Below are 72,089 nucleotides of genomic sequence, written 5' to 3'. Positions count from 1 at the left end.
ATTTACTAACTACCTAGTTAAAATAAATACAATCTTACTTGTCAAATAAAAATAAAACCTAAGTTTAAACTAATAAAACCTAATATTACTAAAAATAAAAAAAACTAACAATACTAAAAATGAAAAAAAAAAACTGTTTAGTAAAAAATTAAAACAACAATTACAAAAAACAATTTATGTAAGAACTTACCTGATAAATTCATTTCTTTCATATTGGCAAGAGTCCATGAGCTAGTGACATATGGGATATACAATCCTACCAGGAGGGGCAAAGTTTCCCAAACCTCAAAATGCCTATAAATACACCCCTCACCACACCCACAATTCAGTTTAACGAATAGCCAAGCAGTGGAGTGATAAAGAAAGGAGTAGAAAGCATCAACAAAGGAAATTTGGAAATAATTGTGCTTTATACAAAAAATCATAACCACCATAAAAAAGGGGTGGGCCTCATGGACTCTTGCCAATATGAAAGAAATTAATTTATCAGGTAAGTTCTTACATAAATTATGTTTTCTTTCATGTAATTGGCAAGAGTCCATGAGCTAGTGACATATGGGATATCAATACCCAAGATGTGGAGTCTTCCACTCAAGAGTCACTAGAGAGGGAGGGACTAAAACAAAAACAGCCATATTCCGCTGAGAAAATAATCCACAACCCAAAAATAAGTTTATTTTCACTTTTGAAAGAAAAAAACTTAAATCAAAAAGCAGAAGAATCAAACTGAAACAGCTGCCTGAAGAACTTTTCTACCAAAGACTGCTTCCGAAGAAGCAAATACATCAAAATGGTAGAATTTAGTAAATGTATGCAAAGAGGACCAAGTGGCTGCTTTGCAAATCTGATCGACTGAAGCTTCATTCTTAAAAGCCCATGAAGTAGAGACTGATCTAGAAGAATGAGCTGTAATTCTCTGAGGCGGGGTTTGACCCGACTCCAAATAAGCTTGATGAATCAAAAGTTTCAACCAAGAAGCCAAGGAAACAGCAGAAGCTTTCTGACCTTTCCTAGGACCAGAAAATAAAACAAATAGACTAGAAGTCTTCCTGAAATTTTTAGTAGCTTCCACATAATATTTCAAAGCTCTTACCACATCCAAAGAATGTAAGGACCTCTCCAAAGAATTCTTAGGATTAGGACATAAAGAAGGGACAACATTTTCTCTACTAATGTTGTTGGAATTCACAACCTTAGGTAAAAATTGAAAAGAAGTCTGCAAAACTGCCTTATCCTGATGAAAAATCAGAAAAGGAGACTCACAAGAAAGAGCAGATAACTCAGAAACTCTTCTAGCAGAAGAGATAGCCAAAAGGAACAACACTTTCCAAGAAAGTAGTTTAATGTCCAAAGAATGCATAGGTTCAAATGGAGGAGCCTGTAAAGCCCTCAGAACCAAATTAAGACTCCAAGGAGGAGAAATTGACTTAATGACAGGCTTAATACGAACTAAAGCCTGTACAAAACAGTGTATATCAGGAAGTATAGCAATTTTTCTGTGAAATAAAACAGAAAGAGCGGAGATTTGTCCTTTCAAGGAACTTGCAGACAAACCCTTATGACCATCCTGAAGAAACTGCAAAATTCTAGGAATTCTAAAAGAATGCCAGGAGAATTTATGAGAAGAACACCATGAAATGTAAGCCTTCCAAACTCTATAATAAATCTTCCTAGAGACAGATTTACGAGCTTGTAACATAGTATTAATCACTGAGTCAGAGAAACCCCTATGACTTAGAACTAAGCGTTCAATTTCCATACCTTCAAATTTAATGATTTGAGATCCTGATGGAAAAACGGACCTTGAGATAGTAGGTCCGGCCGTAACTGAAGTGGCCAAGGCGGGCAACTGGACATCCGAACCAGATCCGCATACCAAAACCTGTGTGGCCATGCTGGAGCCACCAGCAACACAAAAGACTGTTCCATGATGATTTTGGAAATCACTCTTGGAAGAAGAACTAGAGGCGGGAAGATGTAAGCAGGTTGATAACACCAAGGAAGTGTCAGCGCATCCACTGCTTCCGCCTGAACATCCCTGGACCTGGACAGGTATCTGGGAAGTTTCTTGTTTAGATGAGAGGCCATGAGATCTATCTCTGGAAGCCCCCACATCTGAACAATCTGAGAAAACACATCTGGATGGAGAGACCACTCCCCTGGATGTAAAGTCTGGCGGCTGAGATAATCCGCCTCCCAATTGTCTACACCTGGGATATGCACCGCAGAGATTAGACAGGAGCTGGATTCCGCCCAAGCAAGTATCCGAGATAATTCTTTCATAGCTTGGGGACTGTGAGTCCCACCCTGATGATTGACATAGGCCACAGTTGTGATATTGTCTGTCTGAAAACAAATGAACGGTTCTCTCTTTAGTAGAGGCCAGAACTGAAGAGCCCTGAGAATTGCACGGAGTTCTAAAATATTTATTGGTAATCTCGCCTCTTGAGATTTCCAAACCCCTTGTGCTGTCAGAGACCCCCAAACGGCTTCCCAACCTGAAAGACTCGCATCTGTTGTGATCACAGTCCAGGTTGGGTGAACAAAAGAAGCCCCTTGAACCAAACGATGGTGATCTATCCACCATGTCAGAGAGTGTCGTACATTGGGATTCAAGGATATTAATTGTGATATCTTTGTATAATCCCTGCACTATTGATTCAGCATACAAAGCTGTAGAGGTCTCATGTGAAAACGAGCAAAGGGGATTGCGTCCGATGCTGCAGTCATGAGACCTAAAACTTCCATGCACATAGCCACTGAAGGGAATGACTGAGACTGAAGGTGCCGGCAGGCTGCAACCAATTTTAAACGTCTCTTGTCTGTTAGAGACAGAGTCATGGACACTGAATCTATCTGGAAACCTAAAAAGGTGACCCTTGTCTGAGGAATCAAGAAACTTTTTGGTAAATTGATCCTCCAACCATGTTTCCGAAGAAACAACACTAGTTGATTCGTGTGAGATTCTGCAGTATGTAAAGACTGAGCTAGTACCAAGATATCGTCCAAATAAGGAAACACCGCAATACCCTGTTCTCTGATTACAGATAGTAGGGCACCCAGAACCTTTGAAAAGATTCTTGGAGCTGTTGCTAGGCCAAATGGAAGAGCAACAAATTGTTAATGCTTGTCTAGAAAAGAGAATCTCAGAAACTGATAGTGTTCTGGATGAATTGGAATATGAAGGTATGCATCCTGCAAGTCTATTGTGGACATATAATGTCCTTGCTGAACAAAAGGCAGAATAGTCCTTATAGTCACCATCTTGAAAGTTGGTACTCTTACATAACGATTCAAAATTTTCAGATCCAGAACTGGTCTGAACAAATTTTCTTTCTTTGGTACAATGAATAGGTTTGAATAAAACCCCAAACCTTGTTCCTGAAGAGGAACTGGCATGATTACCCCTGAAGACTCCAGGTCTGAAACACAATTCAGAAAAGCCTGAGCTTTTACTGGATTTACAGGAATGTGTGAGAAAAAATCTTCTCACAGGAGGTCTTACTTTGAATCCTATTCGATACCCTTGAGAGACAATGCTCTGAATCCAATGATTTTGGACAGATTTTATCCAAAAATCCTTGAAAAACCTTAACCTGCCCCCTACCAGCTGAGCTGGAATGAGGGCCGCACCTTCATGCGGACTTAGGGGCAGACTTTTTTTTTTTTTTTTAGGTTTCCTAAATGGCTTGGATTTATTCCAATTTGAGGAAGGCTTCCAACTGGAAGCAGATTCCTTGGGAGGAGGCTTGAGTTTTTGTTCCTTATTCTGACGAAAGGAACGAAAACGGTTAGAAGCCTTAGATTTACCCTTAGGTTTTTTATCCTGAGGAAAAAAAACTCCTTTTCCTCCAGTGATAGTTGAAATAATAGAATCCAACTGAGAACCAAATAAATTATTACCTTGGAAAGAAAGAGATAGTAATCTAGATTTAGATGTCATATCAGCATTCCAAGATTTAAGCCACAAAGCTCTTCCAGCTAATATAGCTAAAGACATGGATCTAACATCAATTTTGATAATATCAAAAATGGCATCACAAATAAAATGATTAGCATGTTGCAGTAAGCGAACAATGCTAGATATGTCAGAATCCAATTCATGTTGCGCTAAATTTTCCAACCAGAAAGTTGATGCAGCCGCAACATCACCCAAAGAAATAGCAGGTCTGAGAAGATGACCTGAATATAAATAGGCCTTCCTTAGATAAGATTCAAGCTTCCTATCTAAAGGATCCTTAAAGGAAGTGCTATCTTCCATAGGAATAGTAGTACGTTTAGCAAGAGTAGAAATAGCCCCATCAACTTTGGGGATCTTTTCCCAAAACTCTATAGATTTTGCTGGTAAAGGATACAATCTCTTAAACCTTGAAGAAGGAACAAAGGAAGTACCTGGCTTATTCCATTCCCTAGAAATCATATCAGAAATAGCCTCAGGAATGGGAAAAACACCTGGGGAAACCACAGGAGGTTTAAAAACAGCATTTAAACGTTTATTAGACTGAACGTCAATAGGACTGGTTACCTCAATATCCAAAGTAATTAACACTTCTTTTAATAAAGAACGCATATACTCTATTTTAAATAAATAAGTAGATTTGTCAGTGTCAATATCTGATGAAGGATCTTCTGTTTCAGATAGATCCTCAGCAGAAGAGGATGAATTATTATGTTGTTGGTCATTTGAAATTTCATCAGCTAAATGAGAAGTTTTAAAAGACCTTTTACGTTTATTAGAAGGTGGAAATGCAGACAAAGCCTTCATAATAGATTCAGAAACAAATTCTTTAAAATTTACAGGTATATCATGCACATTAGAAGTTGAAGGAACTGCAACTGGCAATGTACTATTACTGATAGAAACACTATCTGCATGTACAAGTTTATCATGACTACTATTACAAATGACATTCGGTGGAATAATTTCTACAATTTTGCAACAAATGCACTTAGCTTTGGTAGAACCGATGTCAGGTAGCAATGTTCCAGCAGAAACTTCAGAGACAGGATCGGATTGGGACATCTTGCTCAATGTAAAAGAAAAAAAAACATATAAAGCAAAATTATCTATTTCCTTAAATGACAGTTTCAGGAATGAGAAAAAATGCAAAAAGCATAGGCCTCTTGATAGAGAAGAAAGCAGGAGGCAAACATGAATGGGGTATTGAAATAATGAAAAAAAATGACCGGAAATGACACACTTGCGTCACTAATGACGCCGCCGTGTGAAAGTTCTCGACATCATGTATGACGCCGGAAATGACGAAGTTGCGTCAAAAACGTAATTTCCCGTGCCAAAAAAATTTGTGCCAAAAATGACGCAATAAAGTCTAACATTTGACGCACCCGCAGGCCTAATACCCGCAAATGCAAAAGTAGTCAAAATTGAAAAAGACTAAACCCCAGGTAAGAAATACATTTCTTAAAGTGTTTATATTCCCAAATATGAAACTGACAGTCTGCAGAAGGAAATACATGAACCTGACTCATGGCAAATATAAGTACAATACATATATTTAGAACTTTATATAATTTGCATAAAGTGCCAAACCATAGCTGAGAGTGTCTTAAGTAATAAAAACATACTTACCAAAAGACACCCATCCACATGTAGCAGATAGCCAAACCAGTACTAAAACAGTTATTAGTAGAGGTAATGGTAAATTTGAGAGTATATCGTCGATTTGAAAAGGGAGGTAGGAGATCAATCTCTACGACCGATAACAGAGAACCCATGAAAAAGACCCCCGTTAGGGAAATCATTGTATCCAATAGGTGATACTCCCTTCACGTCCCTCTGACATTCGCTGTACTCTGAGAGGAATCGGGCTTCAACAATGCTGAGAAGCGCATATCAACGTAGAAATCTTATCACAAACTTACTTCACCACCTCCATAGGAGGCAAAGTTTGTAAAACTGAATTGTGGGTGTGGTGAGGGGTGTATTTATAGGCATTTTGAGGTTTGGGAAACTTTGCCCCTACTGGTAGGATTGTATATCCCATATGTCACTAGCTCATGGACTCTTGCCAATTACATGAAAGAAATAATAAACACTAAAATTACAAAAAATAAAAAAACTACCATTACAAAAAATAACAAACAAAATTATCCAAAACAATAAAAATTATTCCTATTCTAATACCCTGTTTAAAAAAAACACCCCAAAATAAAAAAACCCTAATCTATAATAAACTACCAAGGGCCCTTAAAAGGGCCTTTTGTAGGGCATTGCCCTAAAGTTAACAGCTCTTTTGCAAAAAAATAAAAACAAACCCCCCCTAACATTACAAACCCCCACCACTCCAACCGATAAAATAAAAAAAATCGAACTAAACAAACCCTAATATACACATTGCCCTGAAAAGGGCATTTGTATGGGCATTGCCCTTAATAGGGGCATTCAGCTCATTTACTGCCCTTAAAAGGGCATTTAGCTCTTTTTCGGCCGATTAAAATATAAAAGCCCTAATCTAAAAAAAAAAAACACAGCATAAAAAAACAAAAATACCTAACACTAACCCCAAAATCGGTACTCACAGTTGCTGAAGTCTGGCGAAAGATCTTCATCCCAGCGGCAAAGCATCTTCATCCATTGCGGCACCGACATCTTCTATCTTCTTCATCCCGGCGGAGTGGTCGGTGGATGCGCGGAGGTGGAGGTCCAGGTGGAGTTCCATCAGTCCGACATGGAGGTCCTCTTCATGCAATCGACCGCTGCACATTGAAGATTGAATGCAAGATACCCCTTTTATATTGGGGTACCGTTGCATTCCTATTGTCTGAAAAATTAAAATCAGCCAATAGGAATGAGAGCTGCTTAAATCCTATTGGCGGTTCAAATCAGCCAATAGGATTTAAGCAGCTCTCATTCTTATTGGCTGATTTGAATTTTTTTATTTTTAGTAATGTTAGGTTTTTTATTTTTAGCAATGTTAGGTTTTATTAGTTTAAGCTTAGGTTTTAATTTTATTTCACAGGCAAGTTTGTATTTATTTTAACTAGGTTGATCATCTTTGATCAACCTCTGATCTACGTCTCTTCACTCCTATTATCTCTATGTCCCTCTCTCGCCTCCAAGACTTCTCATGTGCTCCTCCTGTCCTCTGGAACTCTCTACCCCGCTCCATCAGTCTCTAACCTTGTATAGCTTCAGACACTCTTTAAAAACCCACCTATTCATAGAGACTTACCATCTGTGCTTTGTTTTTCATCCTACCTAAAATAAATCTTGAACTGCCTTGACTCACTGCTGCAACTACAATCTATGTGACAAGCTACCCCAAACCTTCTGTCTCTGTCCCCTCAGCCTGTAGACTGTAAGCTCTTCTGAGCAGGGCATTCTTCCTTCTGTACTAAATTTGTTTTCTCCATAATGTTTTTGTATCTTATCACAATTTTTTGTCATTGTTTACTACTATCTATGTTTCGAGTGCTACAGAATTTTGTGTTGCTATACAAATAAATTCTACTACTACTACTAATAATAATGTTGGCCCTAATAGGAACATACAAAGGACATTTATTTAATCAAATAATCATGATTGTTCTCCTTTGTGTCTTCCATGCTCAGATTGTTTCTTTACTTGTAATACAGATTTTGCTATTTATTTAATTAAATGTCCTAGTTAAAGGACAACTGAGCCTAAAGTTCGGAACAAAAATTTGAAGTCACACATAGTATAACATATTTTGGAAGTTACTCCAAATAACTGTGTATCTTAAAACTTCTAGGAGAGGGTTAATAGAGAGCTCTGTCTAAAAGGGTAAATATATAGAATTTTTAAGAAAGATGAATCAAGAATTTAATATAACTCCCTTTTTATAACATGAGTGTATTATTTTGTGGAAATTAAGCTTTATAACTTATATGAGTAGGGATTTTTTTATTTTAAATTTGATACCGTATTGTAGTTTCATGATATGTATTTATACTATTAGCCATTAGGTGTCACTCTTTTTCTTTTAAGTTTATTTTATTGTGTTGGTAGAGGGAGCACAGTTTTGGGCATTCAAGAGGACATTACTGTGCTTTGCATGCAGACATGATTAAAGGGGATTTTTTGTGTGCGTGTAAAAAGATAAATAACTCATTTTACCCATTCCCCAGCTTTGTGTAAGAAAAGTTGCTATATTAAAATACTTAATAACCTCTAATACTCTGCCTGTTTCTAATCCCCTACAGGCCGCTTCTTATCTCAGTGCTTTTTATTAGCTTTATACAACCAGACAGGACTATTTAATGTGCACCATATAGATAACATTATGCTCACTCCAGTGGAGTTTGTAAGTAGCGCTGAGTTAAGGGACAGTCTACAGAGACTTAGATACAAGGTAATCACAGAGTTAAAAAGTATATTAATATAACCATGTTGGTTTATATAAAACTGGGGAATGGTAATATAGGTATTATCTATCTTTTCAATCAATAACACTTTTCAATTAGACCTTCCCTTTGAGGACATTTGCCCAAAATGTTTTCTATTGTATCTTTGGATCATGAACTGTAGAGAGTATGGCTACCTTTGTATCAAGGACTGTATAAGGTTTGTTCATCAGAGTTGCACCTCGTGTATGCACACTATGCTGAACTGTTTTGTTCATTTTGATTTACTTTGCTTGTAACTGCAAATTTATTTGAAATTATAAGCAGAAGAATCAAACTGAAACAGCTGCCTGAAGTACCATTCTACCAAAACTGCTTCTAAAGAAGAGAAAACATCAAAATGGTAGAATTTAGCAAAAGTATGCAAAGAAGACCAAGTCATTGCTTTGCAAATCTGATCAACAGAAGCTTCATTCTCAAAAAGCCCAGGAAGTAGAAACTTACCTAGTAGAATGAGCCGTAAACCTCTGAGGCGGGAATCAACCCGACTCCAAATAAGCATGATGAATCAAAAGTTTAACCAAGATGCCAAAGAAATGGCAGAAACCTTTTGACCTTCCTAAAACCAGAAAAGATAACAAATAGACTAGAAATCTGTCTGAAATCTGAATAGCTTCAACATAGGATTTCAAAACTCTTACCATATCCAAAGAATGTAAGAATCTTACCAAAGAAGTCTTAGGAAAAGACAATAATTCCTCCCTAATGTTGTTAGAATTTACAACTTTAGGTAAGAATTGAAATGAGGACAGCAAAAAACACCTTATCCTGATGAAAAAAAATCAGAAAAAGGAAATTCACAAGAAAGAACAGATAATTCAAAAACTGTTCTAGCTGAAGAGATGTCTAAAAAGAACAATACTTTCCATGAAAGTAATTAATGTCTAAAACAAGCATATGCTGAAATAGAAGAGCCTGTAAAGCCTTCAGAACCAAATTAAGACTCCAAGGAGGAGAACTTGGCTTAATAACAGGTTTGATATGAACCAAAGCCTGAACAAAATGATGAATATCAAGAAGTAACACTGCCGTATCCTGATGAAAAGTCAGAAAAGGAGATTCACAAGAAAGAGCAGATAACTCAGAAACTCTTCTAGCAGAAGAGATAACCAAAAGGAACAATACTTTCCAAAAAAGTAATTTAATGTCCAGAAAATGCATAGGTTCAAACGGAGGAGCCTGAAAAGCCCTCAGCACCAAATTGAGACTCCAAGGAGGAGAGATTGACTTAATGACAGGCTTGATACGAACCAAAGCCTGTACAAAACAATGAATATCAAGATGATTAGCAATCTTTCTGTGAAAAAGAACAGAAAGAGTAGAGATTTGTCCTTTCAAAGAACTTGCAGACAAAACCTTATCCAAACCATCCTGAAGAAATTGTAAAATTCTAGGAAATCTAAAAGAATGCCAAGAGATTTTATGAGAAGAACACCAAGAAATGAAAGTCTTCCAAACTCGATAATAAATCTTTCTAGAGACAGATTTACGAGCCTGAAACATAGTATTAATCAATGAGTCAGAGAAACCTCTATGACTAAGAATCAAGCGTTCAATCTCCATACCTTCAAATTTAATGATTTGAGATCCTGATGGAAAAATGGGCCTTGAGAAAGAAGGTCTGGTCTTAACGGAAGTGTCCAAGGTTGGCAACTGGCCATCCGAATGAGATCCGCATACCAAAACCTGTGAGGCCATGCTGGAGTCACCAGCAGTACAAACAAACGCTCCATTAGAATTTTGGAAATCACTTGGAAGAAGAACTAGAGGCGGAAGGATATAGACGGAATGATAATTCCAAAGAAGTGTCAATGCATGCACTACTTCCGCTTGAGGATCCCCGGACCTGAATAGGCCCCTGGGAAGTTCTAAACATATCTGGGTAAAGAGACCATTCTCCCGGATGTAAAGCTTGATTAACAGAGATAATCCACTTCCCAAATGTCTATACCTGGGAAAAAGACCACAGAATTTAGATAGGAGCTGGATTTAGCCCAAGCAAATATCCGAGATACTTCTGTCACAGCCTAAGGACTGATAGTCCCACCCTGATGATTGACATACACCACAGTTGTGACATTGTCTGGAAAAAACAATAAACGTCTCTTCTTCAAAAAGAAACCAACTGAAGAACTCTGAGAATGCATGGAGTTCCAAAATATCAAATGGTAATCTCGCCTCCTGAGATTTCCAAACCCTTTGTGCTGACAGAGATCCTCAGACAGCCTCCCAACCTAAAAGACTCGCATCTGTAGAGATCATGGTCCAGGTTGAAAAAACCGAAGAGACCTGTAGAACAAAATGATGGTGATCTTAACCACCAAATCAAAGATAGTTAAACATTAGGATTCGAAGATTTAAAAAGTGAAATCCTAGAATCCCTGCACCATTATTCAGCATAAAAAACTGAAAAGGTTTTCTATGAAAATGAGCAAAGGGAATTGAATCCAATGCTGCAGACATAAGACCTAAAACTTCCATGCATATATAGCAACTGAAGGAAATAATAGAGACTGAAGGTACCGACAGACGGAACCCAATAAAATTATCACTTGTCTGTTAGAGACAAAGACAGTGACACAAACTATCTGGAAACCTAAAAAAAGGTGACCCTTGTGTGAGGAATCAGGAGCTTTTGATAAAAACATCCTCTAACCATGTCCTGAAAAAACAAAGTTGAATCATATGAGATTCTGCAGCCTCAGAAAAAAATCTGAATGGAAACAGAAAATAAAGATAAGCATCTATTGTATCTAATGAAAACAAATAATGCTATCACTGACCAAAAAAGGCAGAATAGACCATATAAATACCAATCTAAAAGATGGTACATTTATATAACAAAAAGATTTTCTATCTTTTGAACAATGAATAGTTTTGAATAAAACCCCAAAACCCAGTTCCTAAAAATGGAACTGGAATAAATACCCCAGAAGATTCCAGGTCTGAGCAGCGCTTGAGCCCCAACGGGTGATCAGCCGCGCTTCAACATTACCCAAAATATATAGGACTGAAACACACTTAAGGAAAGTGTTAGCCTTACTGGAATAGCTGGAATATAATAGAGAAAAAAAGACTTCTCACAGACGGTTTTACTCTGAATTTTATTCTGTACCCAAAATCAAAGAAATTTGGACCGAATAGAACCAAACAAATTTCAAAAAAGTCTTAACCTGCCCCTTACCAGCCAAGCTGGAATACGGCATATACATGCAAAATAGGGAGCTGATTTTGAACTAAAAAACTTCCAATTTAAAACATGTTACTTGGGAAAGAATTTAGGATTTCGTTCCTTAATAAGAACAACCAAACTAATATAAGCTTAAAGTTTAGTCTTAGAACTCAATCTTGAAGCCCAGAGTAACCGTTAAGAATTGAATCCAATTATGAACCAAATAATTGATTATCTTAGAAAAAAAGAAATATGGATTTTTAGAAATCACAAAATTCTTCTAGCTAAAACAGCTAAAGACATAGATTAAACCTCATTTGCGAAAATATTCAATAAAATGAAGACACAAATGAAATTATTAGCATGATAATCCAGTTAAAGGACCAGTCAACACACTGGACTTGCATAATCAACAAATGCAAGACAACAAGACAAATGCAACAGCACCTAGTCTGAACCTCAAATGAGTAGTAGATTTTGTCCCTTTAACAATGCTAAACAAATCATAATCATCTTAAAGTAAACAGAAAAATGAAGCAATTGCAACATCATCCAAATAAATCACAGGTCCAAGAAAAGTATCTGAAAATACATAATTTTCCTTAAATAAGATACAACCATCTAAAGGAAAATAAATACTATTTTGCTATAGAAACAATAGCATATTTAGCAGGAGTAGAGATAGCCCCAATAATTTGGAGAACCCTCAAAATTGAATTTAACTGCCGGCAAAGAATATAATTTAAAACCTTTGAAGAAGGAATAAAAGAAAATTCTCAGCCTATTCCATTCCCTAGTATGAGGAACTGGAAAAAAAACCCTGAAAACACAGAAGAATAAATAAGCAGAAATAAAATGTTAGCTAGTCTTGAAAAAGAACTAGTTACCTCAATATCCAAAATGATCAACACCTTTTCAACAAAGAACAAATGTACTCCAATAAAAAATAAAAAAGTAGATTTGTTAGTGTCAATATCTGATGAAGAAAATTCTGAATGAGAAAAAACATCATCAGAGAAGGATAAATCAGTATGTTGTTGGTCATTTGAAACTTCAACAATTAAAAAAGAAGTTTGAAAAAGACCTAAAAATTTTATTAGAAGGCGCGATGTCAGACAAAGCCTTTAAAATAGAATCAGAAAAAAATTCTTATAAATCTACTAAGTATATCTTGTACATAAGATGTAAAAAGAAAAGCATAAATACTAATGGATTCTGTATGTAAAAGTTTATCATGATAACTTATAACAAACCATAGCTAAAGATAAACATTCATAACATTTAAAATAAATGAACTTAGCTTTGGTAGGACTGAACTCAGTCAACAGGAATCCCTCAGTATGTTTTGAAACAGGAACAGTGTGCGAGAAATCTTGCAATATGTAATAGAAAAAAACAACATATAAAGCAAAATTATCAAATTCCTTAAATGACAGTTTCAGGAATGGGAAAAAAAGCAAAATAACAAGCTTCTAAAAACCAGAAGCAATGAAAAAATGAGACTTAAATAATGTGAGAAAAAAGACGCCCACATTTTTTGGCGCAAAAAAATCGTCTGAATACACATGCGTCAAAAAAATGACGTTAACTGAATACAACTTCCGGGTTCAACTACGGCACCGGAAATGACAAAATTTTGCGCCAAAAAAAGTTCGCGCCAAAAATGACGTAATAAAATGAGGCATTTTCTGCCCCCGCGAGCCTAACAGCCCGCAGGGAAAAATAGTCAATTGAAATTTTTCAAGGTAAGAAAAAATATTTATTCATATGCATTATCCCAAATAATGAAACTGACAGTCTGAATTTAAGGAATACTGATTATCCTGAATCATGGCAAATATAAGTTTAAAGACATATATTTAGAACTTTACATATAAAGTGCCCAACCATAGCTTAGAGTGTCACAAAAAATAAGACTTACTTACCCCAGGACACTCATCTACATATAGTAGATAGCCAAACCAGTACTGAAATGAGAATCAGTAGAGGTAATGATATATAAGAGTATATCGTCGATCTGAAAAGGGAGGTAAGAGATGAATCTCTACGACCGATAACAGAGAACCTATGAAATAGATCCCGTAGAAGAAGACCATTGTATTCAAATAGGCAATACTCTCTTCACATCCCTCTGACATTCACTGCACTCTGAGAGGAAAACCGGGCTTCAGCCTGCTGCGAAGCGCATATCAACGTAGAATCTAGCACAAACTTACTTCACCACCTCCATGGGAGGCAAAGTTTGTAAAAACTGAATTGTGGGTGTGGTGAGGGGTGTATTTATAGGCATTTTAAGGTTTGGGAAACTTTGCCCCTCCTGGTAGGAATGTATATCCCATACGTCACTAGCTCATGGACTCTTGCTAATTACATGAAAGAAAGAAATTTAAGTGCATAGACAACCTATTATCTGGGATTCCAGTTTTGGGTTGTAAGTAGACCTCACTGGTCCTCAGGGCAAAGTCTGTGATAGGATCCCCATTTCAATAGCGCCCTTTCTGGCTGTTTGTAATCTAAGCTGGACCAGCAGCCACATAAGAGAAAGAGCGGCTTCTCTGTGACTGTGAGTAGTCCTTCTTCCTTGGCTAGGTTGTTTCAGAGAATATGCACTTGAGCATTCTTTTTGTACAAATATTGTGGCATGTTTTTCTGTACTACATTGCCATGGAGGCCACCTTAGATACCCTGCCACCATACTTGTACAGCGGTGGTCTAAATCCTGGTCCTGCAGACCCTGCAATGCTGGGGGGCCAGCAGGTAAAAATGGCCTGTCGCTTGTCCAGCTTTTCAGGGCCAGTGTGCCGCTGCAGGGCTGCATCACCCCAAGAGCTCTTTAAAACTCCTCTCACCTTATTGGAAACTAGTCTGACCTATAGCCAAGAAAAAAAAGGTAGGAAAAGCAATAAGAGCAAATAGGAGCAGGGAAAAAATTTGTGCAAAAAGGAACAAACCATCACCAGAAAAATAAAAAAGAGTGGGATCTCGTGGACTCTCACCAACATGAAAAAAATAGATTTATCAGGTAAGCATAAATTATCTTTCAATTTATCAGGTAAGTATAAATGTTCTTTCATATAGGTGGTGAGAGTCCATGATCCATTACTCCTGGGACCTAATACTCAAGCTGTAGGGTCCACGAGTAATAAAAAAAAATGAGGGCAGGATTACAAGAAAATATTTTTTCACAGCGGAACTAAATCCACAACCCAAATAGAAACAAAAAACAGTCCTTATGCAAATAAAATGACCAACAGGCAAAAAAAAAAATAACCTGATACAACTACCTGAAGGACTTTCCTTCCAAAGGCTGCCTTAGAAGAAGCAAAGACATAAAAATGGTGAAATTTAGTAAAAGTATGCAAAGAAGACCAAGTAGCTATCTTGCAAATTTGGTCAACAGAAGCCTCATTCTTAAAGGCCCAAGAAGTGGCAACTGATTTGGTAGAATGGGCAGTACTCTGTTTAGGTGGAAGCTGTCCCACCTTTAAGTAAGCCTAACAGATCAACAAATTCATCCAAGAAGGTAAAGAAATGGCAGGTGCCTACTGCCTTCGTTTAGAGCCAGAAAAATGAACAAACAAACTAGTTTGTTTGAAATCTTTAGTAGCATTTGAAAAAGTAATATTAAATTATAAATTGTATGTGTAAAAAAACTGCAATATACTTTAATTATTTATTTTGTCCCCTTTTCCTGTAATTCCATTCTGAAATTGGATTAATTTATTTAATAAGAGTTAATTTATTTCGTTTCTGTTCGATATGGAAGTGCAGCACACTGTTATATTCCACACAACCATAGGCTGCACACTCTAGTTATTATTTAGAACTGTCCCTAATTGACCACAGCAGAGAAGGTAACCTACTACCATTGTTTTAGACACTAAGGGCTAGATTTAAAAAGCAGCGAATGCTGCTGTCCCCGCCTGAATTTTCCGGCTCGCTGGAAACTTAAGTTAAGAAGCAGCGGTCAAACTTGGTTCTTAAAACTACCTTACGGTGATGAAAAATAAGTTAAGGAGGATCTCAACTCAGAAACTCTTCTAGCAGAAGAGATATTAAAGAAAGAAAACTTTCCAAGAAAGAAGATTAATTTCCACCTTATGCAGAGGCTTAGATGGAGGAGCCTACAAAACCTTCAACACCAAATTCAGATTCCAAGGAGGAGAAATGTATTTAATAACAGGCTTAATTCCTAGACAAATGGGGTATATTTATTAATGTGCAAGCAGACATGATTTGATGTATACACTGTCGGCATTTATCATTGCACCAGCAGTTCTTGTGAACTGCTGGTGCAATGCCGCCCCCATGCAGATTCGCAGGTTTCAATCAACCCGATCGTATTCAATCGGGTTGATTTCTGAATGCCACCTCAGAGCAGGTGGACAAGTTATGGAGCAGCGGTCTTAAATCGCCCCCAAAGCCTGAGCAAAGCAATGAATGTCAGGAAGATTAGAATTCTTTTTTTTGGAACAAAACAGCAAGAGGAGAAATCTGACCCTTCAAAGAGCTGGCAGATAGGCCCTTATCTAAACCATCCTGCAACAAATAGCAAAATCCTAGGAATTCTAAAAGAATGCCAGGAATAAACCATGACCTACACACCAGAAAATAAAGGTCTTTCCGACTTTATAATAAATCTTTCTAGTCACAGGCCTGTGGGCCAGAATTAAAGTCTCAACAACAGAATCAGAAAAACCCCTCTGCATAAGAACTAACCGTTCAATCTCCATGCCATCAAGCTTAGAGACTTGAGATCCGGATGAAAAAAACAGACCTTGAGACAGAGGGTCTGGATGCAGAGGAAGAGGCCATGGTGGGCAACTGCACATTTGAACTAGCTCTGGATACCAAATCTTGCAAGGCCAAGCTGGAGCAATCAGTATTACAGATAACTCCTCTTGCCTGATTCTGGCAATCCCTCTGGGAAGAAGAACCAGAGGAGGAAAAACATAGGCTAGTCGAAAAGACCATTGAGCTACTAGAGCATTTACAAATTCCGCCTGAGGATCCCTGGACCTCGCAAAGTACCTGGGAAGTTTGCTGTATAACCAAGAGGCCATCAGATCTATCTCTGGGAAACCCCAAAGATCTACTACCTGATTGAAAACATTCAAATAAAAAGATCACTCTCCTGTATTCAGAGACTGACGACTGAGAAAATCTGCTTCCCAGTTGTTCACTTCTGGAGTATGAACTTCAGAAATCAGACAACAATTGACTTCTGCAAAGGAAAGAATTTGAGAAACTTCCCTCATGGCTAGGGAACTGCAAGCTCCCCCTGATGACTGATGTAGGCCACTGATGTGTGAGGGGGTTGGGGTGTGTGGAACAAAGATTGCAGGAACAGATACACAGAAAACATTAAAGTCTTTTTTGAAAACTTTACTGATTGATAACTAAAAGAACAGTTGGTAGTTAAAGGGACACTAAACCCAAAAATGTTCTTATATGATTCAGGTAGAGAATACAATTTTAAACAACATTCCAAATTACTTCTATTATCTAATTTTCTTCATTCTTTAGATATCATTTGCTGAAGAAATAGCAATGTACATGGGTGAACCAATCACATGAGGCATCTATGTGCAGCCACCAATCAGCAGCTACTTGGCCTATCCAGGTATGCTTTTAAACAAAGGATATCAAGCGAATGAAGCAAAATAGATAATAGAAGTAAATTAGAAAGTTGTTTAAAATTGCATGTTCTTTCTAAACCATGAAAGAAAATATTTGGGTTTCATGTCCCTTTAAGATTGAAGATCACAGAAAAGTCCTTATGCAAATCACTAAAGTCTTTTCACAGTACCAAAGTCCAATAGACATTGGTGTTTGAATTAAGCAGTAAAAGGTGAGATTGACACAGAATAGCTGATAGGTACAGCAGGCACAGCTGGTTTGTAGAAGGCTGTCACTGGTATGGTAGACACAGGTTTCTCAGCAGGCACAGGATACCCAGAGGGAACTGTTTGTAAGACTGTCACGGGATACCAGATAGGTACAGCAGGTATAGCTTCAGAAACAAGGTGAGCATACACTGGTATCAAGTTATTCTGCTTGGCTTACAGGAACCAGGTGAGCATACGTAGGTGCAAGGTAAGTATGTTTAGTCGCTAGAAAAAGGTGCTCATACGCGGTTGCATAGGAAGTATGCTTAGTCTCAGGAGCAAGGTGAGCCTACACATGTATCAGGTATGTATGCTTGGTCTCAGGAGCAAGGTGAGCATACACAGGTATCAGGTAAGTATGATTTGGTCTTAGGAGCAAGGTGAGTAAAGTAGGTAAGCAATAACTCAACCCAGAGTGATGGGCTGGGTGAGTTTTCAAAGGAACTCCCATACCTGAGTCCTCCAGGTAGGAGTTCCTATAATTGGGACATGGCCCCTTTAGATCTATGCAGCGTGCGTGCCGAGAGATGCAGCCGCAGCTGAAAACATGCTGGAGTCTCTGCGTCCCTCCACAACTTACATAATGTGACATTGTATGTCTGAGACTTTTTTCAGTAGAGGCCAATTCTGAAGGGTTCTGAAAATTGCACAGAGCTCTAGAAAGACTTGCATCTGTGGGACGTGCACTCATAGGAGGCAGGGGAGGCAGTGCCTACCCTGCCATATGTGGCCAAAGCTTAATTACATTTTAATTAAAACAAAAATAAGTCCAAAAAAAAAATATTTTACCCCCATGTAATGCTATGGAGAGGCAGGTACAGGAACGTTTCTCTCCATTTCAGTACATGGGTCAAAGGAAAAGCTGTGCTGCAGCCCCACCTGTGTTCTGTCAATATATTAACAGCAAATATTGGGACCAATAGGAGGCACCCCTCTTGATGCCTCCTAGCAAGTGAAGGATATATAGATTAATCAGGAGGAGGATGCAGTGAGCAGGGTCATGTGACACAACTGGAAGCTGAGGTAACCTAAGAACAGATGACACCAAGCAGAGGAGTAAAGTAGTATTCTAAATCTCTTGTGATTCACAAATTGTGTTCAGATACAGCTCATTAACAGGGGGACAGTAAGTGAGCATAACCCAATACTGACAGGAAGTCAAAGGGTCAATTCAAATTTAAATCCATAATTTAAAACCCAGAGTTTGAAGCTAAGTGTACAGTGTCCACATTATTTAAATTAAAGTTTTTGACATTGAATATTGCTAAGCCTCCCTTTTTTCCTGGTTATTTTATTTAATTTGGTACAAACTCCATATATGTTATGTCTGTTCAGTCAAAGGATGCAGTATCTATTTTTATTTTTCTCTGTGTCTCCATTTATTTAAAGACTGCTGTTAACTTGTAATTCACAAATCAATTGAAAGCTGTTGCATTGTGTTTTTAATATGTGCTGCTTTATACAAGTTTATATTAATAAAAGGAGATAATGCGGCATATGTATCAAGCTCCGAATGGAGCTTGATGCCCCGTGTTTCTGGCGAGCCTGCAGGCTCGCCAGAAACAGCACTTATGAAGCAGCGGTCACAAAGACCGCTGCTCCATAACCTGTCCACCTGCTCTGAGCAGGCGGACAGACATCGCCGGAAATCAACCCGATCGAGTACGGTCGGGTTGATTGACACCCCCTGCTGGCGGCCTATTGGCCGCGAGTCTGCAGGGGGCGGCGTTGCACCAGAAGCTCTAGTGAGCTGCTGGTGCAATGCTGAATATGGCGAGCGTATTGCTCGCCGTATTCAGCGAGGTCTGTTGGACCTGATCCGCACTGACGGATCAGGTCCAACAGACCTTCATAACTAGAGGCCAATGAGTCATTTAAAAAATATATGTAATTATTGCAGTTAAATGTTTTTAGAAATAATGCCACTGTAAAGTAACTGGTTAAACACATAGTCAAAGGGAGACATTTAAAATTAAACTTTCATGATTGAGGTAGAGCATGCTATTTTAATAGACTTTTCTAGTTATTTATATTTTGAGAATTAGCATCAACTGTTACTTACCCCATGTCAGCAAATCAAATTAGTTTTTGAAAGGAACATGAAAGACATTTCCATCATTCATATAGAAATTGCACACAAAAAATAAATAAATAAACTTTCTATTTTACTTTTATTATTCTGTACTTCATTATTTTGGTATCCTTTGGTGTCCTTTGTTGAAGAGCTTACCTAAGTGGGATGTGCACGTGCGTTTCTTGAACACCATATTGCAGCAGCTGTGTTGGCAGTATTGATAACGTGTCCTTTGTGTAAAACTTGTATGGTAAATTATTTCTATTTTTACAATAAAGTAGTGAGTAGAGAAGAGATTGTGTATCATTCTAATTGCTTAGTAACTGGCACTGTGCCACAGAATTGTGTGAGTGTGTATGTGAGCAGAGTGTGTGTGGGTGTCAGTGAGCAGAGTATGTGTGCTTTATTCTCCAGGTAATCAATACATTTCCCATGAGCTGGTGCTTTAGTGCAGTGTTTCTCAACAATGGTCCTCAAGTACCCCCAACAGGCCAGGTTTTAATTATAGCTGAATCAGTGCACAGGTGAAGTAATCAGCTGATCAGTAACTCAGTGGTTACTAACTTGCTCTCACCCATCAGCTGATTATGTCACCTGTGCACTGGTTCAGCTATCATTAAAACCTGCCCTGTTGGGGGTACTTGCGGCCCTCTGTACATGTGTTTCTCCGTCGTATCATATCTAGTGCCTCACCAGCCTCTGACCTCACTGCACGTGTAGTGAACACAGTCCAAATACGACAAGCAAAAGAAACCCCCTGCATAATAAGCTGATGATTCAGTCACCAAGAAAGAGACTGACCTGTTCTGTGATCTAGCTAAATCCCTTGGGACAGCTGAGTATGATCCCTGCCCCATTTCCAAAGCATACAAATCTGAAGAGGCCTCATGTAGAAACGAGCAAACAGAATGGCATCCAATGTAGCAATCATGAGACCTAACACCTCCATGCAAAGAGCAACTGAGGGAATAAGAAGAGAATAAATGTTTAGACAAGCTGACATTAGCTCCAACCTTCTTAGATCTGTTAAAAAAAATATCTAATGGAAACTGAATCTATCTGAACCCCAAGAAAAACAACTTTTGTCTGAGGAACCAGAAAACTCTTTGGAAAATTGATCTTCCAACCATGTTGTTAAAGAAAAAACAACAGACTGTTGGTGTGAGATTCTGCTAAATGTAAAGATGAAGCATGAACCAAGATGTAGTCATGGTAAGGAAAACCTGCAGTACCCTGAATTCTTATCACAGACAAAAAGGTACCCAGAAATTTTGAAAATATTCTGGGAGCTCTAGCAAGACCAAAGAATAAAGCAGCAAACTGAAAGTTCTTAACTAGAAAAAACATAATTTATGTAAGAATTTACCTGATAAATTCAATTCTTTCATATTGGCAAGAGTCCATGAGCTAGTGACGTATGGGATATACATTCCTACCAGGAGGGGCAAAGTTTCCCAAACCTCAAAATGCCTATAAATACACCCCCCACCACACCCACAATTCAGTTTAATGAATAGCCAAGAAGTGGGGTGATAAGAAAGGAGCGAAAGCATCAACAAGGAATTGGAATAATTGTGCTTTATATAAAAAAATCATAACCACCATAAAAAGGGGGGGTCTCATGGACTCTTGCCAATATGAAAGAAATGAATTTATCAGGTAAATTCTTACATAAATTATGTTTTCTTTCATGTAATTGGCAAGAGTCCATGAGCTAGTGACGTATGGGATAGCAAATACCCAAGATGTGGAACTCCACGCAAGAGTCACTAGAGAGGGAGGGATAAAAATAAAGACAGACAATTCCGCTGAAAAATTAATCCACAACCCAAATCAAAAGTTTTAATCTTATAATGAAAAAAACTGAAATTATAAGCAGAATAATCAAACTGAAACAGCTGCCTGAAGTACTTTTCTACCAAAAACTGCTTCTGAAGAAGAGAAAACATCAAAATGGTAGAATTTAGTAAAAGTATGCAAAGAAGACCAAGTCGCTGCTTTGCAAATCTGATCAACAGAAGCTTCATTCTTAAAAGCCCAGGAAGTAGAAACTGACCTAGTAGAATGAGCCGTTATCCTCTGAGGCAGGGATTTACCCGACTCCAAATAAGCATGATGAATCAAAAGCTTTAACCAAGATGCCAAAGAAATGGCAGAAGCCTTCTGACCTTTCCTAGAACCAAAAAAGATAACAAATAGACTAGAAGTCTTTCTGAAATCTTTAGTAGCTTCAACATAATATTTCAAAGCTCTTACCATATCCAAAGAATGTAAAGATCTCTCCAGAGAATTCTTAGGATTAGGACACAACGAAGGGACAACAATTTCTCTACTAATGTTGTTGGAATTCACAACTTTAGGTAAAAATTTAAATGAAGTCTGCAAAACCGCCTTATCCTGATGAAAAATCAGAAAAGGAGACTCACAAGAAAGAGCAGATAATTCAGAAACTCTTCTAGCTGAAGAGATGGCCAAAAGGAGCTATACTTTCCAGGAAAGTAATTTAATGTCCAAAGAATGCATAGGCTCAAACGGAGGAGCCTGTAAAGCCCTCAAAATCAAATTAAGACTCCAAGGAGGAGAAATTGGCTTAATGACAGGCTTGATATGAACCAAAGCCTGAACAATACAATGAATATCAGGAAGATTAGCAATCTTTCTGTGAAACAGAACAGAAAGAGCAGAGATTTGTCCTTTCAAGGAACTTGCAGACAAACCCTTATCCAAACCATCCTGAAGAAACTGTAAAATCCTAGGAATTCTTAAAGAATGCCAAGAGAATTTATGAGAAGAACACCATGAAATGTAAGTCTTCCAAACTCGGTAATAAATCTTTCTAGACACAGATTTGAGAGCCTGCAACATATTATTAATCACTGAGTCAGAGAAACCTCTATGACTAAGCACTAGGCGTTCAATCTCCATACCTTCAAATTTAATGATTTGAGATCCTGATGAAAAAATGGACATTGAGATAGAAGGTCTGGCCTTAACGGAAGTGGCCAAGGTTGGCAACTGGACATCCGAACAAGATCCGCATACCAAAACCTGTGTGGCCATGCTGGAGCCACCAGCAGTACAAATGAACGCTTCATTATGATTTTGGAAATCACTCTTGGAAGAAGAACTAGAGGCGGAAAGACATAAGCAGGTTGATAATTCCAAGGAAGTGACAACGCATCCACTGCTTTCGCCTGAGGATCCCTGGATCTGGACAGATACCTGGGAAGTTTCCTGTTTAGATGAGAAGCCATCAGATCTATTTCTGGAAGCCCCCACATCTGAATAATCTGAAGAAACACATCTGGGTGAAGAGACCATTCTCCCGGATGTAAGGTCTGGCGACAGAGATAATCAGCTTCCCAATTGCCTATACCTGGGATATTAACGGCAGGGATTAGACAGGAACTGGATTCCGCCCATGCAAGTATCCGAGATACTTCTCTCATAGCTAGAGGACTGTGAGTCCCACCTTGATGATTGACATATGCCAGAGTTGTGACATTGTCTGTCTGAAAACAAATAAACAATTCTTTCTTCAGAAGAGGCCAAAACTGAAGAGCTCTGAGAATCGCATGGAGTTCCAAAATATTGATTGGTAATCTCGCCTCTTGAGATTTCCAAACCCCCTGCGCTGTCAGAGATCCCCAGACAGCTCCCCAACCTGAAAGACTCGCATCTGTTGTGATCACAGTCCAGGTTGGACGAACAAAAGAGGCCCCCTGAACTAAACGATGGTGATCTAACCACCAAGTCAGAGATAGTCGAATATTGGATTTAAGGATATTGATTGTGATATCCTTGTATAATCCCTGCACCATTGGCTCAGCATACAAAGCTGAAGCGGGTCTCATGTGAAAACGAGCAAAGGGGATCGCGTCCGATGCTGCAGTCATGAGGCCTAAAACCTCCATGCACATAGCTACTGAAGGGAATGATTGAAACTGAAGGTTCCGACAAGCTGAAACCAATTTCAGACGTCTTTTGTCTGTTAGAGACAAAGTCATGGATACTGAATTTATTTGGAATCCTAAAAAGGTTACCCTTGTCTGAGGAATCAAGAAACTTTTTGGTAAATTGATCCTCCAACCATGTTTTTGAAGAAACAACACTAGTTGATTCGTGTGAAATTCTGCAGAATGTAAAGACTGAGCAAGTACCAAGATATCGTCCAAATAAGGAAAACACCGCAATACCCCGCTCTCTGATTACAGAGAGTAGGGCACCAAGACCTTTGAAAAGATCCTTGGAGCTGTTGCTAGGCCAAAAGGAAGAGCAACAAATTGGTAATGCTTGTCTAGAAAAGAGAATCTCAGGAACTGATAATGATCTGGATGAATCGGAATATGAAGATATGCATCCTGTAAATCTATTGTGGACATATAATGTCCCTTGCTGAACAAAAGGCAGAATAGTCCTTATAGTCACCATTTTGAATGTTGGTATTCTTACATAACGATTCAAAATTTTTAGATCCAGAACTGGTCTGAAAGAATCCTCTTTCTTTGGAACAATGAACATCAAGCAGCAGAATTCCAGTAGTAGATTCTGAAACAGGGTCAGCATGGGACATCTTGCAATATGTAATAGAAAAAACAACATATAAAGCAAAATTATCAATTTCCTTATATGACAGATTCAGGAATGGGAAAAAATGCAAACAGAATAAGCCTCTGGAAACCAGAAGCAAAAAGAAATAATGACTTAAATAATGTCAAAATCTGGCGCCAAGTATGACGCCCAAACTGACAAATATTTTTTGGCCCCAAAAACGTCTGCAACAAACATGAGCGTCATAGATGACGCAACTACGTGAAAACTCTCGGCGCCAACTAAGACGCCGGAAATGACGACATAACTTCAACAAACGTAATTCTCGCGCAAAAAATGACGCAATAAATTATAGCATTTAGCGCTCCCGCGAGCCTAACAGCCCGCAATTTAGAAAGAAAGTCAATTGAAAAATTTCAGGTAAGAAATATTTTTTTTTTTATATGCATTTCCCAAAAATGAAACTTACAGTCTGAAAGAAGGAAATAAACTGATTAACCTGAATGATGGCAAATATAAGTATAAAACATATATTTAGAACTTTACATATAAAGTGCCAAACCATAGCTGAGAGTGTCATAAATAAAAGGAAACCTACTTACCAAAAGACACTCATCTACATAAAGTAGATAGGCAAACCAGTACTGAAACGAGAATCAGTAGAGGTAATGGTATATAAGAGTATATCGTCGATCTGAAAAGGGAGATAGGAGAAGAATCTCTACAACCAATAGCAGAGAACCTAAGAAATAGATCCCCGATAGGATGATCATTGTATTCAAAAGGTAATACTCCCTTCACATCTCTCTGTCATTCACTGCACTCTGAGAGGAACCGGACTTCAGCATGCTCCATAGGAGGCAAAGTTTGTAAAACTGAATTGTGGGTGTGGTGGGGGGTGTATTTATAGGCATTTTGAGGTTTGGGAAACTTTGCCCCTCCTGGTAGGAATGTATATCCCATACGTCACTAGCTCATGGACTCTTGCCAATTACATGAAAGAAACAAACCTTATAAATTTACATGCTCCCTGTCAATAGGAAGATGAAGGTAAGCATGCTTTAAATCTATTGTGGACATAAACTAACCTTGATGAACAAAAGGCAGAATAGTCCAAGCAGTCTCCATTTTGAAAGTAGTAACTCTGTGAAACTTGTTCAGAGCTTTTAGATCCAAAACTGGTCTGAAAGTTCCTTCCTTCTTTGGAACAATGAAGAGATTTGAATAAAACTCCAATCACTCCTGGCCAGCAGTAGGAGGCAAAAGAGCACCACAGCAAAGCTGTTAAGTATCACTTCCCTTCCCACAAACCCTAGTCATTCGACCAAAGGAAAAGGAGAGAAAGGAAGCAACACAAGGTGCAGAGGTGCCTGAGGTTTATATAACAAAAAAATTGTCTGAAAAATACAGGGAGGGCCGTGGACTCACCGTGTCAAGAAAAGTAAATTTATGCTTACCTGATAAATTGATTTCTTCTATGGTACGACGAGTCCACGGATTCATCCTTTACTTGTGGGATATTATCCTCCTGCTAACAGGAAGTGGCAAAGAGCACCACAGCAGAGCTGTCTATATAGTTCCTCCCTTAGCTCCACCCCCCAGTCATTTGACCGAAGGTACAGGAAGAAAAAAGGAGAAACTAAAAGGTGCAGAGGTGACTGATGTTTAAAATCAAAAAATATAATCTGTCTTAAAATGACAGGGCGGGCTGTGGACTCGTCGTACCATAGTAGAAATCAATTTATCAGGTAAGCATAAATTTACTTTTCTTCTATAAGGTACGACGAGTCCACGGAGTCATCCTTTACTTGTGGGATACAATACCAAAGCTACAGGACACAGATGAACGGGAGGGACAAGACAGATGGTTAAACAGAAGGCACCACTGCTTGAAGAGCTTTTTCCCAAAAATAGCCTCCGAAGAAGCAAAAGTATCAAATTTGTAAAATTTGGAAAAGGTATGAAGCGAAGACCAAGTCGCAGCCTTACAAATCTGTTCAACAGAAGCATCATTTTTAAAAGCCCATGTGGAAGCCACCGCTCTAGTAGAGTGAGCTGTAATCCTTTCAGGAGGCTGCTGTCCAACAGTCTCATATGCCAAAGGATTATGCTTTTCAGCCAAAAAGAAAGAGAGGTAGCCGTAGCTTTATGACCTCTACGTTTTCCAGAATAGACAACAAACAAAGAAGATGTTTGACGGAAATCTTTGGTTGCTTGCAAGTAAAACTTCAAAGCACGAACCACGTCCAAGTTGTGCAACAGAAGCTCCTTCTTAGAGGAAGGATTAGGACACAGAGAAGGAACAACAATTTCCTGATTGATATTCCTATTAGTAACAACCTTAGGAAGGAATCCAGGTTTGGTACGCAAAACCACCTTATCAGCATGGAAAACAAGATAAGGCGAGTTGCATTGCAATGCAGATAGTTCAGAAACTCTTCGAGCCGAAGAGATAGCAAATATTTTCTTTAGGAGACCCTCTAATTTTTTATCCATAGGATCTTTGAAAGCACAACTGTCCTCAACAGGTATAGTTGTATGCTTAGCCAGGGTAGAAATAGCTCCCTCCTCCTTAGGGACCGTCTGCCACGAGTCCCGCATGGTGTCTGATATGGGAAACATTTTCTTAAAAGTAGGAGGGGGAGCGAATGGAATACCTGGTCTATCCCACTCTTTAGTAACAATGTCCGAAATCCTCTTAGGGACCGGAAAACATCAGTGTAGGCAGGAACCTCTAGAAATCTGTCCATTTTACACAATTTCTCTGGAACTACAATAGGGTCACAATCATCCAGAGTCGCTAAAACCTCCCTGAGCAACAAGCGGAGGTGTTCTAGTTTAAATTTAAAAGCCATCATATCTGAGTCTGTCTGAGGGAACATCTAACCTGAATCAGAAATCTCTCCCTCAGACAGCAAATCCCTCACCCCCAACTCAGAACGTTGTGAGGGTACATCGGATATGGCTAATAAAGCGTCAGAGGGCTCAGCATTTGTTCTCACACCAGACCTACTGCACTTCCCCTGCAACCCAGGCAGCTTAGATAAAACCTCTGTGAGGGTAGTATTCATAACTGCGACCATATCTTGCAGGGTGAAAGAATTAGATGCACTAGAAGTACTTGGCGTCGCTTGTGCGGGCGCTAATGGTTGTGACACTTGGGGAGAATTAGATGGCATAACCTGATTCCCTTGTGACTGAGAATCATCCTGCGACATACTTTTAGTAGCTAAAATATGTTCTTTGCAATTTATTGACCTTTCAGTGCATGAGGGACACATTCTAAGTGGGGGTTCCACAATGGCTTCTAAACATATTGAACAATGACTTTCCTCAATGTCAGACATGTTGAACAGGCTAGTAATGACTACAATCCAGCATGAAAACACTTTATTTAGTGAAAAAAATAATCTTAAAAAACGGTACTGTGCCTTTAAGAGAAAAAAAGCATACACGTTCTGCAAAACTGCTTTAAAATGCACCACATTTTTAAAATTTTTGATAGCAGACTCAATATATGTAGTTAAGTTTGCTCCACAAGAAAATTTAACATTTAACCCTTTATTGTGCAAACCGGATTGAAATAAGGCTTTAATCCGGAAAAAACACCCCCAGCACCTTGCCACAGCCCTGCTGTGGCGCCTACCTGCCCTCAGGGATTGTAAATATGGGGTTAAAGCTTCGATTTGGCCCAAAACATCCACAAGGGCCCTCAGGAGTTAGAGCTTGCTGCTTGCAGAGTGAAAACAACTGTGCATCTGAGGCGCGAAAATAGGCCCCGCCCATCTCACTCGATGTCTCTACAGCCTCAAAGAACTGCAACAGAGCGGTTTTAAACTAGCCATCTGGGTTCTGAGACCCAAAAGATAAGCCAAGTGCACCCTCAAAGTTGCCCACAAAACGTTAACAGCACTCCCAGTTCAAAAACCGTTTGCCCACAAACATTCAAAACTCAGTGTCAACCATTTTTTAATTAGCCCCTTATGCAATCTTAGTAATGCCTTTCTATAGCTCTTAGGATTACCTGCTTACCCTTACCCTCATGGGGGATACTGTCAGCCTTTCTGAAATACACAGTCTCTCCAGAAAAAATGACTGAACATACCTCACTGCTATATAGCATGAATACGTTCCTCACACTGAAGTTTCTTGTACCCCTCAGCCTCTGTGGGAACAGCACTGGATCTTAGTTACAAATGCTAAGATCATCATCCTCCAGGCAGAAGTCTTCATCCATCTGCTGCCTGAGAGTAAATAGTACACACCGGTACCATTTAAAACAAAAAACTCTTGCTTGAAGAAATTAAAAAACTAATATTTTATCACCTCTTTCCCTTTACCCTTCCAAGTACTTAGAGTAGGCAAAGAGAATGACTGGGGGGTGGAGCTAAGGGAGGAGCTATATATACAGCTCTGCTGTGGTGCTCTTTGACACTTCCTGTTAGCAGGAGGATAATATCCCACAAGTAAAGGAGTGAATCCGTGGACTCGTCGTACCTTATAGAAAAAATAAATACATTTATCAGGTAAGCATAAATTTAGTTTTCTTTCTAATGGCACGGTGAGTCAACGGATCATCATTAATTACAGGTGGGAAGCAATACCCAAGCTAGAGGACACAGATGATAAGGGAGGAACACGACAGGTAACCTAAACAGAAGGCACCACTGCCTGAAGAACCTTTCTCCCAAAAGAGCCTCAGCCGGGGCAAAAGTATCAAATTTAGAAAAAGTATGCAGCCTTGCAAATCTGTTCCACAGAAAGCTTCATTTTTGAAGGCCCCGGGAAGAAGAAACAGCCCTCGTGGAATAAGCCATGATTTCTCTCAGGAGGCTGCTGTCCAGCAGTTTCATATGTCAAACGAATTATACTCTTCGCCAGAGCGAAAAAAAAGTAGCCGTAACTTTCTGACCCTTGCGTTTCCCAGAGAAACAGACAAAGCAGAAGACTGGCGAAAGTCCTTAGTCGCCTGCAAGTAGAATATTCACAACGCATGCACAACATCTAGGTTGTGCAAGCAAATGCTCCTTATGAGAAGAAGGATTAGGACACAAGGAAGTAACAATGATTTCCTTTCCGAAACAACTTTAGGAAGGAAACCTAACAGTACGTAGAACCACCTTATCAGAATGAAAGATAAGATAAGGAGAATCACACTGCAATGCCTAGAGTTCAGAGACTGTCCGAGCAGAAGAGATGGCTTCCAAGATAACATCTTTATATATAAGCAATGCATAGGCTCAAACGGAGCCTGCTGTAGAACTCTAAGAACAAGGTTAAGACTCCAGGGAGGAGTAACAGGTTTTAAACACAGGCCTGATTCTGACAAATGCCTGACAAAAGGGTTGCACGTCTGGCACATTCCGCCAGAATGCTTATGCAACAAAATAGACAAGTCAGAAATTTGACCCTTCAGAGAACTTGCTGACAAACCCTTCTCCAGACCTGTGTGGAGAAAAGACAAAATCCTTGGAATCCTGACTCTACTCCACGAGAAACCTCTGGATTCACACCAATACAGATATTTGTGCCATATTTTTATGGTAAATCTTTTCTTTTCACAGGTTTACGAGCTGGATCAAAGTTCTCACCGATTCAGAGAACCCACGCTTAGATAAAATTAAAGCGTTCAATCTCCAAGTAGCAGCTTCAAAGAAGTGAGATTTGATGTAAGGAAGGGTACTCTAAAGTAGAAGGTCCTTCTTCAGTGGGTAGTCTCCAAGGTGGAAGAGATGACATTTCCACTAGGTCTGCATACCGGATCCTGCGGGGACACGCCGGTGCAATGAGAATAACTGACACCCTCTCCTGCTTGATCCGAGCAATGTCTCGTGGAAGGAGAGCGAACGGAGGAAAAAGGTATGCTAGACTGAAATTCCAAGGGACCACCAGAGCATCTATCAGGACTGCCTGCAGATCCCTTGACCTTGAACCGTACCTCGGAAGCTTGGCATTCTGCCGAGATGCCATGAGATCCAGTTCTGGCCGCCCCCACTTGAGGGTCAAGCTGGAGAACACCTCCGGATAAAGTTCCCACTCCCGGGATGAAAAGTCTGTCTGCTCAGTACATTTGCTTCCCAATTGTCCACTCTTGGAATGTGGATCGCAGATAGACAACAGTTGTGGGACTCCGCCCACTGAATAATTCAAGCCACCTCTGTCATGGCCAAGGAACTCCAAGTTCCTCCCTGGTGGTTGATGTACGCCACCAACGTTATGTTGTCCGACTAGAACCTGATAAACCGGGCTAAAGCTAACTGAGGCCAGGCCAGTAGAGCATTGAAGATCACTCTAAGCTCTAGGATGCTTTTGGCGAAATCTGACTCCTCCCAAGTCCAAACACCCTGAGCTTTCAATGAGCCCAAGACTGCTCCCCAACCCTGCAGGCTGGCATCCGTGGTCACAATAACTTCGTATGGTCTGCGGAAGCAAGTTCCCTGGGAAGGTGTTCCTTAGACAACCACCACAGAGAGATCCACATAATCCCCGTTCCATTGCCTTAGCATGCATAACTGCAGAGCTCTGAGATGGAACCGAGCGAATGGGATGATGTCCATTTAAGCTACCATCAGACCAATTACCTCCATAGATTGAGCCACTGACGGCCAAGGAGAGGACTGAAGGGCAAATTTTCATCAATAGGGAATCTATTATGATCCCCAGGAACACTACCCTTGTAGCTGGAACCAATTTACTTTTTCCCAGATTCACCTTCCATCCATGGGAACGAAGAAAAGACAACAAGATATCCGTATGAGATCTTGCTTGTTGAAAAGACGGCACCTGAACCAGAATGTCCATCCAGATAGGGCACCACTGCAATACCCCGAGATGGGATAAACTGCCAACAGAGCCCCCAGAACCTTTGAGAAGTTTCTGGAAGCTGTAGCAAGGCCAAATGGAAGAGCCACAAACTGAAAGTGCTTGTTTAGAAAAGCGAATCTCAGAAACTTGTGATGATCCTTGAGATGGGGGCATGAAGATACGCATCCTTCAGGTCTATGGTTGTCATGAACTGACCCTCTTGGACAAAGGGAAGAATGGAACGTATAGTTTCTATCTTGAAGGACGGTACCCTGAGAAACTTGTTTAAACATTTCAGATCTAAAATTGTCTGAAGGTCCCCTCTTTTTTGGTTAACACGAACAGATTGGAGTAGTATCCCAGACCCTTTTCCTGTGTTGGAACTGGATCTATTACTCCCAGGGCAGATAGAATCAGACAACGCATCAAACCAGTAGGCTGCCACGCTGGTGACAGTGGCAATACACACCGCAGGCTGCCATTGCAGACCCTGGTGAAAATACATCTTTTTTAGCAATGCCTCCAACTTCTTATCCATAGGATCCTTAAAGGAACAGCTATCCTCTATGGGAATAGTGGTTCTCTTACCCAAAGTGAAGATAACCCCTTCCACCTTGGGGACCGTCTGCCAAGACTCCTTAATAGAGCCAGATATTGGAAACATCTTCTTAAAAAGCAGAGATGGAGACAAAGGAATTCCAGGTCTCTCCCACTCCTGTTCAATAATCTCTGTAGCATGGTCTGGTACAGGGAATACCTAGACCGCAGAGGGAACATCAAAGTACTTGTTCTGTTTACTAGACTTCATGGGATTGACTACGACAGTCGTATCAGAGTTGTCCAATGTAGCCAAAACCTCCTTAAGTAACAGACAGAGGTGTTCCAGCTTAAATCTGAAGGATACAACTTCAGCATCAGAAGAAGGAATTATACTGTCTGAATCTGAGATTTCACCCTCAGACGCTACGCTAAGTGTCTTCCTCCTCAGACTTCTGAGAGGGAGTATCTTGAGCAGCCGCAACAGGATCAGAAAACCTTGCTCACTAATTCTTTAAATTTCCTCTTGCGTTTTCCCTGCAGCATGGGAAAAGCCGACAGCGCCTCAGATACCACAGAGGATACCTGGGCAGCAATATCTTGCAAAGAAACTCCTACCGGAGCGTGAGAGGAAACGCAGGGCACTGCATGTGTAGACGAAAAAGTTGGGACGTGTAAGGAGAAAGCTGCAGCATATCTGGTACAGAAGACACCTGAACAGCATCTGCCTTAGTTAATGATGGCTCAGTATCAAAAAGTCTATCCCTGTAACACAATGTTCTTTCAAAACATGAAGAACAAAAAGGGATTGGTGGTTCCACCGTAGAGTCAAAAAACAGACTACACGTAACATTTTGTAAGGCCTCTTGATCCATCTTTGACCAATAAAAGAGAGAAAAAATTAAAAACTGCTTTTATTTTACCTGAAATATCACATAAAAAAAGATACTGTCCCTTTAAATTTTTATTTGTGTAACAGTAACTACGGAGCAGCGGTCCTTATAACAACCCCAGACAGCCTCTACACCTCAGCTTTTTTGCTAAGGTGCCTACCTGTCCTGCTGGTCGCAGACAATCTAGCATGCAAAAGATCCGGTTTTCGTTCCAGAACTGTGCAATTAGTCGGCTGGGCGATCTCTATCTCAGCAGAGCGGCGAGCCGCAAACGTAACTAACGTCTCTATTCCGGAACTCACAGGAAGTGAACTAAAACTGCTTGCCGCCTCTGAAGGGAACCGCCTCCTTGATCATGGGCGGTCCCGGCGGCCATTAAGATCCATAGCAGAGCCACAACAGTGAAACTCTGTAAAACACATAAAATAAAACTGCACTTTACATACACAGTCCTTGACCGGATCTAAACCGAAAAAAAGGACAAAGACAGAGCCCAACATAAAGATATAAACTACTCCTCTCTTCTCCAGTGCCTGCTTAATTTGCCTGCAATTAACCCTCAATAGGGTCAATGGTAAATTTAACGTCCTATGCAGATTTAACTGCTGAAGTGCCAAATTTTCCCCATAAAAATAATAAACTTGGCACTTACCTGAATCTACATCTGTCCGACAGAAGGACAGCTCACTTGGGTTGAGAGGGTGTCCTCCCTCACTTGGACCTGAAAGATCAGAGCAAACCTACTCTGCTTTAAAACAATAAAATCTTGATTGCAGAAATTTTTATCAGACACCGAAAACTTCACAACCTCCTTGCAACGCAGGCAAAGAGAATGACTGGGGTTTGTGGGAAGGGAAGTGATACTTAACAGCTTTGCTGTGGTGCTCTTTGCCTCCTGCTGGCCAGGAGTGATATTCCCAACAGTAATTAATGATGGTCCGTGGACTCACCGTGTCATTAGAAAGAAAAGCTTGTGCCTTCACTGGCTCCTTTGTAACATATTCATTAATCCTGAGAGACTATATTTAGAACACATGGACCCTAAACAGACTAAAACCAAGCCTCCTGAAAAAGGCACAACCTACCCCCCCTTACCAGAACCTCTGGATCGGGGGCCCTACCTTCATGTAGACTTCAGGGAGGGAGTAGATTTTTTGAATTGCTTAGACCTGTTCCAATTTGAACTTGGCATCCAGGCAGAGCCCAGAGAACCTTGCTTCTGAGAGGATGAATTTTTTTTTGTTCCCTATTCTGATAAAAGGAACAAAAATGATTAGAAGCTTTAGATTTACCTTTGGACTTCTTGTTTTGAGGAAGAAAAGCTCCCTTACCTCCAGTCACGGTGGATCCAAACCAGATCCAAATAACATATTTCCTTGAAAAGAAAGAGATAAAAGCCTACATTTAGAATCCCTATTAGCATACCAAGATTTTAATCACGAAGCCCTTCTGGAAAGTACTGCCAAATGTATACTTTTAGAATTAATCTTAAAGGGACGGTCTACAATAGAATTTGTATTGTTTTAAAAGATAGATAATCCCTTTTTTTTTACCCATTCTCCGGTTATGCATAACCAACACAGTTATATTAATACACTTTTTATCTCTGTGATTACCTTGTATCTAGGCATTTTCTGACAGCCCCCTAATCACATGACTTTGTATTTATTATCTATAAACTTGTATTGTGCTGTGCCTGAACACAGTGTTATCTATATGACCCACATGAACTAATAGTCTCTTGTTGTGAAAAGCAATTAAAAAAGCATGTGAAAAGAGGCATCCTTCAAGGGCCTAGAAATTAGCATATGAGCCTACCTATGTTTAGTTTCAACTAAGAATACTAAGAGAACAAAGCAAATTTGATGATAAAAGTAAATTGGAAAGTTGATTAAAATTACAAGTCCTATCTGAATAATGAAAGTTTCATTTTGACTAGACTGTCCCTATAATTATGTCAAAGACAGCATCACAAATAATCAGAAAACGGCTCAGAAAGACTATTCAAGCAAATGGAAGAGGCAGCAGCCACACCAGCAATAGAGACTGCTGGTCTAAAAAATAACCTGCTTGCTGAAAAGTCCTCCTATGGAAGGAATCGAACTTCATAACTAAAGGGTCTTTAAAGGAAGAACTATCTTCCAAAGGGATAGTAGTATGCTTAGCCAAGGTTGATATAGCCCTGTCCACTTTGGGAACAGCTTTCCAAAATTCAATAGTAGAAGTTGGTAAAGGATACATATTCTTAAACCTTGCAGAAGGATTAAAAGGATTACCTGTGTTAGACCATTCCCTATAGACTATCTTAGAGACAGCATTAGGGGCAGAGAAAACCTCTAGAGATTTAACCATAGATTTATAAATAAAATCTAAACGATTTACAGACATAGGGGTAGATTTATCATAGTGCGAGCGGACATGATACGATGTAGTGTATCATGTCTGCTGCACATCGATAAACGGCGACAGCATACGCTGTCAGCATCTATCACTGCACCAGCAATTCTTGTGAACTGCTGGTGCAATGCTGCCCCCTGCAGATTCGTGGCCAATCGGCCGCTAGCAGGAGGTGTCAATCAACCTGATCGTTTTGGATTGTGTTGATTTCTGTCCGCAGCCTCAGAGCAGGCAGACAAGTTATGGAGCAGCGGTCTTTAGATCACTGCTTCATAACTTCTGTTTCTGGCGAGCCTCAAGGCTTGCGCAGAAAAAGGGGCGTCAAGCTCCATATGGAGCTTGATAAATCGGCCCCTTATCCTCAGCTACCTTAGAACCTTTAACCTCTAAAGTAAGAAAAATGTCCTTTAAAAGGAATATGTTACATTTTAAATAAACAAGAGGATGATTCTGATTCATGATCAGAGGAAGACCCTTGATCATTAGAAAAAAAAATCTCTCCCTCTGAGAATCCAGGGTTGCACGGCACTCATCAGTGAACAGGACTGTTTGAAAATTAGTCTTCATGTATTTTTCTGCCCAATGCAGCTGTTTCTGCTTGTGAGCATTGGTTAGTGGTGGCCGAATGGAAGGTTTATGCACAGTTGCAAGACTCTGGAGGACTCTACACCTTGATGTCCGTGGGACTCCAGAGGCACCAGCAGCTTCAAATATCTGTTTGCTGCTATGCAATGGTATTTTAGCAGCTGCTCTCTTGATCCGATGCATGGATCTGGCAGAAATCTTCCTCAATGTGCCTTTATCTGCACGAACCCGTCTGTGCTCTGAATCAGCCACAAATCTCTTAATAGTGCGATGATCACGCTTAAGTTTTCGTGAAATATCTAATGTTTTCATACCTTGTCCAAGGCATTGAACTATTTCACTCTTTTCGGCAGCAGAGAGATCTTTTTTTCTTCCCCATATTGCTTGAAAATGGTGCTCTGCTTAATAATGTGGAACACCCTCCTTTAGTAGTTTTTCCTTTAATTGGGCTCACCTGGCAATCTAATTATCACAGATGTCCGAGATTGTTTTCAGTGATCAAAAGAGCCCTGAGACACAATGCCATCCATGAGTTAAACTAAAAAAAAAAATATTTAATCTCTGTGACACTGAAATAGAATTTGCATAATAATTTGGAACAGGGTGTAAGTGTGTAATACCTGATACACGCTAAAAATAAAAATGACTTAAAAATTTAAAGGCGTGTCCCGGCGTGCAGTGCGGTACTGATGATGTGCGGGGAAACAATCTGTAATTATGGGCAATAAGCAGCACTGATCAAAATATATTAATTCAAGTCAGAAAGAGTCCTTTAAAGAGAAGAAAATTATTGATAATAAATAGACAAGCAAAGTCTAAAAAGTGATCAAAATTAAACAAGAGCTAATTGAGACAAAAGAGGCATCTTCTGGTGCTGAGAAAGTATGTAACAGCATTGAGAACCATACCACAGCAGCACCAGATGAGCACACCAGTACAAGTGTTTTTATTAAAGCAGAAAAACCAGTTAAAAAGAAGAAAAAACGAAAGTGAACGCCAACCAATCCAGATACCTTTATTTGTGATGATTGTGGGAAAGGAAGTCCTTGTAAGTCAGCTCACCTGCGACACATGAAAACTCACACAGGTGAGCGACCGTACCAGTGCAATGTCTGTGGGAAACGATTCATCCAGATTTCTGAGTACAAGAACCACCAGAGATCACATACTGGGGAGAAACGTTATACCTGCTCAGAATGTGGGAAATGTTTCAGTCGCTGCACATATCTCACCATGCACATGAGAACCCACACTGGTGAGAAACCCTATATGTGCTTTGAATGCGTTAAGAGCTTTATCCAGCACCCGCACTTGGTTAATCACCAGAGGATTCACAGTGGAGAAAATCCCTACACTTCCCGCAACTGTGGGAAAAGCTTCAGGCGCAGTTCAACCCTTGTGACCCATCACAGAACACACACAGGGGAGCAGCCCTATACTTGTACTGAGTGCGACAAGAATTTTCTCCATAGCTCTGACTACCAGCGACATTGCAAAATCCACACAAATAAATCTTCATCCCTCAACTGCCCAGACTGTGATAAAAGCTTCACTAAACATTCTCTTCTCGTTAAACACCAAATGAGCCACAGGGAAAAAAAGCTTCACGAGTGCCTCGAATGTGGCAAATGATTCACCTGTAATTCTACTTTTTACTCTGCACCAAAACACGCACAGGATAAACGCATTGTACATGTGCTGGAAAAAGATTCAGTCTGGGATCCCCTCAAAGCTGTAAAGTGAAGCAACGGCCTATAAAAAAGCATGTGATAAGAGGCATCCTTCAAGGGTCTAGAAATTAGTATATGAGCCTACCTATGTTTAGTTTTAACTAAGAACATACAAAGCAAATTTGATGATAAAAGTAAATGGGAAAGTTGATTAAAATTACAAGTCCTATCTGAATAATGAAAATTTCATTTTGACTAGACTGTCCCTATAATTATGTCAAAGACAGCATCACAAATAATCAGAAAACTGCTCAGAAAGACTATTCAAGCAAATGGAAGAGGCAGCAGCCACACCAGCAATAGAGACTGCTGGTCTAAAAAATAACCTGCTTGCTGAAAAGTCCTCCTATGGAAAGAATCAAACTTCATAACTAAAGGGTCTTTAAAGGAATAACTATCTTCCAAAGGGATAGTAGTATGCTTAGCCAAGGTTGATATAGCCCTGTCCACTTTGGGAACAGCTTTTCAAAGTTCAATAGTAGAAGTTGGTAAAGGATACATATTCTTAAACCTTGCAGAAGGATTAAAAGGATTACCTGTGTTAGACCATTCCCTATAGACTATCTCAGAGACAGCATCAGGGGCAGAGAAAACCTCTAGAGATTTAACCATAGATTTATAAATAAAATCTAAATGATTTTCAGACATAGGGGTAGATTTATCATAGTGCGAGCGGACATGATACGATGTAGTGTATCATGTCTGCTGCACATCGATAAACGGCAACAGCATACGCTGTCAGCATTTATCATTGCACCAGCAATTCTTGTGAACTGCTGGTGCAATGCTGCTCCCTGCAGATTCGTGGCCAATCGGCCGCTAGCAGGAGGTGTCAATCAACCCGATCGTTTTTAATCGTGTTGATTTCTGTCCGCTGCCTCAGAGCAGGCAGACAAGTTATGGAGCAGCGGTCTTTAGACCGCTGCTTCATGACTTCTGTTTCTGGCAAGCCTCAATGCTTGCGCAGAAACAGGGGCATCAAGCTCCATACGGAGCTTGATAAATTGGCCCCTTATCCTCAGCTACCTTAGAACCTTTAACCTCTAAAGTAAGAAAAATGTCCTTTAAAAAGGAATATGTTACATTTTAAATAAACAAGAGGATGATTCTGATTCATGATCAGAGGAAGACCCCTGATCATTAGAAAAAAAAATCTCTCCCTCTGAGGATTCAGTACTTTCATGAACAGAAACATTAATCTCAGTAGTCTTAGAGCTAGTAGACGTTATATTAAAAACTGACCTTTTATGCTTATTTGAAGGCAGCATATCTGCCAACATCTCAGGCACTGTAGAGCGAATAAAGTCCTTAACTCCAAGAGCAAAATCTGAAGAACTCCCCTGTAAGAAACCAACAGAAGGAGCAGTAATACCTTTAGTAGCAAGTAGCATTAGACTGGTCAGAATGCATTAGGACATTTAAACATGTATTGCATAATTGTGCTGAAGTTAAAACCTCAGTCTGCTTACAATAAACACATTTAACAGTGGTAGGAAAGTGTTCAGAGGACCCAGCTTCAAAAGTAGATTTAGGGACAGAATCAGAAGGCTCCATAACAGCAGAACTTTTGAAAACTAGAAATGTACATAAATTACTTATAAATAGTTATATCAATAGTTAAACCCTCAAAAAAGAGCTCTTTAAGTAAGGGAAAAATTTTACCTCTTAGAAGCAGCTCCTAAAAACTTACAATGCCAAACCTCGCTAAGCCAACATAAAAAAAGAATAAACCGGACTAGGAGATGGACCAGACTGCATGCCTGACATCAATATAGTGCACTAAGCAAAAGAGAGCGTACATATTACCCAAGTAAGATAAAGGAAAAAGCATGGCAAAACTAACCTGTGTGCAAAAAACCTGACACGCACAATCTCGAGAAACCTACACACACTATCCCGATGCACGCAGACTCAAAAGTCGACGCTCATAAGACCCATGTGGAATTCTGACAAATCTAAGTGTGTAATACCTGATACATGCTAAAAATAAAAATGACTTAAAAATTTAAACGGGGTGTCCCGGCATGCAGTGCGGTACTGATGATGTGCGGGGAAACAATCTGTAATTATGGGCAATAAGCAGCACTGGTCAATATATTATTTCAAGTCAGAAAGAGTCTTTTAAAGAGAAGAAAATTATAGATAATAAATAGGCAATCAAATGATACGATGTAGTGTATCATGTCTGCTGCACATCGATAAACGGCAACAGCATACGCTGTCAGCATTTATCATTGCACCAGCAATTCTTGTGAACTGCTGGTGCAAATGCTGCTCCCTGCAGATTCGTGGCCAATCGGCCGCTAGCAGGAGGTGTCAATCAACCCGATCGTTTTTAATCGTGTTGATTTCTGTCCGCTGCCTCAGAGCAGGCAGACAAGTTATGGAGCAGCGGTCTTTAGACCGCTGCTTCATGACTTCTGTTTCTGGCAAGCCTCAATGCTTGCGCAGAAACAGGGGCATCAAGCTCCATACGGAGCTTGATAAATTGGCCCCTTATCCTCAGCTACCTTAGAACCTTTAACCTCTAAAGTAAGAAAAATGTCCTTTAAAAGGAATATGTTACATTTTAAATAAACAAGAGGATGATTCTGATTCATGATCAGAGGAAGACCCCTGATCATTAGAAAAAAAAATCTCTCCCTCTGAGGATTCAGTACTTTCATGAACAGAAACATTAATCTCAGTAGTCTTAGAGCTAGTAGACGTTATATTAAAAACTGACCTTTTATGCTTATTTGAAGGCAGCATATCTGCCAACATCTCAGGCACTGTAGAGCGAATAAAGTCCTTAACTCCAAGAGCAAAATCTGAAGAACTCCCCTGTAAGAAACCAACAGAAGGAGCAGTAATACCTTTAGTAGCAAGTAGCATTAGACTGGTCAGAATGCATTAGGACATTTAAACATGTATTGCATAATTGTGCTGAAGTTAAAACCTCAGTCTGCTTACAATAAACACATTTAACAGTGGTAGGAAAGTGTTCAGAGGACCCAGCTTCAAAAGTAGATTTAGGGACAGAATCAGAAGGCTCCATAACAGCAGAACTTTTGAAAACTAGAAATGTACATAAATTACTTATAAATAGTTATATCAACAGTTAAACCCTCAAAAAAGAGCTCTTTAAGTAAGGGAAAAATTTTACCTCTTAGAAGCAGCTCCTAAAAACTTACAATGCCAAACCTCGCTAAGCCAACATAAAAAAAGAATAAACCGGACTAGGAGATGGACCAGACTGCATGCCTGACATCAATATAGTGCACTAAGCAAAAGAGAGCGTACATATTACCCAAGTAAGATAAAGGAAAAAGCATGGCAAAACTAACCTGTGTGCAAAAAACCTGACACGCACAATCTCGAGAAACCTACACACACTATCCCGATGCACGCAGACTCAAAAGTCGACGCTCATAAGACCCATGTGGAATTCTGACAAATCTAAGTGTGTAATACCTGATACATGCTAAAAATAAAAATGACTTAAAAATTTAAACGGGGTGTCCCGGCATGCAGTGCGGTACTGATGATGTGCGGGGAAACAATCTGTAATTATGGGCAATAAGCAGCACTGGTCAATATATTAATTCAAGTCAGAAAGAGTCTTTTAAAGAGAAGAAAATTATAGATAATAAATAGGCAATCAAAGTCTAGAAAATGATCAAGATTAAACAAGAGCTAATTGAGACAAAAGAGGCATCTTCTGGTGCTGGGAATGTGTGTAACAGCATTGAGCACCATACCACAGCAGCATCAGATGAGCACACCAGTACAATTGTTTTTTAAAGCAGAAGAAACAGTTAAAAAGAAGAAAAAACGAAAGTGAACGCCAGCCAATCCAGATGCCTTTATTTGTGATGATTGTGGGAAGGGAAGTCCTTGTAAGTCAGCTCACCTGCGACACATCAAAACTCACACAGGTGAGTGACTGTACCAGTGCAATGTCTGTGGGAAACGATTCATCCAGATTTCTGAGTACAAGAACCACCAGAGATCACATACTGGGGAGAAACCTTATACCTGCTCAGAATGTGGGAAATGTTTCAGTCGCTGCACATATCTCACCATGCACATGAGAACCCACACTGGTGAGAAACCCTATATGTGCTTTGAATGCGTTAAGAGCTTTATCCAGCACCCGCACTTGGTTAATCACCAGAGGATTCACAGTGGAGAAAAGCCCTACACTTCCTCGACTGTGGGAAAAGCTTCAGGCGCAGTTTAACCCTTGTGACCCATCACAGAACACACACAGGGGAGCAGCCCTATAATTGTACTGAGTGCGACAAGAGTTTTCTCCGTAGCTCCAACTACCAGCAACATCCCAAAATCCACCCAAATAAATCTTCCTCCCTCAACTGCCCAGAATGTGATAAAAGCTTCACTAAACATTCTTTTCTCGTTAAACACCAAATGAGCCACAGGGAAAAAAAGCCGCACAAGTGCCTCGAATGTGGCAAACGATTCACCTGTAATTCTACTTTTACTCTGCACCAAACCACGCACAGGATAAACGCATTGTACATGTGCTGGAAAAAGATTCAGTCTGTGATCAACTCATATTAAACCAGCACGAAGAACATGTAGGGCGACACAGAGTTGCACATTTTGTATTATAAAGCAATAGTCGGAAACTAAACTGTCCCTATTTCTGCTGTAGATTGAAAACACTATAATCTTATGCTATTAGTGATGTACTTTCATATCAGGGTTACTGAAGTCTCTGCATTCAACATAGAGACGCTAACTTCTAAAGAAAAACGCTATATTTTTCTGTAAATAAAACACAGGTTACATTTCATTAGTAATACTCTTTTCTAGAAGTCACACAAAGCTGTAAAGTGAAGCAACGGCCGATACTGTAGTACCCTGGTATGATCTGTAAGACTGCCTCTCACTGCTGGGTATAGGGTTAACGTTGTGGGCAGGTTGGATAGATTCAGTAACCGGAAAACTTGTGTAAAAAGTAAAGAAGAGATCATTTAGACCACCTCTAATCACCTTCATAGCCACGTCCCTGTTTTTTTTGCCCAAGTACAAGTCTGTTGTTAGTATATTGGGCTCAGTGATGCCAAGATTACGTGGCACCCATCCCATAAATAGCTCAACACTATTAACATCACAAGGGCTGGTAAAATATTTGACTCTGGATGTAGTGGTTTCCAAAACTTACACGTCAGCCCTAATTTCTATAGTACATATATACAGCAGGCTCTGAGGTTTAAGTGAAATTATTACAACTAGAGCTGTTTAAAGTCCATGTTGCCCCAGGTAATGCCATTTAATATCATTATTAGTACAGATATTTAAGCTGTTCATTTCTGAATTCTCCTTTTGTATAATCTGTACCATTTTTATACATATTGCCTACATCTTACATCATTAACTGCTAATTGTGTAAACCTAGATTCTTTCAGAATGGGATGGTCCTTTCTAGAGTTAAAGTAATGAAGCTTTATTCATGATACATCTATAAGCACAGCCAGAATGTGGTCATTGGACAGAAATGACTACAGTCACTTACAAAGCTACGTCTATGAAAATATTGCTGTAAGGAATATTCTGTACATTCTAGAACTAGAATCTGCCAGTGTATTTTATGTAAGCAACTTCCCTGGGTAACCTATTGTCTTGCTGACGTCCCTTGTATGAATTTCAGCAGAATCTAAATGGTTTCTGTGTGATTCTGTTTTCAAAAGCCTATAGCGTTATTTCTCCTCATCTGTTAGCAACAACTTAATTACAGTCGTGGAGAGCTGTTATACTAGGATATGACCGTTGGGGCTGGCAGAACATTATATTCTGGTGTTATGAATTCCTTTCAGCTGAAGCATAATATTCAACAGAAGATCACAGCTCTATAGAGAGACACATTTCTTGACTGGAGGCTGGAATTGTGACACCCAGAGCCTCCGTCATCTATTCAGCAGTAGTGTCACAGGTTTGTACAACAGACTATGAACCTATTAGCTATGCACACTTCAGGCCAGGCAGATCTAATCTAGAATTGGGTTGGATCCCTGGCACATTAGAGAACACAGGGCGAGATTTATTGGAGAGAAAGATGTGCAGGGATCATATCAGTAATTGTAATAGCGGCTTCCAAGACCGGTCTTTGTTCCACCATCCTATGAAAGATGGAGGCTGTGATGGAGTTTTTGTGAGAGCGTTTGCTTCCGTTTATTTACTGTAGCAGCAAACCTTTGTATTGTAGCTATGAGATGCTCCCACTGCCTAAAAAAGAGGCTGATAGAGTGCTCAACAATAAAACTAGTACTTACCAATAGGCAATCAAATCCTGGAAAGAACCAGTAGAAAGCCAAACCAGTGCTGAAACATATCAGAAGAGGATATGGAATAGGAGTATACTGATGTCCCAACAGGAGGAGCCAAAGGCCAGATCCCTGCGAGACCTATGGCAGGCTTGTGGCCAATTCCCATGAGGTGAAAAACGTGTTACTACCCATACTCCCAATACAGCCCTCCAACAAACACTACACTCTGAAGGGAAAATGGGCCTCTCTCAAGAGGTTTGGAAATCTTTGCCTCCTCCTAGTGGCCGGAAAGAGCAATTCACAGGAGTAATGAATCATGAACTCTCACACCTATATTTAAGAAATTGTCCCGCCCCTGTTGTAAAGACAAATCTATACACTTTCCATACACCTAGAACCCTGTTTTGCAAGGGGACTCATGATGGGGAAGGCATGATAATGCAAGTGGAGCACAGCCCAGGGCCGGCTCAACCATGGGACCAAGTGGGTTCAATGGACCTAGGCAGCACTTGACAGGGGGCAGTACTTCAGTGAATCACTGTGAGATTTAGACCGCTCCTGTCTTTTATAATGTGAGTTGCATGTTTGACTCACTCTGGCATTAATCCTCCTCCTGCTGTGTAACAGTGCCCGGGAGAAGAATGGACATCCCTTAACAGCATTACTGTAGCCCTGTCCACTGCTCATTGAGTAGACTGCACCACCATCCTAGTTCTCGCCCCCCAGGGCTGGATTGGTCCGCCGGGATACCGGGAAAAAAAATCCCAGTGGGCCGGCAGAGGCAGCGGAGACTGGAGAGCAGCAATTTGCCACTTGCCAGCAAGCAACAGTTTGTGTGAGAGAGCACACTAGCGCAGTGGCAGAACCGCCAGTAAGCAGCACTGCGACTGCACAAACAAAATTACAGGCTCAGCCACTGCCAGTCAGCCACTCATTTCAGGATGGAATTTCCCGAATTACATGGATGTGATCATGTGATCAAATGTGACACTGACTGAGCAGCTGAGGTGGTCGGGAGTGGTGTGGCAAGCGGTGACACCGTCACAGTGCTCAGTCAGATTACAGCTTTGCAGTCTGACCCATTACCAGCACTCTCTGACCCGCACTTGTTAAACCTCTTAGTGCTTTTGATAGTAATAGGTACCCGAGTATCAAAAAAATAGGCACTGAAACCCCCCCCCACAAAAAAACAGGAGAAAGGATAGGCAGGTCAAGGACAAAACACAGAGTAGAGTCAGAAGGCAAATCACTAGGTAGAAGGGGTAGTCAGGTTTAAGCCAAAGATCAGTTCCCAAGTAGTAACAGCAGGAGCCAAGTCATAGCGCAAAAGAGAAGCAAAAGGAATAGATCAGGAGTCCAGAACCAGCCCCCGCCACCAACAAAAGCCTGATTGTGTTACTGCAATGCATGGCATGCTGCGTGAACTCTTCTTCAAGTGCAGTCTCCCCCTCCTCCTCTCTTCCCGAGCGCGGCACTGACAGCCTTACACAGGCAGAAGGGCCAGTAAATTATGGTAAGGATGGGATACGAGGGGGCTGCTTCTTTATTGTCTGCCGTTGTCCGGCCTGGGCAAAGTGCCCCAGCCTCCTTCCCTTTGATCATCAACACATCTGGTGCATATATATTTATATATATATATTTGTAATAGTTATTTTATATATATATATACATACATATACAGTATACATATGCGTGTATGTATGTGTATATATATATATATATATATATACATACATGTATGCATGTATGTATATATATATATATATATATATACACACACACACATACTGTATACACACAAACATACCAATATATATATATATATATATATATATAGTGTGTGTGTGTGTAATATTGGTATGTTTGTGTGTATACATATATATTATATATATATATACATATACACACACACATACTGTATACACACAAACATACCAATATTACACACACACTATATATATATATACATATATATATATATATATATATATATATATATATAATATGACGTGCAGTAATAGGAGGCAGGGGAGGCAGTGCCTCCCCTGTCCAATCACAGAAGGAAGATTTTAAATAATGTTTATTTAAAAAATAAAAATATGTTTTTTGGGGGGGGGTTTTGAGCCACCCCCATCCCCAAGGGTACACCCCCCATCCCCCCGCGATTACCCACATCATATTTCATACTGCGCTAGTGTGCTTGCGCTGCCAAATTAAATTCAGCATTCATGTTGCGCAATTAGGAGGCAGTGAGCCGGTCCGCTGCCCTCCATAAATTGCGCAACATGGATCTGAATAATAGTGAATATAGTTTCACTTTAGTGCCACCCAGTGGTGACTTGCCGGGCCCCATACATGCTCTAATGGAGGTGGTTCTCAAAACCGCCTCCATGATGGAGCTAGGTCACACAGCATCACCACTGCGGGAGGCGTGCCTGCTGGGTTGCTGCTGAGTGACGTCGCGCTGCCCGACACAGACTTGAAGTTCAGGCGGGAAGAAGACAGACTCAGAGACAGAGTCAGTACAGGAGCTGGAGCTGATATGCTGGGATTTAGTGTGTGCCGTGGCTAGGAGGAGCTGTCAGCTGCTGTGTGTGTGTGTGGAAGACCGTGAGGCGTGGACGGAGGAGCAAGCCGGAGACGACCTCTCAGGTAAATCAGACATCAACACATACAACAACACGAACACAGTGTCAGACAGACAGTACATGTACAAGTAAGGCTTGCATTGTGCTACACCCAAGCATTAAAGATCTAAAGGTAGAATAAGCCTCACATAGTGGCACGTACTGATGAGAACAGCAAGTCAGCACGTCCCTTTATGCTAAGCACTATCCTCCTGCATATGTGAGGCCCAAATGTAGTCATATATATATCAGGCTCATAAGCAAAAAAAAGACAAAACTACTGATGATTTATTCTTAGAAACTAATTGTAATTAGGGACATGGTGTAATAGCTTTATTTTTTAGATTGCTTTACACAACTTATGAAAATAATAAGGGAGACGGCTATTTTATTATGTCATCTAAGAGCAGACATTTGTTTAAAAACTCCTGTCATACAGAGGCTGCTCTGTCATCTGCATTGTATAAAATGGTTAATGCTGTCAGGTTAAATAAGCCAAGTCTCACTGGTGATATTTATATCTACTATATATTTTCCCTGAGGGACTTTTTTTTCTAAGGAAGAAGATAAAGGCTTTAGGGTCAGCTTAGCTAAATTTAATATAAGCACCCCCACCATTATTTCACTTTGCAATGAAAATCTAAAGGAAATGCAATCTGAATTACTGTGTACATGTAATTTCAGAAGCAAGAACACCATGTGACTAAAATGTTTAGTCCAGTTACAGAACCACAGTAAAGTCTGGGTTGAACACAACACACTGCACAGTAAATTAAATTAAAAGTATATTAATCTCTAAAAAGTACTATAACAGTCACAGAGTACTCTAACTTTAATAATAATTAATTGTATTGTAAACCCTGCCAAACCCCATTATATTGATAAATAATGGTGGGGGTGCTTATATTAAATTTAGCTAACCGTGACTGATCTGTGACTGACTGTAGTAGAAGTTGTAATGTGTTTGATAGCAACTAGAATATTTATTTGAGCAGGTATGCACTTCAGCTCTCCTTCTCACTGGCATCGAAGAGCCACATTCTTATCCCATAATCCCAGCCATTCCCTGCTGACCCTCAGCAACATGACAGGCTTATATTTTTTACAAAGTTGTACAACAATAATGATGTCTACTGCTGCCAGGCTAGTGCCACTGTGCCAAATATTGTTTTGAAAAGAGGGAGAAAATTAAGGTTAGCAGCACATGGCTGCTTCAAATTTTCATGCACAGCAGCACAGACTACTAATTTACCCAAATTGTGCTCTGTGGCTGTGCTTGTGCTGTGCATGAAAATTTGAAGCAGCCAGGCTGCCAGGAGCTGCTAACCTTAATTTTCTCACACTTTTCAAAAAGTTATTTGGCACAGTGGCACTCTGGCAGGTACTTAGACATGATTATTGTTGTACAACTTTGTAAAAAATAAAATATAAGCCATGAGCCTGTATGTTACTGAGGGTCAGGGGATGGGATAACGTCATAACGCTTTGGTTGGTTACCAACTACTTGAATGACTCTGAGCAATGAGCACTCCTCTCCTTTACCGTGGTCAGTGAAAAAAAGTTTGTTTTTTTTGTGCAACAACTATATAGTGTACACTCACACTCTGTGCATGTCTGCAATTGCATGTCATGAAAATTTGAAGCAGCCAGGCACTTCTAACCTTATTTAACCTAACTGTGGACTAATCATTTCTGATCTGATGTGTCAGTGTGCCATGTGGATTAATTTAATTTTGAATTGATCAAATTTCAAAATTAATCCACATGGCCCACTGAGAGACATCAGATCAGAATAGTACTAGTACCTTATCTAACGGTTAACCTAATGATTAAAGGATTCAAAATGAATCCACATGGCACACTGACACATAAGATCAGAAAAGTAGTACCTTACCCAAAAATCTTTGAATCCCTTAGTCCTTAGGTTAACCGTTAGATAAGGTACTATATATATATATGTGTGTGTGTGTGTGTGTGTTTTTCTTGGGGGTATCACAGCCAGTGCCTCACCAGCATCTGAGGTCACTGCACATCACTGCTATACATAGTTGTATATATCTATACCTATATATAATCATTCATATATATATATATATATATATATATATATTTGTGCAAAAAAAATCATATATATATATAGACATATTCTTCTAGGTGAAGAAAATTAGAATGGGAAATATTCATATTTTCATATCGGGTTAGTCTACTTGAGAATATGCAATCGGGTTTGTGCCCGAGTAATCCCGTCCCTCCCGCCTCCACTTTTTTGCTCCATTGACTTCTAAGAGGGAATAGGTTATCATGTGTGCAATATCCTAAGTTCGGCTTTTTACACAAGGCAGGATAGTGCGCAAGCAAAAAACAGTTTACTTTCAACTCATAATACGAGCACAACCTGATGTATGCAAAAACCTTACTTCTAGCGCAGTTCACCCTCGAGTGGGAGAGCTAAACAGCGCTCTACTCGTAACCAAGCCCATAGTGGGGGCCGGAAAAATAAGTGTTGTGGGAGAGGTTACAGGGGATTTAGGTTATAAAGGGTTAATTATGGTGTGTGGTTATGGTGTATTATATATTGATGGCTTGGTGCAGTTAGGGTATAATGAGTCAGAGTATTACACTACTTTTTTTAAATCACTAGCACCTAGATAATACAGGTAACCCTATTTAAAGGGACACTGTACCCAATTTTTTTCTTTTGTAATTCAGAAAGAGCATGCAATTTTAAGCAACTTTCTAATTTACTCCTATTATCAATTTTTCTTCGTTCTCTTGCTATCATTATTTGAAAAAGAAGGCATCTAAGCTTTTTTTTGGTTTCAGTACTCTGGACAGCACTTTTTTATTGGTGGATGGATTTATCCACCAATCAGCAAGGACAACCCAGGTTGTTCACCAAAAATGGGCCGGCATCTAAACTTACATTCTTGCATTTCAAATAAAAATACCAAGAGAATGAAGAACATTTGATAATAGGAGTAAATTAGAAAGTTGCTTAAAATGTCATGCTCAATCTGAATCACAAAAGAAAAAATTTGGGTACAGTGTCCCTTTAACCCCTTAACGACCAAGGACGTACGCCACACGTCCTCAAAAAAAAGTCAGTTAATGACCGAGGACGTGTGGCGTACGTCCTTGGTCTGGAAAGCAGCTGGAAGCGATCCTGCTCGCTTCCAGCTGCTTTCCGGTTATTGCAGTGATGCCTCGATATGGAGGCATCCTGCAATAACCCCCCTTGGCCATCCGATGCAGAGAGAGCCACTCTGTGGCCCTCTCTGCACCGGACATCGATGGCCGGTATCGTTGGTGGGTGGGAGCTTACGTGGGAGGCGGGTGGCGGCCATCGGTGCGCTATGTGGAGTGGAGGGGGGCGGGATCGGGGGGGCGGGAGCTACGGGGGCGCGCACGGGAGCGCGCGCGTGCACGGGGGTGGTGGGCGGGCGCGTGCACGGGGCGGGAGCGGGTGGGAACCGCTACACTACAGAAAAAAAAAAGTTAAAAAGTAAAAAAAAAAAAAACTTAAATGCAATCTAAGGGTTTTGGAAGGGGTTGGGGGTTGGTCTCGGTGGGGGGGGAAAGCTACACTACAGAAAAGGGAATTTAAAAAAAAAAAAGGCTCATTTTGTTACAAAACTGGGTACTGGCAGACAGCTGCCAGTACCCAAGATGGCGCCCATTATTGCAGAGGGGACGGGTTAGAGAGCAGTATGGTGGGGGATCAGTGAGGTTGGGGTCTAAGGGGGGATCCTACACATCAGCATATGTAAATATGCTTTTTTTTTTTTTTAAAAAAAAGGGCCAAATACCTTTTATTTTAGTACTGGCAGAGTTTCTGCCAGTACTTAAGATGGCGGGGACAATTGTGGGGTGGGGGAGGGAAGAGAGCTGTTTGGGAGGGATCAGGGGGTCTGATGTTTCAGGTGGGAGGCTGAGCTCTACACTAAAGCTAAAATTAACCCTGCAAGCTCCCTACAAGCTACATAATTAACCCCTTCACTGCTAGCCATAATACACGTGTGATGCGCAGCGGCATTTAGAGGCCTTCTAATTACCAAAAAGCAATGCCAAAGCCATATATGTCTGCTATTTCTGAACAAAGGGGATCCCAGAGAAGCATTTACAACCATTTGTGCCATAATTGCAGAAGGTGTTTGTAAATAATTTCAGTGAGAAACCTAAAATTGAGAAAAAATTAACGTTTCTTTTAATTTGATCGCATTTAGCGGTGAAATGGTGGCATGAAATATACCAAAATTGGCCTAGATCAATACTTGGGGTTGTCTACTACACTACACTAAAGCTAAAACTACCCCAAAAAGCTCCCTACATGCTCCCTAATTAACCCCTTCACTGCTGGGCATAATACACGTGTGGTGCGCAGTGGCATTTAGCGGCCTTCTAATTACCAAAAAGCAACACCAAAGTCATATATGTCTGCTATTTCTGAACAAAGGGGATCCCAGAGAAGAATTTACAACCATTTATGCCATAATTGCACAAGCTGTTTGTAAATAATTTAAGTTAGAAACCAAAAGTTTGTGAAAAAATTTGTGAAAAGTGAACAATTTTTTCTATTTGATTGCATTTGGCGGTGAAATGGTGGCATGAAATATACCAAAATGGGCCTAGATCAATACTTTGGGTTGTCTACTAAAAAAAAATATATACATGTCAATGGATATTCAGAGATTCCTGAAAGATATCAGTGCTCTAATGTAACTATCGCTAATTTTGAAAAGAAATGGTTTGGAAATAGCAAAGTGCTACTTGTATTTATGGCCCTATAGTTTACAAAAAAAGCAAAGAACATGTAAACATTGGGTATTTCTAAACTCAGGACAAAATTTAGAAACTATTTAGCATGGGTGTTTTTTGGTGGTTGTAGATGTGTAACAGATTTTGGGGGTCAAAGTTAGAAAAAGTGTGTTTTTTTCCATTTTTTCCTCATATTTTATAATTTTTTTTATAGTAAATTATAAGATATGATGAAAATAATGGTATCTTTAGAAAGTCCATTTAATGGCGAGAAAAACGGTATATAATATGTGTGGGTACAGTAAATGAGTAAGAGGAAAATTACAGCTAAACACAAACACCTCAAAAATGTAAAAATAGCCTTGGTCCCAAACGGACAGAAAATGGAAAAGTGATGTGGTCATTAAGGGGTTAAGGGACATTGGACAATGTATGTATGCTATATATTATAGTGTATCCAAAGCAAAGGTCAGTCTGATAATGTGTAGATGTATTGTTTCAAAGTATATTAGTTGTTTAACCCCTTAATGACCAAGGACGTACGCCACACGTCCTCAAAAAAAAGACAGTTAATGACCGAGGACGTGTGGCGTACGTCCTTGGTCTGGAAAGCAGCTGGAAGCGATCCTGCACGCTTCCAGCTGCTTTCCGGTTATTGCAGTGATGCCTCGACATCGAGGCATCCTGCAATAACCCCCCTTGGCCATCCGATGCAGAGAGAGCCACTCTGTGGCCCTCTCTGCACCAGACATCGGTGGCCGGTATCGTTGGTGGGTGGGAGCAAGTCTGGGAGGCGGGTGGTCGGCCATCGATGTGCCGAATGGAGTGGAGGGGGGCGGGATCGGGGGCGGGAGGGGCGGGAGCGCGCACGGGAGCGCGCGCGTGCACGGGGGGCGGCGGGCGGGCGCGTGCACGGGGCGGGAGCGGGAGGGAACCGCTGCACTACAGAAAATAAACTGGGAAAAGTAAAACCAAATAAAGTTTTTAAAGCTGTAAATAAACAGCTAAGGGACCTGGAAGGGGTGGGGGGTTGATCTTGGGGGGGGGGGACGCTACACTACAGAAAAGATCATTTAAAAAAATAAAAAGGCACATTTTTTTTACTACACTGGGTACTGGCAGACAGCTGCCAGTACCCAAGATGGCGCCCATTAAGGCAGAGGGGGAGGGTTAGAGAGCTGTTTGGTGGGGGATCAGTGAGGCTGGGAGCTAAGGGGGGATCCTACACAGCAGCATATGTAAATATGCTAAAAAAACACAAAAAAAGCCCAAATATAGCTTTTATTTTAGTACTGGCAGAGTTTCTGCCAGTACTTAAGATGGCGGGGACAATTGTGGGGTGGGGGAGGGAAGAGAGCTGTTTGGGAGGGATCAGGGGGTCTCATGTTTCAGGTGGGAGGCTGAGCTCTACACTAAAGCTAAAATTAACCCTGCAAGCTCCCTACAAGCTACATAATTAACCCCTTCACTGCTAGCCATAATACACGTGTGAAATGCAGCGGCATTTGGCGGCCTTCTAATTACCAAAAAGCAACGCCAAAGCCATATATGTCTGCTATTTCTGAACAAAGGGGATCCCAGAGAAGCATTTACAACCATTTGTGCCATAATTGCACAAGCTGTTTGTAAATGATTTCAGTGAGAAACCTAAAATTGTGAAAAATTTAACGTTTTTTTTTTAATTTGATCGCATTTGGCGGTGAAATGGTGGCATGAAATATACCAAAATTGGCCTAGATCAATACTAGGGGTTGTCTACTACACTACACTAAAGTTAAAATTATCCCTAAAGGCTCCCTACATGCTCCATAATTAACCCCTTCACTGCTGGGCATAATACACGTGTAGTGCGCAGTGGCATTTAGCAGCCTTCTAATTACTAAAAAGCAACGCCAAAGCCATATATGTCTGCTATTTCTGAACAAAGGGGATCCCAGAGAAGAATTTACAACCATTTAAGCCATAATTACACAAGCTGTTTGTAAATAATTTCAGTGAGAAACCAAAAGTTTGTGAAAAAATTAGTAAAAAAGTGAACGATTTTTTGTATTTAATCGCATTTGGCGGTGAAATGGTGGCATGAAATATACCAAAATGGGCCTAGATGAATACTTTGGGATGTCTACTAAAAAAAAATATATACATGTCAATGGATATTCAGAGATTCCTGAAAGATATTAGTGTTCTAATGTAACTAGCGCTAATTTTGAAAAATAATGGTTTGGAAATAGCAAAGTGCTAATTGTATTTATGGCCCTATAACTTACAAAAAAAGCAAAGAACATGTAAACATTGGGTATTTCTAAACTCAGGACAAAATTTAGAAACTATTTAGCATGGGTGTTTTTTGGTAGTTGTAGATGTGTAACAGATTTTGGGGGTCATAGTTAGAAAAAGTGTGTTTTTTTTCAATTTTTTCCTCATATTTTATATTTTTTTTTATAGTAAATGATAAGATATGATGAAAATAATGGTATCTTTAGAAAGTCCATTTAATGGCGAGAAAAACGGTATATAATATGTGTGGGTACAGTAAATGAGTAAGAGGAAAATTACAGCTAAACACAAACACCGCAGAAATGTAAAAATAGACAGAAAATGGAAAAGTGCTGTGGTCATTAAGGGGTTAAATAGTTTTAGTTTCTATAAAGTAATGGGAGCCGCCATGCTGTTACTTAGATTTTCCCTTTTTTATTTCCTCTGCTGAGGATATAAAAGTCACTAAAGTGTGCAACTATCTCACAGGGTTTAAAGTCTGTTTAACATGGTTATATTACACACAAAAATATATTTTTTACAATAATAATACATTTTGCTTATATGTAAACAAATAATTCCTAAAACAGTAAAAAACATAATTTATTCTTACCTGATAAATTTATTTATTTCTTGACATGGTCCACGGATCATCTTAATTACTGTTGGGAATATCACTCCTGATCAGCAGGAGGCAAAGAGCACCACAGCAAAAGCTGTCAAATACCACTCCCCCTACCCACAATCCCCAGTCATTCGACCAAAGGGAAAGGAGAAGGGAAGTAATCTAAGGTGCAGAGGTGCCTGAAGTTTATAGAAAAGCAAAATGTCTGAAAAACAGGGCGGGCCGTGTCAAGAAATAAATAAATTTATCAGGTAAGAATAAATTATGTTTTCTTTCTAATGACATGGTGAGTCCACGGATCATCTTAATTACTGTTGGGAACCAATACCCAAGCTAGAGGACACGGATGATAAGGGAGGGACAAGACAGTTAATCTAAACAGAATGCACCACTGCTTGAAGAACCTTTCTCCCAAAAGAAGCCTATGCTTAAGCAAAAGTATCAAATTTGTAAAATTTAAAAAAAGTATGCAAAGATGACCAAGTCACAGCCTTGCAAAGCTGATCTACAGAAGCTACATTTTTGAAAGCCCAAGAAGATGAAACAGCCCTCGTGGAATGATCCGTGATTCTCTCAGGAGGCTGCTGACCAGCAGTCTCATATGCCAAGCAAATAACACTCCTCAACCAACAAGAAAGACAAGTAGCCGTAGCTTTCTCTCCCTTACGCTTCCCAGAAAAGACAACAAATAAAGAAGACTGGCGAAAATCTTTAGTCGCCTGCAAATAATATTTCAATGCACGAACCACATCCAGGTTGTGCAACAAACGCTCCTTATGAGAAGAAGAATTAGGACACAAAGAAGGAACAACAATGTCTTGATTTATATTCTGATTAGAAACAACCTTGGGACAAAAACCCAAGGCAGTACACAGAACTACCTTATCAGAGTGAAAAATAAGAAAAGGCGATTCATACTGTAAGGCTGAAAGCTCCGAAACTCTTCGAGCCGAAGAAATAGCCACCAGAAACAAAGCCTTCCAAGATAACATCTTAATATCCAAAGAGTGCATAGGTTCAAACGGAGCCTGTTGAAGGACTCTAAGAACCAAATTAAGACTCCAAGGTGGAGTAGAAGACTTAAACACAGGCCAAATTCTAACCAAGGCCTGACAAAAAGAATGAACATCTGGAGGGGGCGGAGCCTACACTCAATGCGGCAAGACGTGTCTCAATGAAGCTCTCTGAGCCAGACATTATTTATATGAGATTTTTAATAGTAAATTTCGATGTTTTCTACTCAGAAGCAGATATCGTTTACTGTTAACAGCTGTACTCTAAGAGTGGAAACTTTGACAGAGTTTATGCCTATGTTTGTTGAGTCAGCTACGTGACAAACTTCTTCTCAAGATTGGACGCCATTTTCACAAACTTCTGCAACGGCGTAGCAAGCAAGATAGAGAAGAAGTTCCTGCAAAGGATCTGGAACGTAGGACTGGGGCTGCCGCAACATTACCATTACCCCCCTGAACTCCGGGGTTACGATATCCTAAAATAGGATAGTTTGCAGTTACAACTACCACAAGTGAGACCACCTTTTTCAAGCAAACGAAGGAGCCATTAAGTCTATAAAAGAATATTTGCTCTGCTGTGCCGCCTGAGATCTCTGAGCATGGAGGCCTTGGACAAGTGGGAGATCGAAGTTACACAGCTTATAGACAACCACTATAAAAGTTTAGAACTCGAGCTATGCAACTTACTCCAAGCTGTAAGCCCTAAACACATAGATCAAACAGTGAGATTGACCGAGACGCTAAAGGCACGCCATAACAGCTCTGTACCGATGACAGCGCAACAAAGCGATGTTCCTGTTCCCCTAGGAATTCCAGCATATGAAAAGGAGCCAGACCCAGAACGAGTCATACCCCAAGGCGGGATCACAATGGAGCCTGCACCTAACATATTTGACCAAGTGAATGTAGGCTCATCTTTAGTACTAACCGGCACGGGTGAGGGCCAATTGCTTAACTCTGCCGATGCGATACTGAGAGGGTCCCTAGCGGCGTCTGAGATTGTGAGCAGCGAGACGACCCAGTCCATGACTATCCCCATAGACCCACAGTGCAAACGCTGTCCGACAGTCCGGGAAAGCTGCTTGGCTTCACCTAAAGCATATCAATGGTCCCCACCTAGCCGACTTACACAGTGGATGTCAGCTGTCTCTCCACTCCCCACTCGTAACACAAAACATGGCGATTACCAGGGCCGTAGATGCTCTCAAGCTTACACAGCCATCTCGATCTTGCAGTTGGAGAGTGAAGATGTGTTGCGGCTCCAGCCTATTCCCGCTGGTACAGGTCTTTTGGGACAGAAGGTGATCCATGCTCGAAAGCCACAACCACTAACATCTGTGGAGGGGGTAAGAAATAACAAAGACGCTCCCCAATATCTTTTCCTTCAGCACATAATTTGCGAGGGGCAAAATATGTCAGCCCCGTGGAATGCAACAAATACACTTGCAAGACTGTCACCGGTGCTGGATATACGTAGGAGAACAGACTTTAAAGTGGTCCATGTTGGTGTAGGGTAATCTGCATTCAACTTGTTCCATATATGCTCTGCATACCCTAATTTTATTTGTATTGGGACAGCTTCAAACAGGGTTGCTACTATATTCTAATGTCGAATTTCAGGGAAGTCCTCAGATCAGTGCATAGCTTTAGTTTACCTGGACTGTGCACACTCCTGGACGTAAGGTGTATAATGGTTGTGCACTGACTAATGGATTTTTCAAGTTTATTTCAAAATAGCAAAAACCTTAGGAAGATTTATGTCTGTTTTCCTTGAGCTATTGACAGTCTTGAGTATTGTCAATTAATGGTTAATACAAGCATATAGAATAGCTGTTTATTATTTGCTCTGTAAGTGATAGCTCAAATAATTCCCTGCAGTCACCCCTTACCTAAAGCCTGTATATCCCCTATAGAGTTCCTATATAATAGGTTTATTTATAACTTGTAATTTTATGTGAAATACATTCTCTCACTCTCTCATGATATTACATATTTCCCGGTTAGGGGAGACAGAAAAGGTCCCTGTATATATTTTTTCATGGGTTTAACCTTTCCTTTAATCAGAAAGCAGTTACTGAGCATAGTATAGTTTTTTGCTCCAAACTCCTTCATGCACAAAACTTGGTAATGGAAAAGTGATCTGACTACTTTCAACTGCTACATTGCACCGCTGGGTATATTTATGCTATATAAAGTTATGTTCATATATACTTGTTATACCTATAGTTAAAATGGTTTATGAAGGTCCAAAAGGGGCCTTATATGTTCGCAATTCTCCTATTATCCTTTCTACTAGCTACGTTGGAGGCCCAAAAGTGGCTTCCCCAGCTTCAAGGAGATAAACAAATGGGGAAAAAAAAAAATGTGGGTTAAGGTTTGTTGTCTTCTGTTGCATAATGAAGGTCCTGCTTAGACAGTTATTTTTATTATTGAATTTCACACTCCCCTGCATTTAACTGTAACCATTCATCTGTGTATTGCTGTACTGTCGTGAAGTGTAACGGCAGTACAACCCTTCTTCAACAGTACCTGTATGACTATGTTTTTTAACCCTCAATAAAAATTATTTAAAAAAAAAAAAAAAAATGAACATCTGGCACATCCGCCAGGCGTTTGTGCAATAAAATAGACAGAGCAGAAATTTGACCCTTCAGGGTACTAGCAGATAAACCTTTCTCCAAACCCTCCTGGAGAAAAGAAAAAACCCTAGGAATCCTAACTCTACTCCACGAGTAGCCTTTGGATTCACACCAATAAAAATATTTACGCTAAATCTTATAATAAATCTTCCTAGTCACAGGCTTACGAGCCTGAATCATAGTCTCAATGAATCAAGCATTCAATCTCCAAGCAGTCAGCTTCAGAGAAACGCGATTTGGATGAATGAAGGGACCCTGCAGAAGCAGGTCCTTTCTTAATGGAAGACGCCAAGGTGGAAGGGAAGACATCTCCACCAGATCTGCAAAAAAGATTCTGCGAGGCCACACTGGAGCAATGAGAAGCACCGATGACCTCTCTTGCAATGACCCAAGGAAGAAGAGCAAATGGAGGGAACACATATGCCAGACTGAAAGTCCAAGGTACTGACAGAGCATCTATCAGAACAGCCTGAGGATCCTTCGACCTCGACCCGTACCTAGGGAGCTTGGCATTCCGACAAGATGCCATGAGATCCAACTCTGGCTGCCCCCAACTGAGAATCAAGCTGGAAAATACCTCTGGATGAAGTTCCCACTCCCCCGGATGAAAAATCTGTCTGCTCAGAAAATCCACTTCCCAATTGTCCACCCCTGGAATATGGATAGCAGACAGACAACAGTTGTGAATCTCCGCCCACTGAATAATCTTGGCTACCTCTGTTATGGCCAAGGAACTCCTAGTTCCTCCCTGATGATTGATTTAAGCCACTCATGTTATGTTGTCCGACTGAAACCAGATAAACTGGGTTGAGGCCAGGCTAGAAGAGCATTGAAAATTGCTCTCTGTTCCAAAACATTTATTGGAAGAACTGATTCCTCCCGAGTCCATAGACCCTGAGCGCCTAATGAACCCTAGACAGCACCCCAGCCCAGCAAACTAGCATCCGTGGTTACAATCACCCAGGCAGGTTTTCAAAAGCAAGTTCCCTGAGAGAGAAGATCCTGAGACAACCACCATAGAAGAGAATTTCTGGACATCTGATCTAGAACAATCTTTGGAGATAAATCTGCATAATCCCCGTTCCACTGCCTGAGCAAGCATAACTGCAGTGGTCTAAGATGGAACCGAGCAAATGGAATGGTGTCCATTACTGAAACCATCAGACCAATAACCTCCACGCACTGAGCCACTGACGGCCGAAGAAGGGACTGAAGAGCAAGACACGTATTGAAAATCTTTGACTTTCACCTTCCAACCATGGGAGCACAGTAAAGACAACAACAACTCTGTGTGGGAGTTTGCTAGTTGAAAAGATGGAGCCTGAAATAGAATGTCGTCCAGATAAGGAGCCACTGCAACACCCCTCAATCGAAGCACGGCCAACAATACTCCCAGGACCTTTGAAAAAATTCTGGGAGATGTTGCCAGACCAAAATGAAGAGCTACAAACTGAAAATGTTTGTCTAGAAATGCAAATCTTAGGAACCTGTGATGATCTCTGTGAATGGGAATATGCAGATATGCATCCTTTAGATCCACTGTGGTCATGAACTGACCTTCCTGAACCAAAGGAAGAATGGAACGAATAGTTTCCATCTTGAAAGACGGAACCCTAAGAAACTTGTTTACACTCTTGAGATCTAAAATAGGTCTGAAAGTTCCCTCCTTTTTGGGAACGACGAAGAGATCGGAATAGAAACCCAGACCCTGTTCCTGAACTGGAACAGGAACTATCACTCCCATGTCGGAAAGATTCTGAACACAACGTAAGAACGCCTCTCCTTTTATCTGGTTTACAGATAACCTGGAGAGAAGAAACCTGCCTCTGGGAGGAAAATTCTTGAACTCAAGTTTGTAACCCTGGGACACGATATCTACCACCCAGGGATCCTGAACATCTCAAACCCAAGCTTGAGAGGAAGAAGAGGAAGATTTACCAGAGAAGTTATGAAAGGAACGAAAATTACTCTGCCGACCCTTCTGTTTATTTCTTTTATCCTGAGGAAGAGAATGCCCCTTCCCTCCCATAATATCAGAAATAATCTCAGCCAAACCTGGCCCAAACAAGGTCTTACCATTGTAAGGAATAGACAAAAGCTTAGACTTAGGATTTTAACCATAAAGCTCTCCGAGTTAAAATGGCAAAAAACGAAATTTTAGCTCCCAACTTGATGACCTGTAGAGAAGCATCTGCAATAAAGGAATTAGCCAACTTCAAAGCCTTGATTCTATCTTGAATTTCTTTAAGAGGAGTATCTTGCTGAATAGAATAAGACAATACATCAAACCAATATGCCGCCACAGTAGTAACTGTAGCAATACATGCAGCCGGTTGCCATTGATACCCGTGGTGAACATACATCTTTTTAAGCAAAGCTTCCAACTTCTTATCCATAGGATCTTTAAAGGAACAACTGTCCTCAATAGGAATAGTGGTCCTCTTGGTCAGAGTGGAAGCTGCTCCCTCCACCTTAGGAACCATCTGCCAAGATTCCTTAATAGAAACAGCAATAGGAAAAAAGGAATCCCAGGCTTCTCCCATTCTTATGCAATAATATCTTAAACACAATCTGGTATAGGAAAAACTTCCACCGAGGAAGGGACATAAAAAAACGTATTAAGTTTACTAGATTTCTTAGGAATAACCATGACTGACGCCTCAGAGTCATCCAAGATAGCCAAAACGTCCTTGAATAACAAACGGAGGTGCTCCAGCTTAAACCTAAAGGAGACAACCTCAGGTTCAGAAGAAGGATTTACACTATCAGAATCCAAGATCTGACCCTCAGATGCTACTGAAGTATCTTCCTCCTCAGACTTATGAGAAGAAACACTAGACACAATTGCAACAGAATCAGAAACCTTATACTTCCTCCTGCACTTCCCCTGTAACATAGGAAAAGCAGGCAAAGCCTCAGATACTGCTGAGGATATATGGGTAGCCATATCCTGCAAGGAAAAACCAACCTGAGACGAAACACAGGGCACTGCAGAAGATTGGGACATATGAGGAGAAAGCTGCGGAATAGCCTGAACAGAAGACTCCTGAACAACATCCGCCCTAGACAATGAAGGCTCAGAATCAAAAAGTCTATCCTTGTAATGTAATGTTCTCTCAATACAAGAGGAACAAAAAGGGATAGGAGGCTCAAAATTACTATTTAAACATAGAGAACAAACAACAGCTTGCAGGGCCTCTTGGTCCATCTTATTCCATAGGAAAAACACCTTAATAAATAAAAAATTCTAAGTTCAAATCAGAATTTTAATGAAACAAAAAAATGTTACTGTCCCTTTAAAAAAATTTTTTTTTTAAAACTAGAAAATCCTTAAACTGCACAATAAATCTTGCAATAACAATTTTTCACAAAATGAATACAAAAAGAGACACAAACGTTATAGTCCCTGAAATTCAGACAGAAACTTAAATATAAACAGAGCAACAGCCCCACAAAAAAACAACAGGCAACCTCCACACCTCAGCAAGCTCTGCTGAGATGCCTACCTGACCTCCTTGCTACTGGAAACAAAGTCAGAAAATGATCCGGACCCCCATACAGCCGCACCGGAGAGAACGCTGAACCACCTCTGAGGAGCTATGAAACAGAGCTACAACATCCAGGAACAACAGGAAACAGCTAAAACGGTGCCAAAATATGCCCTTGCTATCTCAGATAAGCACGCTTATTGTGGGCGTGGCCTAAAAAAACTCCCGTAGCCATTAATACACAAACAAAAAACATGTACACCAAAGTGAAAACCTAATAAACTGAGCAAAACATCCCCAGTGCCAGAAAAAACTGCCATACAATAATCCGTTAACCTGGAAGGCTGATTGTATACTTAGACAGAATTAACTGTCAAAGTGCCAAATTCTCCAATTTCAAAACAGGGAAAGAAATAGACACTTACCTCAAAAATCTGTCCGGCAGCAGGACAGCTCACTTGGTATGAGAGGGGCTTCCTACCTCACATGGACCTGTGGAAAAAAGAAAAGGCTGAGTAAACGTACTCAAACTTTTAACAAGGGCAGCATGAAGAGGGAGAGAGATGGGGGTGTGCCTGGAAGCTGCAAAGCTAGGGGTTTATTATCTGGTGCACAGAAGGGGGGGGGGGGGCGTAATCTCATTCAGTTCACTGCTCTGTTCCACTCTATTGCAGGGCACTAAGTACTGTAAGTTTTCCTAGTAGAATTTAAAGGGACAGTCTACTCCAAAATTGTTATTGTTTAAAAAACATAATTTATGTAAGAACTTACCTGATAAATTAATTTCTTTCATATTGGCAAGAGTCCATGAGCTAGTGACGTATGGGATATACATTCCTACCAGGAGGGGCAAAGTTTCCCAAACCTCAAAATGCCTATAAATAAACCCCTCACCACACCCACAATTCAGTTTAACGAATAGCCAAGTAGTGGGGTGATAAAAGAAAGGAGTAAAAAGTATCAACAAAGGAATTTGGAAATAATTGTGCTTTATACAAAAAAATCATAACCACCATAAAAAGGGTGGGCCTCATGGACTCTTGCCAATATGAAAGAAATTAATTTATCAGGTAAGTTCTTACATAAATTATGTTTTCTTTCATGTAATTGGCAAGAGTCCATGAGCTAGTGATGTATGGGATAGCAATACCCAAGATGTAGAACTCCATGGAAGAGTCACTAGAGAGGGAGGGATAAAATAATAGCCATTTTCTGCTGAAAATTAATCCACAACCCAAAATATAAATTATTCTCATGATGAAAAGAAAATACTTAATCATAAGCAGAGGAATCAAACTGAAACAGCTGCCTGAAGAACTTTTCTACCAAAAACTGCTTCTGAAGAAGCAAATACATCAAAACGGTAGAATTTTGTAAATGTATGCAAAGAAGACCAAGTCGCTGCTTTGCAAATCTTATCAACTGAAGCTTCATTCTTAAATGCCCACGAAGTGGAGAGTGATCTAGTAGAATGAGCAGTATTTCTCTGAGGCAGGGCCTCGCCCGACTCTAAATATGCCTAATGAATCACAAGCTTTAACCAGGATGCCAAGGAAATGGCAGAAGCCTTCTGACCTTTCCTTGAACCAGAAAAGATAACAAATAGACTAGAAGTCTTCCTGAAATCTTTAGTAGCGTCAACATAATATTTCAAAGCTCTAACCACATCCAAATAATGTAAGGATCTTTCCAAAGAATTCTTAGGATTAGGACACAAAGAAGGGACAACAATTTCTCTACTAATGTTGTTAGAATTCACAACCTTAGGAAGAAATTTAAATGAAGTCCGCAAAACTGCCTTATCCTGATGAAAAATCAAAAAAGGAGAGTCACAAGAAAGGGCAGACAATTCAGAAACTCTTCTAGCAGAAGAGATGGCAAAAAGGAACAACACTTTCCAAGAAAGTAGTTTAATGTCCAAAGAATGCATAGGCTCAAACGGAGGAACCTGTAATGCCTTTAAAACCAAATTAAGACTCCATGGAGGAGAGATTGATTTAATGACAGGCTTGATACGGACCAAAGCCTGTACGAAACAGTGAATATCAGGAAGCTTAGCAATTTTTCTGTGAAATAAAACAGAAAGAGCAGAGATCTGTAATTTCAAGGAACTTGCAGACAAACCTTTATCTAAACCATCCTGAAGAAACTTTAAAATTCTAGGAATTCTAAAAGAATGCCAGGAGAATTTATGAGAAGAACACCATGAAATATAGGTCTTCCAAACTCGATAATAAATCTTCCTAGAAACAGATTTACGAGCCTGTAACATAGTATTAATCACGGAGTCAGAGAAACCTCTATGACTAAGCACTAGGCGTTCAATTTCCATACCCTCAAATTTAATGATTTGAGATCCTGATGGAAAAACGGACCTTGAGACAAAAGGTCTGGCCTTAATGGAAGTGACCAAGGTTGGCAACTGGACATCCGAACAAGATCAGCATACCAAAACCTGTGAGGCCATGCTGGAGCTACCAGCAGCACAAACAATTGTTCCATGATGATCTTGGAAACCACTCTTGAAAGAAGAACCAGAGGCGGAAAAACATATGCAGGTTGGTAACACCAAGGAACTGCTAATGCATCCACTGCCTCCGCTTGAGGATCCCTGGACCTGGACAGGTACCTGGGAAGTTTCTTGTTTAGATGAGATGCCATCAGATCTATTTCTGGAAGTCCCCATATCTGAACAATCTGAGAAAACACATCTGGATGGAGCGACCACTCCCCCGTATGTAAAGTCTGACGGCCGAGATAATCCGCCTCCCAATTGTCTACACCTGGGATATTAACCACAGAAATTAGACAGGAGCTGGATTCCGCCCAAGCAAGTATCCGAGATACTTCTTCATAGATTGGGGACTGTGAGTCCCACCTTGATGATTGACATATGCCACAGTTGTGATATTGTCTGTCTGAAAACAAATGAACGGCTCTCTCTTCAATAGGGGCCAAACCTGAAGAGCCCTGAAAATAGCACAGAGTTCTAAAATATTGATTGGCAATCTCGCCTCTTGAGATTTCCAAACCCCCTGTGCTGTCAGAGATCCCCAGACAGCTCCCCAACCTGAAAGACTTGCATCTGTTGTGATCACGGTCCAGGTTGGATGAACAAAAGAGGCCCCCTGAATCATACAATGGTGATCTAACCACCAAGTCGGAGTGAGTTGAACATTGGGATTTAAGGATATTAATTGTGATATCTTTGTATAATCCCTGCACCATTGATTCAGCATACAAAGCTGGAGAGGTCTCATATGAAAACGAGCAAAGGGGATCGCGTCCAATGCTGCAGTCATGAGACCTAAAACTGCACATAGCCACTGAAGGGAACGATTGAGACTGAAGATTCCAACAAGCTGAAACCAATTGACTCGTCTCGAGTCATGGACACTGAATCTATGTGGAAACCTAAAAAGGTGACCCTTGTCTGAGGAATCAAAGAACTTTTTGGTAAATTGATCCTCCAACCATGTCTTTGAAGAAACAACACTAGTTGATTTGTGTGAGATTCTGCAGAATGTAAAGACTGAGCTAGTACCAAGATATCGTCCAAATAAGGAAACACCACAATACCCCATTCTCTTATTACAGAGAAAAGGTCACCTAGAACCTTTGAAAAGATTCCTGGAGCTGTGGCTAGGCCAGACGGAAGAGCGACAAATTCGTAATGCTTGTCTAGAAAAGAGAATCTCAGAAACTGATAGTGATCTGGATAAATCAAAATATGAAGATATGCATCCTGTAAGTCTATTGTGGGCACATAATGCCCTTGCTGAACAAAAGGCAGAATAGACATTATAATCAGCATTTTGAAAAATTGGCACTTTTACATATCGATTCAAAATTTTTAGATCCAAAAATGATCTTTATGAATTTTCTTTCTTGGGACAATGAATAGATTTGAATAAAACCCCAGACCCTGTTCGTGAAATGAAACTGGCATGATTACCCCAGATAACTCTAGGCCTGAAACACACTTCCTGAAGCCTGAGCCTTACAGGGTTTGCTGGAATGCGTGAGAGAAAAAATCGTCTCACAAGCAGTCTTAATCTGAATCCAATTCTGAACCCCTGAAAGACAATACTCTGAATCCAATTATTTTGGACTGAATTGATCCAAATATCTTAGTAAAATCTTAATCTGCCCCGTACCCGCTGAGCTGGAATAAGAGCCGCACCTTCATGCGGACTTGGGGGCTGGCTTAATCTCTTAAATGGCTTGGATTTATTTCAATTTGAAGAAGGCTTCCAATTGGAAACAGATTCCTTGGGGAAGAATTAGATTTCTATTCCTTATTTAAGAACGAAAACGATTAGAAGCTTAATATTTACCCTTAGATCTTAATCTTGAGGCAAAAAAACTCCCTTCCCCCAGTGACAGTTGAATTTATTGAATCCAACTGTGATCCAAATAATTTATTACCTTGGAAGGAAAGAAATAACAATCTCGACTTAGAAGTCATATCAGCATTCCAAGATTTAAGCCACAAAGCTCTTTTAGCTAAAATAGCTAAAGACCTAGATTTAACATCAATCTTGATAATATCAACAAAGGCATCACAAATGAAATTATTAGAATGTTAATAATGCTAGACAAATCATGATACAATACTAGTTGTGCTAATGTTTCCAACCAAAAGGTTGAAGCAGCTGCAACAATAGCCAAAGACATTGCAGGCCTAAGAAAAAGACCTGAAAATAAATAAACTCTCCTTAGATAAGATACAAGTTTCCTATCTAAAGGATCTTAAAAGAAATATTATCTTCCATAGGAATAGTAGTACGTTTAGCAAGAGTAGAGATAGCCCCTAAAACTCCAATCTTAACTGCTGGCAAAGGATACATTTTTTAAAACCTTGAAGTTAGGAATAAAAGAAGTACCAGGCCTATTCCATTCCTAAGAAAACATATCAGAAATAGCATTAGGAACTGGAAAAACCTCTGGAATAACCACAGGAGGTTTATAAACATAATTGAAACGTTTACTAGTTTTAATATAAAGAGGACTAGTCTCCTCAATATCCAATAATGAACACTTCTTCAACAAAGAATGAATGTACTCAATTTTAATTAAATAAGTAGATTTGTCAGTGTCAATATCTGAGGAAGGATCTTCTGAATCAGATAGATTTTCATCAGAGGAGGATAATTCAGTATGTTGTCGGTCATTTGAAATTTCATCAACTTATGAGAAGTTTAAAAAGACCTTTACATTTATTAGAAGGCGGGATGGCAGACAAAAGCCTTCTGAATAAAAACAGCAATAAATTGTTATAAATTCACAGGTATATTTTGTACATTAGAAGTTTAAAGAACAACAACAGGCAATGTACTATTACTGATGGACACATTCTCTGCATGTAAAAGTTTATCATGACAACTTATTACAAACCACAGCATTACAACAAATGTACTTAGCTTTGGAAGAACTGATATCAGTTAGCAGGATTCCAACAGTGACTTCTGAGACAGGATCAGAATGAGACATCTTGCAAATGTAAGAGAAAAAACAACATATAAAGCAAAATTATCAATTTCCTTATATGTCAGTTTCAGGAATGGGGGAAGAAATGCAAACAGCATAGCCCTCTGAAAGAGAAAAAAAGACAAGAGGCATATAGGAATGGAGTTTAAAATAATGACAATATTTGGCGCCAAGTATGACGCACAAAGAAACAGACATTTTTTTGGCGCTAACAACATCTGGAAATGACACACTCGCGTCATTGAAGACGCAACCTTGTGAAACGACTTGTTGACGCCGGAAATGACGAAATATAGTTTGGCATTTTGCGCCCTCGCGAGCCAAATTCTGCCCGTGAATTTAAAATGTCAGTCAATTTGAAAAAAGACTATACCCCAGGTAAGAAATAAGTTTTCCTAAAAAATGCATTTCCCAAATATGAAACTGACAGTCTGCTGAAGGAAATACATGAACCTGACTCATGGCAAATATAAGTACAATACATATATTTAGAACTTTATATTAATGCATAAAGTGCCGAACCATAGCTGAGGTGTCTTAAGTAATAAAAACACTTACCAAAAGACACCCATCCACATATAGCAGATAGCCAAACCAGTACTGAAACGAGAATCAGTAGAGGTAATGGTATATAAGAGTATATCGTCGATCTGAAAAGGGAGGTAGGAGATGAATCTCTACGACCGATAACAGAGAACCTATGAAATAGATCCCCGTGAGGAAAACCATTGCATTCAATAGGTAATACTCCCTTCACATCCCTCTGACATTCGCTGTACTCAGAGGAACCGGGCTTCAAAAATGCTGAGAAGTGCATATCAATGTAGAATCTAGGCACAATCTTACTTCACCACCTCCATAGGAGGCAACGTTTGTAAAACTGAATTGTGGGTGTGGTGAGGAGTGTATTTATAGGCATTTTGAGGTTTGGGAAACTTTGCCCCTCCTGGTAGGATTGTAAATCCCATACCTCACTAGCTCATGGACTCTTGCCAATTACATGAAAGAAAGATAGATAACACCTTTACTACCCATTTTCTAGCTTTGCATACCCAACACTATTATATTAATATAGCCTTTAAACCTCTAAATTTCTGCCTGTTTTTAAGCCCCTGCAGGACCCTTTATGTAAGTGCATTTTATTAGCTTTTCACTGCAAGACACTGCTAGTTCATGTGTTCCAAATAGATAACATTGTGTTCACTCCCATGGAGTTATTCACGAGTCAGCACTAATTAGCTGAAATGCAATTCTGTAAATAGTACTGGAATAAGGAGGCAGTCTGCAGAGGCTTAGATAAAAGATAATCAGAGAGGAAAAAACATAATTTATGCTTACCTGATAAATTTATTTCTCTTGTAGTGTATCCAGTCCACGGATCATCCATTACTTGTGGGATATTCTCCTTCCCAACAGGAAGTTGCAAGAGGATCACCCACAGCAGAGCTGCTATATAGCTCCTCCCCTCACTGCCATATCCAGTCATTCGACCGAAACAAGACGAGAAAGGAGAAACCATAGGGTGCAGTGGTGACTGTAGTTTAATTAAAATTTAGACCTGCCTAAAAAGGACAGGGCGGGCCGTGGACTGGATACACTACAAGAGAAATAAATTTATCAGGTAAGCATAAATTATGTTTTCTCTTGTTAAGAGTATCCAGTCCACGGATCATCCATTACTTGTGGGATACCAATACCAAAGCTAAAGTACACGGATGATGGGAGGGACAAGGCAGGAACTTAAACGGAAGGAACCACTGCCTGTAGAACCTTTCTCCCAAAAACAGCCTCCGAAGAAGCAAAAGTGTCAAATTTGTAAAATTTTGAAAAGGTGTGAAGCGAAGACCAAGTCGCAGCCTTGCAAATCTGTTCAACAGAGGCCTCATTTTTAAAGGCCCAGGTGGAAGCCACAGCTCTAGTAGAATGAGCTGTAATCCTTTCAGGGGGCTGCTGTCCAGCAGTCTCATAGGCTAAGCGTATTATGCTCCGAAGCCAAAAGGAGAGAGAGGTTGCCGAAGCTTTTTGACCTCTCCTCTGTCCAGAGTAAACGACAAACAGGGCAGATGTTTGACGAAAATCTTTAGTAGCCTGTAAGTAAAACTTCAAGGCACGGACTACGTCCAGATTATGCAAAAGACGTTCCTTCTTTGAAGAAGGATTAGGACACAATGATGGAACAACAATCTCTTGATTGATATTCCTGTTAGAAACCACCTTAGGTAAAAACCCAGGTTTGGTACGCAGAACTACCTTGTCTGAATGAAAAATCAGATAAGGAGAATCACAATGTAAGGCAGATAACTCAGAGACTCTTCGAGACGAGGAAATAGCCATCAAAAACAGAACTTTCCAAGATAAAAGTTTAATATCAATGGAATGATGGGGTTCAAATGGAACTCCCTGAAGAACTTTAAGAACCAAGTTGAAGCTCGACGGGGGAGCAACAGTTTTAAACACAGGTTTAATCCTAACCAAAGCCTGACAAAATGCCTGGACGTCTAGAACTTCTGCCAGACGCTTGTGCAAAAGAATAGACAGAGCAGAGATCTGTCCTTTTAAAGAACTAGCTGATAAGCCTTTGTCCAAACCCTCTTAGAGAAAGGACAATATCCTAGGAATCCTAACCTTACTCCATGAGTAACTCTTGGATTCACACCAATAAAGATATTTACGCCATATCTTATGGTAGATTTTCCTGGTGACAGGCTTCCGAGCCTGTATTAAGGTATCAATGACTGACTCGGAGAAGCCACGCCTTGATAGAATCAAGCGTTCAATCTCCATGCAGTCAGTCTCAGAGAAATTAGATTTGGATGATTGAAAGGACCTTGTATTAGAAGGTCCTGCCTCAGAGGCAGAGTCCATGGTGGAAGAGATGACATGTCCACTAGGTCTGCATACCAGGTCCTGCGTGGCCCCGCAGGCGCTATCAGAATCACTGATGCTCTCTCCTGTTTGATTTGGCAATCAGTCGAGGGAGCAGAGGAAACGGTGGAAACACATAGGCCAGGTTGAAGAACCAAGGAGCTGCTAGAGCATCTATCAGCGTTGCTCCCGGGTCCCTGGACCTGGATCCGTAACAAGGAAGCTTGGCATTCTGGTGAGACGCCATGAGATCCAGTTCTGGTTTGCCCCAACGATGGACCAGTTGAGCAAACACCTCCGGATGGAGTTCCCACTCCCCCGGATGAAAAGTCTGACGACTTAGAAAATCCGCCTCCCAGTTCTCTACGCCTGGGATGTGGATCGCTGACAGGTGGCAAGAGTGAGACTCTGCCCAGCGAATTATCTTTGAGACTTCTAACATCGCTAGGGAACTCCTGGTTCCCCCTTGATGGTTGATGTAAGCCACAGTCGTGATGTTGTCCGACTGAAATCTGATGAACCTCAGTGTTGCTAACTGAGGCCAAGCTAGAAGAGCATTGAATATTGCTCTTAACTCCAGAATATTTATTGGGAGGAGTTTCTCCTCCTGAGTCAACGATCCCTGAGCCTTCAGGGAGTTCCAGACTGCGCCCCAACCTAGAAGGCTGGCATCTGTTGTTACAATCGTCCAATCTGGCCTGCGAAAGGTCATACCCTTGGACAGATGGACCCGAGAAAGCCACCAGAGAAGAGAATCTCTGGTCTCTTGATCCAGATTTAGTAGAGGGGACAAATCTGAGTAATCCCCATTCCACTGACTTAGCATGCATAATTGCAGCGGTCTGAGATGCAGGCGCGCAAATGGCACTATGTCCATTGCCGCTACCATTAAGCTGATTACTTCCATGCACTGAGCCACTGACGGGCGTGGAATGGAATGAAGGACACGGCAAGCATTTAGAAGTTTTGATAACCTGGACTCCGTCAGGTAAATTTTCATCTCTACAGAATCTATAAGAGTCCCTAGGAAGGAGACTCTTGTGAGTGGTGATAGAGAACTCTTTTCCACGTTCACTTTCCACCCATGCGACCTCAGAAATGCCAGAACTATCTCTGTATGAGACTTGGCAATTTGAAAGCTTGACGCCTATATCAGGATGTCGTCTAGATACGGAGCCACCGCTATGCCTCGCGGTCTTAGAACGCCAGAAGTGAGCCCAGAACCTTTGTAAAAATTCTCGGGGCAGTGGCCAACCCGAAGGGAATAGCTACAAATTGGTAATGCCTGTCTAGAAAGGCAAACCTTAGGAACCGATTATGATCTTTGTGAATCGGTATGTGAAGGTAGGCATCCTCCACTGTGGTCATGTACTGACCCTCTTGGATCATGGGTAGGATGGTCCGAATAGTTTCCATTTTGAATGATGGAACTCTGAGGAATTTGTTTAAGATCTTTAGATCCAAGATTGGTCTGAAGGTTCCCTCTTTCTTGGGAACCACAAACAGATTTGAATAAAATCCCTGTCCTTGTTCTGTCCACGGAACTGGATGGATTACTCCCATTACTAGGAGGTCTTGCACACAGCTTAGGAATGCCTCTTTCTTTATCTGGTTTGCTGATAACCTTGAAAGATGAAATCTCCCTTGTGGAGGAGAAGCTTTGAAGTCCAGAAGATATCCCTGAGATATGATCTCCTACACCCAGGGATCCTGAACATCTCTTGCCCACGCCTGGGCGAAGAGAGAAAGTCTGCCCCCCACTAGATCCGTTTCCGGATAGGGGGCTGTTCCTTCATGCTGTCTTGGGGGCAGCAGCAGGCTTTCTGGCCTGCTTGCCCTTGTTCCAGGACTGGTTAGGTTTCCAGGCCTGTCTGGAATGAGCAACAGTTCCCTCTTGTTTTGAAGCGGAGGAAGTTGATGCTGCTCCTGCCTTGAAAATTCGAAAGGCACGAAAATTAGACTGTTTGGCCTTTGATTTGGCCCTGTCCTGAGGAAGGGTATGACCCTTGCCTCCAGTAATGTCAGCAATAATTTCCTTCAAGCCAGGCCCGAATAAGGTCTGCCCCTTGAAAGGAATGTTGAGTAATTTAGACTTTGAAGTCACGTCAGCTGACCAGGATTTAAGCCATAGCGCCCTACGCGCCTGGATGGCGAATCCGGAATTCTTAGCCGTTAGTTTAGTCAAATGAACAATGGCATCAGAAACAAATGAGTTAGCTAGCTTAAGCGTTCTAAGCTTGTCAATAATTTCATTCAATGGAGCTGTCTGGATGGCCTCTTCCAGGGCCTCAAACCAGAATGCCGCCGCAGCAGTGACAGGCGCAATGCATGCAAGGGGCTGTAAAATAAAACCTTGTTGAATAAACATTTTCTTAAGGTAACCCTCCAATTTTTTATCCATTGGATCTGAAAAAGCACAACTGTCCTCAACCGGGATAGTGGTACGCTTTGCTAAAGTAGAAACTGCTCCCTCCACCTTAGGGACCGTCTGCCATAAGTCCCGTGTAGTGGCGTCTATTGGAAACATTTTTCTAAATATAGGAGGTGGGGAAAAGGGCACACCGGGTCTATCCCACTCCTTGCTAATAATTTCTGTAAGCCTTTTAGGTATAGGAAAAATGTCAGTACACACCGGCACCGCATAGTATCTATCCAGCCTACACAATTTCTCTGGAATTGCAACTGTGTTACAGTCATTCAGAGCAGCTAATACCTCCCCAAGCAATACACGGAGGTTCTCAAGCTTAAATTTAAAATTAGAAATCTCTGAATCAGGTTTCCCCGAGTCAGAGATGTCACCCACAGACTGAAGCTCTCCGTCCTCATGTTCTGCATACTGTGACGCAGTATCAGACATGGCTCTAACAGCATTTGCGCGCTCTGTATCTCTCCTAACCCCAGAGCTATCGCGCTTGCCTCTTAATTCAGGCAATCTAGATAATACCTCTGACAGGGTATTATTCATGATTGCAGCCATGTCCTGCAAGGTAATCGCTATGGGCGTCCCTGATGTAATTGGCGCCATATTAGCGTGCGTCCCCT

The 72,089-nt window shown here is 40.5% G+C and overlaps 1 protein-coding gene across 1 annotated transcript; it reads left to right on the top strand.

Annotated features, from left to right (window-relative positions):
• Positions 1–36,358: 36,358 nt before the first annotated feature.
• LOC128663532 (zinc finger protein 391-like) lies at positions 36,359–36,919 on the top strand. The gene has a single exon (XM_053717907.1). The coding sequence runs from the start codon at positions 36,359–36,361 to the stop codon at positions 36,917–36,919; it is 561 nt and encodes a 186-aa protein (XP_053573882.1).
• Positions 36,920–72,089: the final 35,170 nt, after the last annotated feature.

Source organism: Bombina bombina, chromosome 1 (assembly GCF_027579735.1).
Source record: "Bombina bombina isolate aBomBom1 chromosome 1, aBomBom1.pri, whole genome shotgun sequence".
Lineage (NCBI taxonomy): Eukaryota > Metazoa > Chordata > Amphibia > Anura > Bombinatoridae > Bombina > Bombina bombina.
Note: the sequence above shows the minus strand (reverse complement) of the source record. Positions and strands in the feature narration are given on the sequence as shown.

Coding starts and splice junctions, on each gene's coding strand:
- LOC128663532 (XM_053717907.1), top strand. CDS start 36,359: ATGAAAACTCACACAGGTGAGCGACCGTACCAGTGCAATGTCTGTGGG.